A 72089-nucleotide genomic window follows, 5' to 3' on the forward strand; every position below is an offset into this window, starting at 1 on the left:
TAGATGAATATAAAGAATTTTTTTACAAGATTGATACTTTGTAAAATGTACATTTTAAGGTCTCCTCAAGAGGTGCCCGAATAAGATTTAAAAAAATAAACAAGGCTGAAGAGCCCCACAGGAATTAGTGTATCTGTTCTCTTAGTTGTAGCACTGACTTAAAAACAAAAATTTATAGGTTAAAAAGGTTCTTTAAAACCTGCACTTTAAAAATTAAAGACATTTAGATCCTATAGCAACAGACTTACTCTCAGCTTTTCTTGGACCTTGTTTAAAAATGACATGCAGTTTATATTTTGAAATATGCATAAGCTTATAAAATAATAAAAATCAACAAATAAAGCAGGCTAAATCTTAGTGTTTATTATCAACGTGAGGTTAATAAATGAAATGAAAAGTTTTCTTTTAATTGATTTCTGAGACTTAAAAGAAGATACATGAAGTATTTCTCCTTCTTTCTCTTACCTTCTCCCTCCTTCTCTTTTTACCCTCCCCTCATGATATTGACATTTCTATTGTTATACCCAAGACAGCAGTCTTGTGGGAAAGCAGCCCAGAGGTCTAAAATGCAACACCACCAGAGCCTTTGTAAAAAAGTTGTCCACCCTAAAAGCATGGCAAATAATGCTGACCATAAGAGCAATGATCAGAAAAACTTGAAGGGAAGATTCAGTGTTCCTTAGATACTACCAGAAGCCTGAGGGTTTTGCCTGCCCTGTTTTGTTAGGTGTCTCAGATACAATGTTACTTTACAATGTTAAAAGTCTAGCTGGGCTCCCACCTCCTTGGACAATGCAATTATTCTGACTCCTTTGGGGTAACCTTTCTGATTCCCTGCCACCTCTCTCAAAGTCCATCTTCTTCAACAGGAATGGTTGTCAATTGCTCCCTCCAGGGTGGGCCCCGCCCCCAGCTCACTGTACAGATGGTTACACTTAACCAGGAGGCTGTGATCACCTGTGTGGGACAGGGAGACAGAGAGTTCTTGTTTAAGAAAAAAAAAAAAAAAACAACAACAGCAAGCCTAGAGCAGCAAACAGACTGAGAAGGCAGTGATCTTCCTTTTCAGCTGTTTCCAAGAGCCAGAGTGACACTGTATAAAAATGCACAGGATGGATGTTTTAGACGTGGATTTAAACATGTTTTCATGTATTATAATCCTGGAAAACTGAAAAAGCAAGATGTGTCACATTCTATAGTCCCTTCCCTAAGGCAGAGATTTCAAAACTTTAATGCACATTAGAGTCACCTGGGCAGCTCTTCAAAATTCTGGCATCCAGGCTGTACCCCAACAATAAACCAGAATCTCTGGGGGTGGGATGCAGGCATCAAATGTTCTAAAGCTGCAACCCCCCCACCCCGCGCCCTGGGGATTCTAACGTGCAGCCGCCTGGAGAAGCAGTGTCTTCAAGAACCCTTTTTGCATAAGCGGGACTGGCTGAAGTGGTCTTCATTCAAAGGCATAAAAACTGAACATTGATTCTAGATGGCTGTGCAGTCAGCTTATTGCAGCACCGGGGACGAGCACTGAGCTCATGATGGTGATGCGGGTGTTTCCCTGCATACAATCTGCAGACCCTGTCTAATATTTTCCATACCGGGCAATGAGATCACAAACTCCAAAACACTAAATCAAAACCGGAGGCATTACGGGTCTTCAATAAAACTCCATAGCCCATACACAAGGGGGAGGGGGGAGAAAATCAAAACCATCACCAAGCTGCGGACATATTAAATATATATACGTATATGTAGCAGGCTTTGGGATATCGCAGGAATTAGACAGAAAAAGTTATCAAACAATGATTAGCTACAAGCCACCAGTAAAAAGTTACAAGTAAAATTCCCATTTGTGCGTGAAAGAAAGCTCATCATAAAGGACACTTGATTTCTGACAAGGAAAATGATTTAAGCGGCATCCTAGGGAGAAATAGCATCAGAATATGCATATGAAAAATTAAATGAACGTGGAGAGCATACTTTGAGAATATGCAGTTCTGGAGGCCTTCAAAACTTCTAAGCTTATGCTACAGACAAACCCACAACTAGGGAACAAAACTTTTATTCCAAAATAGCAACGTTTCTAAATAGTACGGAGGATACAAAAACTAAAGTAACATCTAACTATGAATGATAATTTTTTAAGCATGCAAGAAATACATAAACAAAATGGGGACAGTACTCCTGCTTCAGTGTCCATCTGCCTAAGGGAAGTTGAGAATCATCTGACAGCAGGTTTCAGCATTCCTTTCTCTTTTGTGCCCAACTTATTATTACAACAATCATTCTGCAAAACCTCTTCACTACCCAGTTTCCAGCGCTTGAATTACACACACACAAACACACACACACAAACACACGTAGAAGCACACGTAGAAGACTGAAGAGGACTGATCTTTTATAAGAAACCAGACAAATTCAGGTAAACCGGACTGGCTGGGCATTGTCTTTAATTCAGGAAAAAGGGCTCTCCTCTTGCCCTCCAGTTTCTACAGCCTCATTCATATCCTGGTTCTATATCCACGGAGGATGAGAAATTTCCAAAGCATTCAAGGGCAGCTCACTTCAAGCTGGTTTCAATTAGGCTGGTCAGTATGAATGTCTCAGATGTGTCAGTATTTGCAACAGAGCATGTCTGATTCACCGGGGCATCCTCTCAGGCAGCAGGAAACCCTTGCCCACTGCTGCCTATACAAGCCGTCTTCCGGGCAGGCATGCCATCACCTTCTCGCTTTCTCGCTTCCCTTCAAAACTGTCACTTCTATCTTTTGTACCCATGTGGCTACTCCTGGATCTCTCCTTTTCCAAGTACCATACTCTTTACAGGAGATATGCCCCATGGACATTTAAAGTTTCCCAAATATTTCTACTTTAATATTGCTGTTTAGACTTTTAGCACTGTCACATAAACATTTTTGAGAGCTCACTGCAAAGGTGGTATTTTGACTAATGCCTGAAGCCCTGTGCAGGATTTTTTGTTGATGGAATAAAATGAAATATATCTAATTAAACAGCACAGGTCATTTTATAACGGATGTTGAAGCTTATCTGACATGCCCATGGCCAGGGAAACAGGCGAGATTTAAGCGAAAAGGTAACCCTGGATTTGGTGCTTATTTGAACACATGCAATAATGACAACGACGCTGCTCCTGCAGAAGGTTCAAAGAAACCATTCCTTCCTGCAAATCGCATGTTTTTTCCATAGTTTATTTTTATCACACAAATGTGACATTTAAAATGTTTCTACTCCAAAAGGAATGCTGCAAATGCAGTAGTTAGATTCCTGCATCACAGGATAGAAAGTATCTTAGATCTTCATTTGCCATGCTCAATTTATCTGTGTTTATTTCTTGTGGAAGTCTTACGGCAGATGTTTTTCAATTTTTTCCCCCTACCTCTTTGAACGGTCCCAGGACTGTTTTGTTATTCACGCGGAAAATACGCATCTATTCTTTAATTTTAGGAAAGTGATAAAAAAATTTTTTTTCTCTCCTCTTGCATTTCCAACAGCAGCCCGTGCAGTCAGACATGACTTGCTATCCGCCCCCACCCCGCCCCCACTGCCGACTTGACCCGCTTAAGATAATAAACATTTCCAGGATAGCAAATAAAATGCGAGGCTTGGCAAAGAACTTCAAGCCCACCTTGGTGACCAGCAGGCCGAGTGGAAACTAGCGGCGGGACCCGGGTGGAAGACGGTATTGCTTCTTCTTGGGGCTCTTATTTTAAAGCTAATTGGCACCATTTTCAACACCCGTCGTTTGGTTTTGCAGTGTGTATTCTAAAGTCGAGCGGCAGGTGCAGGGCGCAACTCCCTCACTGCACTTCCCTGTGAGTCTACTTGGAGAGGAGGTCGCACCAGGCCAGCACTCGGCGGGGACCACCCGCAAAGGAGCCAATTCGGCCTTGAATCCTCCTTCCTCTCATTCCCCTGCCCCCTCCCGCTACAGCGGACACTCGGAATGGCATTTCATTGCCTTTATCTCACGTTCCCGGTTCCGACGAGCTTGTTTGCTGTTCAAACTTTCGCGGAGGATTTGCAATTCCTTCTTCGGGGTCAGCGCTTCCTCCCAAATATCTTCTTACCATTAGTATTTTTTAAGTGTGATGGGTGGGATCGACTTTGCAAATCTTTGGGGGGGGGGAGCACAATATAACCTGGTGCATTAAAGTACATTTATAGTCCGTGCTACTTTTCTGAAAAATAAAATTAAGAGATCCAGTTTGACAGAGTTCTTAAAATCATAGAGGAAAAACTCGGGGGCTGGGCTGAACCACGGCACAGGCGGGAGCAACTGGGGGCTCCTCAGGCCGGAGGTGCGGCTGTCGGAAGGAAGACCCAGGATTCTGACCCTGCTCACTCCGAGCCTGCGCTGATCCCGCGTTCCCGGCGGGAGGCTGCTGGCTACCGCGGTTGGTCGTTAGGCCCAGGCTCTGCCCAGGGCCCTCCTGGGATGCTTCCTGTGTTTCCCTCCCTCGGGTCCTTTCTGGCAGAACTGAAAAGCAAGCCAAGGTTGCTTCTTCAGCCCAGCGGGACCCGAATCGGGCTTTCATAGGCGTGTTTAGGTTTCTTCCGAAGACCACGAAATACACGTCTCCCGGGAACACCGTGGCCTATTGCGACTGGCACGTTTCGTTTGCACCCAAATGGCTTCCTGAGAAAGTCCCACCAAAAATTAAAGCGACGCAGGAAACATAAAGTAGGCGTGACCGTCACTCCAAGCAGGACCCTGAACGACCCTACCTGCCTCCGCCAGCTTCCAAGCCCCCAGGGCGGAGCGGGAGGGTTGGGGGGGTGGTGGCAGGCACTCTCCTCCTGCCTCACTTTAATTCACGATTTTGGCACAGAGTCGGCCTCTCCTTTCTCTGCCTTCTGGGTCAGTTCCCGAGGCCGTTCGGGAACCCTTGAATCCGTCCTTCGGCCCTCAGGACGTCCAGCCCTAGCTGGGCCCGTCAAATCACAGGTCCCTGCACGCACCCTTAGCTCGGCAGCTCCCGCGCCCTGGGAACCGTTCTTCACTTGGCTGCAGGCTGCGTGCGCCCGGGGCGCTCCAAACAACCGAGACAAACCCAGCCCGGCAAACAGACACGTGGAACTGAGATTTTTTTTTTTTTTCTTTTACCTCTGTGGGCTCAGCGCCGACCATGCTGGCGTCCCTTTGGTCGTGCAGGGAACCATGCTGCATCCAAGAGAAGTGGAAGAGACGTTGGCTTTCCTTCCTTTTCTTCGACAACCCCACCTTTGGACTACCTCGTCCCCAGCCCAGCCGCCGCGGGAACCTGCAGAGTCCAGCCGAAGGCCGACAGGGGGCGACAAACTGTAAGCTTTTTCAGGGGCTGGGCTGTGAGCAGGCTGTGGCTAGCGCTGTGTGGTCCCAGCAGCTAGCAGCTGGCTCCTGGAGGGGTGGGGTGAGAGGGAGATATGGAATGAGAACTGAGGGCCGGCGGACTCCGGCACCATGAAGAACTCCTGGGCCCAAACTTCCAACCATTCCTCCCAGCCCCAACGGCCTTAGCCCAGGGCAATGAGCAGAAGATGCTCTCCTGGACTTCACCTATTTGCACATCCTTGCCAGCTTCCGCGCTCTACCAGCAGAGGTGGGGTGATGTTCCCCTGATGGGGCACTTGTGAACCAGCTCTCACTGTGTCACCTCTGACTTTATTTGCTCGTCTCTGAGCGTGCATGTTGTCTTCTCTCCTACATAAGAAAAAAAAAAATGGCTTTAGCTGCTTCACCTGGTCTTTGGGGTGCACTGGGTTATGGATGCTGTAGTTCTCAGGTCTAGAAACCAATGTTTTTGGTTTCCAGCAACCGACTTGAAATCCAGGCAATGAAAATCTAGGTGGGAGGATAACAGGTTTCAAAGTCCCCGAGAGAACTAAGGCGGGGGGGTGGGGGGGCTGTGCTCCAGATATGGCGTGGGGCTCTGGATACTCCACATGCTGTGTTTGCTCAGTTCTCCGCCTGAGCTCCTCTCTCTGTGCACCCACCTTAATCCAAACCGCCCCCTTCCCCGCTTCAGTAACTCGACTCTGCACGGTCTTGAACAGGCTTAATCTTCCAAATAGTTCCACCCTACCCACCTCCTGCCAGAGTGCTGACTGTCCTCTTCTCCCAGAGCCCAAGACTGCACTATGCTTTCCATGCAGCAGGAGGGGAGCATCCTCACATTTTTTGAACCTGGGTTTTCTTTTTCCAGGGATAATTCTTGCCCGTGTCCCTCACTATCTGGAGAGCCCAGGGTATATGGCTCAGGCTCTCCTAATTGACACATTTCAACAGGTTGACTAGGAGCTGCTGGATGCTCTTTGGTTGGGTTGCGGAGGCAAGAGGATCACTGCTGCTCCCTCGGCTTTGCTGGTTGCGTCCACGTGTGGCTCCTGCAGTGTGGCTGCTCAGGCTCAGTACGCAGCTCTCCACCAGATCCCAAGCTCTAGAATTTCTGGGGATGGGGACAGAGGACAGGGGAATCTTCCTGTTTCCTGAGGAGAGCTGGGAATCTTGAGAAGTGAACGCATCTTCCTAGGTGCCCCTTCCTGATCCTGCCAGTTCTATCAATGCCCTTGGCACTCACTGACCCCAAGCTCAGAACTCCCAGGTCCCAGCCTCTTTTTGTCAGTTTGGTGCAAAATTGGGAGCCTTCTCCCTCTTCACCTGCTATCTCTTGGACCCCACTATATAACTCCCTCTGGGACTGCCATGGTTGGCGACACAGACTGGGAAGTCCAGAACCAGGTGTTGATGCAGTTAGAAATAGAGAAAAGTTGACAAGTAATGCTAAGGCCAAAGAGTTCAGGGTTGTGCAAGCCCTCCCCCTTAAATATAAGGGTGAAAGGACGATTTAGTAACTTAACAAGGACCCCTGGAAGCCAGGGTGCTGGGTGAAAGATGAGGCTAGGTTGCCTGGGCAGGGAAGGATGTGGGGTTCTTGGCCTGGAAGAAAGGAATGGTTCTTTAGGCCTAGAGGGAAAGCTATGACAGGTGACATCCTACAGGCCAGGCCACCAAGACAGGCTTGTGGTCTGGAGAGAAGGATCCCTGTTCCCGGGGGCAGCAATTCACGATTACTTCCCGACTTGCATCCTGTGCCACTATCAGAAATGAGTGCGGGTGGGTGGACCTGTCCACAGAGAGACAGAAGCTAGAATGTGTCTTTTTCATATCACTGATATCACACCACTATCCTAGTCGTGTGGGTGGCAATTAAATATTGTAAAGATTTCCCTGAGATCAGGTTTGGGATGTCATCTGGAAATGAGACACGGAGGAGTCTGCTCAACCGCAAATAGTTCTCCCCGAAAGGCACCCTGCAGTATGTTGCCCGGCGCTCAGGCACTGACCTCACTCTCCCCATGCCCTGCCGGGGGGGAGAGGCGGTAGAGGCAGCCATGCACTAAGGACCTTGTTATGATCAACTTTTACCCTCTGATATCTTAGCGGTAACGTTGGAAGTAGTAATACAACTAAACCCAAAACTAGTACTAGTACTAATAGTAGCACCAATAAATACTCATCAGTTCGGAACGACTACATCATCATTCTCAAAAGTGGAGGTGTAACGGCTTTGAAGGGAGCCAAAAAGAGTGGAAGATCCCAGGTCCGGCTGGGGTTAGCACTTCTGTGTGTGTGTGTGTGTGTGTGTGTGTGTAGGGGGGATGGGATGCAAAGAAGGGCCGAGGGAGGAGAAGAGCAGGGGAAGGGGGTAGAGTTTCAGGCCCGAGAGGGGGGCGCCGGGGTGCAGTGACGGGAACCAATGAGCTGCCAACTCGCGCGTCTCCGGCGTGACTGCCGAGATTGACGTGGAGGACACGTCAAATTGAATCCGCACGCTGCAGCCTCCCGGTCAGACGAATTTCTCCTAATCGGATGAAGTTCACTCTAGGCCTGGGGTCGCGGGCGTGGAGAGTGTCCTGGGAGCGCCCGGCGGCGGCGGCCGGCCCGGGGGAGCGCGGCTGCGCGCTCGGCGGCAGCGCACGGCGCGTTTCCAGCCCGCGGCCCGACCGCCGCGGCTCTCGACTCGCGCAAGCCCTCCCTCTATGCCTCTCCCGCGGCGGCAGCGCCCGAGCTCTCCCGGACTGCGCCGGGCCCAGCCCCGGTCGCTTCGGCGCCAGGCAGCTGGCTGGCCCGCGCGCTATGGGTAAGGGGCGAGCGGCAAGTGGGGTGCGGGCGGGCAGACGAGGCGGGTTGGGTCCCGGCGCCTTCCTTCCCTCTCGCCTGCTCTCCCCGGGAGAGCAGGTCCCGGGTGCCAGACAAGTCGCGTTCTCCTCACGCCTCAAGCCATGGGAGGTTGGGGGTGGGGAAGCTTGCGTGTCGCTGGAGGGGATGTGCCACTTAGATGCGTCAAAAGTCCAGAAAGGGCAAGCAGAGCTGAAGCACGCGGCGTCCCCCTCCGCAGTGCCTACGGGGGCGTCCACTCCTGCAGCCCGGACCCGGTCCGTTTGCTCGCACTGCGAGATTCTGAGGACCCTCCCGCCCATCACCTTCCAAAGCGCGCCTGGTGCGGCCCCCCGCCTGGTGTGGCCACTATTCTTGGCTAACCCGCCGGTGTTTTCTCTCCCTCCTATTTACTCTCGTCCGGCGCGTCCGCAGAGCAGACGTATGGCGAGGTGAACCAGCTGGGCGGCGTGTTTGTCAACGGCCGCCCCCTGCCCAACGCCATCCGCTTGCGCATCGTGGAGCTGGCGCAGCTGGGCATCCGACCCTGTGACATCAGCCGGCAGCTTCGCGTATCCCATGGCTGCGTGAGCAAGATCCTGGCGCGCTACAACGAGACAGGGTCCATTCTGCCCGGGGCCATCGGGGGCAGCAAACCCCGCGTCACTACCCCCAACGTGGTCAAGCACATCCGGGACTACAAGCAGGGCGACCCTGGCATTTTTGCCTGGGAGATCCGCGACCGGCTGCTGGCCGACGGCGTCTGTGACAAGTACAACGTGCCCTCTGTGAGTTCCATCAGCCGAATCCTGCGCAATAAGATTGGCAGCCTGGCGCAGCCCGGGCCCTACGAGGCGAGCAAACAGCCGCCGCCGCAGCCGGCGCTGCCCTACAACCATATCTACCAGTATCCTTACCCCAGCCCTGTGTCGCCTACGGGCGCCAAGATGGCCAGCCACCATGGGGTCCCGGGCACAGCAGGCCACGTCAGCATACCCCGTTCCTGGCCCTCGGCACACTCGGTCAGCAACATCCTGGGCATTCGGACATTTATGGAGCAAACAGGTCAGTCTCGGTGCCCGTCTGTAGTGTTCCTGGAAGGGGCCGAATTGGAGATTGGGTGGGGGGGGGCGGGCATGCCATCCTCCTCTGACTGGTTTTGGCTCAAGGGAGGGTTCAGGGCTGGCCAGGGAGACTGAGGGTCTTGGGCCTTCTGTGGGAGTCCTTGGACATCTTGAACTTTTTATGACAAATATGGAAAATATTTCCCAAATGGAAGAGCAATCGCCGACCACAAATTCGGAGGCCTGAAATTGCGCTTTTTCATTCTTGCAAAAAGTATGCAAAACCCTATCACCAGATCTTAGCCAAACAAACCACAGAGTCAATCCTGCGACCCTTTCTTACGATCTCCATCTTTTGGGTTCCCTCAACATTCCCAAAGGGTTCTGTTCCTCCCAGGCCCAAAGGCTCTTTTGAGTCAAAAGGCAGTGGGGAGCTGTCTGGCGGGTCTTGTCGAATGGTCTGTATCTCCAGCAGGCCCAGCAGCCCTGCAGCTCCTGGAGCTGGGATTTCCCTTGTCAGTGCCCCTGGGCTGCAGCCATCCTGGGGTGAAAAGTCACAAGGATTTGCACTTTGCCTTCAATTTTAACCCTGCACACCCTCGTTCCTCTTTCTTGGCAGGGGTAGGAAGAGTGAAGGGGGAGGGTGGATGGTTTGGGAGCATTGATTCGGGGCTCAGAAAGAACTTATGCAGGCTGGGACCAAGTCCTCTGTCTCTTCACAGTGCCCCTTGCTCCCTAGAACGAGCCAGGGAATTGTATAGTCTTGGGTGAGCAGACTCAGAACGTGCCTAAAAAGCAAAACTCACCTTATCCCAAGACGGAGGAGGGCAAGCTTGAAGGAAACAGAATACTTAGTTCCTGTGGTAGTGGGGTGTTCCTCCAAGGCGGAGACCGGGCATAGTTTTGTTTATCCGGGTGGCTCAAAAACCATGGGCCACTTGCTGGGCCAGAGCTCCCCATGGTGGGATTAGTGAACAGTTGGCAGGGAGGTCTTCACTCAAATCTTGAGTCTTCTCTCAGTTACCTGTGGACACATGTGCTCAAGGAGCAGACATATGCCTGGGACACAGGCGGTTGTCTGGGTTGTTGCCTCTTTTGGGAGACCTGGTTTGTCTCTGGGGGGCAGTTCTGCATAGCCTTCCAGATACATGTTGAAACTGAGAAACCCATGTAGTTCTCACAAGCCTGCTGGGGATTTGAACATGGACCTTTCAGGTCGCCATTTCTGGACAGCAGAAATGTACCTTGGCTGAGTGCACCCAGCCCTGGCCCCATAGGACATCTACTGCCGGAGACTTACTGTTTCGTGGGAAGCGGGTCGAAGGCTGGGAGGAGCGCAGAGCAGGCCTTTCTTCCCTCTGCCCTGCTAGGAATGAAAGCGAAATCCAGTTCCCCGCTGCCCCTCCACCCCGATCACTGAGTGTTTGAGTATCTCAGGTGTGCCTGAGGACCCTCCACCACCTGCTCAAATAGCGTAGCGCTTATAGGCTTGTGTGGAAACGTCTGGGCCAGAGAACCGCGCGTGTGCCCAGCGCAGATTGAGATGCCCCTTCCAATCTATCCTGTGTCCCTTCAGGGGCCCTGGCTGGGAGTGAAGGTGCCGCCTACTCCCCCAAGATGGAAGACTGGGCCAGCGTGAACCGCCCGGCCTTCCCGGCCACTCCAGCAGTGAATGGCCTTGAGAAGCCTGCCTTGGAGGCAGACATTAAATACACTCAGGTAACTAACTGAGAGGCAGGGGAAGGAGGTGTCTTTAACTGGGGGAGTGGGAGGGTTGGCAGATGCGGGGGAGAGAGAAAGAGAAGAGAAAACTCCCTGGGGCCAGGGAATGTGTTGGTGTGTCTGGCTGCCCAGCCAGGGAGCGCCCGCGCTGCGTTATTTCTCCTTTTCTCAAGTGCACTAGTTTGGGAGAAGCTGGCTGTCCAGGGGATTGCCTTGCTTTTCGCCAAGATAATTCTATTAAAAAAAAAAAAAAAAATGGAACCCGGAACACAGATGGGAGAGGACTCCCTTCTTCTAAATCCCAGTTGGAGAACACCATGATCCCCCTCACCTCTTACTATTATTTATAACAATTTGCGTGGAAATCACTTTGCCAGAGTCCTTGCGGGAAAAACGAGAGGCCAGGCCTCGGGTGGGGATAATGGAGGAGACTGCAGGGGGAAATGAAGATCCCCTAGCTCAGTAATTGCTCCTGCGGGACTGCCTGCTGCTGATGGTCTGTCTTCTCTGTCTTTCTCGATCCCTACAGTCCGCCTCCGGCCTCTCTGCGGTAGGCGGCTTCCTGCCGGCGTGCGCCTACCCGGCGTCCAACCAGCACGGCGTGTACAGCGCACCTGCCGGCGGCTACCTCGCCCCGGGCCCGCCGTGGCCGCCAGCGCAGGCGCCCCCTCTGGCTCCCCCGGGCGCCGGCGTCACCGTGCACAGCGGGGAACTGGCCGCAGCGATGACCTTCAAGCACCCCAGCCGGGAAGGTGAGGGGCACAGACCAGGAGGGGGTTGGATGAATAACTCTAAGGTTCGAAAGGGGGAGGGGTGTCAGGGAGGAGTGTAAGCGTGGGACTTGGTGAGAGAGTCAAAGAGACAGAGAGGGACAGGAAGAGGGGAGAGCTAGGATGCTGGAGTGGGTCTCAGCCATAAATACTTCCTAAGCCTGTAGCTTCTTGGAGCTGATGGATTCATAACAGGTGTATGCCCTGTTCCTAGAAAGGCAGGCAGAGTTGAGAGAGTCTCTAGGACTGTCCCTCCTGACTTGTACGGAGAGAGAATTCAGAAGAGGGTCAGGTTGGTGAACAGGACTCCCAGGTTTGAACCTTTTTTTTTGGTCCTTGACCAAATTATTGCTCCTTTCTGGGTCTCAGTTTCTCCATCTGCAGAAGGATTCAGAAGCACCATCCAGGCTCACCTTTCCATGGTTTGTAGAGCTTTGCTTCTGTGGTGGACTACACTTGGATTCTTCTAGGCGCTGCCTCTCTGTTTTGTTTCCCCCTTCCCATCCCGGCCCTGGTCTTTGATTCATTTTCTTAAACAAAACGCTTTGGGAATGGAGAGAGCATTTTAATCATGTATCCCCAAGTCTAGACTCTTGAACTCTGTGTGATTTTTGTCCTTCTTTCTCTGGGAAACATAGCTGGAAGTTCTCTTTCCTTTTCTCCCTCCATAAAAACACTCCTTGGTAAGTCCACTAATAGATTGGAGGTATTTAATTGATAGTTAGCAATGTGAGGGGCACCTTCTTACATTGCCCTCTGCATTCTATTTTTTTTTTTTCCTTCCTTACAACTTGAGAAAAGCTCACTTGCTCTTGAGTCTCATTTTCCTCATTGGTGATCGAGGGCTGGATTTGCTAATTTCAAACCTTCCTGCATTTAGGTTCTCCCCATCAGAAATTTGCAACCTCTGCAACCCTACAGACAAGGAAGCTATCACCTGAGGGGGTCCCAGCCCTGGCCTTGAAGGAGACAGAGCATAAACTTTGAGGGCAGTGTGGGGCAGAGGGATGTTTTAGATTACAAAAGGGTCTTTACTACCTGATATTCCTCACACCAGCAAAGCCAGACATAGGGGACAGGTGGCATTGGGTAATCAGGGTACAGAGCGGTGATTCCTTTAAGTGACATCCAGGCAAAAAGCTTTATTTCCATGTAGTTTCAGTAAGATGCAATAGCATGATGAGAGAGCGTGAGAGAGAGAGAGAGGCCATTAAGATGCCATCAATAACAGTCAAGTGGAGGGAATTTTTTTTTTTCCGCTTTTCCTAGAACATAAACATATTGGGGTATAAATTACAAAAACTGAGAATTAGCATTCCTTTAAGCTTTACATTTCAGGACAGATTGGGAGGGGTCTTTTTCATCTGTAGAAGTGCTTTTGCTCAGGGTCTCGGAGTGCTGGAGTGGGTCCCAGGCATATATCCTTCCTCGTGCTTTTGCCAGAGTCTTGTTCTTAGCCTCAAATCTAACTGCTTCCTTAAGAAGGGAAGTTATCTGCTGAATTAGGAATAGAAATGGAATCTTCTCCATTACACAAATCAAATAATTTAACTAAGCAGGTTCATTTGAATTAGAAAAGTATATCCACAACTTGAAATGACCCCCCCCCCCCCCCCCCCCCCGTCGGGGCTGATCTCAGGGAGGAAGAAGACTTAAGAAAAGGGACTCCTTATCTTCAGAATGACGCCATCATTTGCTATCAGAGCCACTTTGTCCTGAGGCATTTCAGACTCTACATTAGAAACAAATTATAACATGTAGGTAGCAGTCCAAAGGGAAAACCACACAGTTCAGTATTCTAAACTAATTCTAGTGAATTGGGGCCGGTGGGGGCGGGGGTGGAATCTGTTGGTGGCTGATTTTCTTTATAAGATACTTTCTTTCAGAAATACCAGCCCTAGGTGCCTGGGTGGCTCAGTCGGTTAAGCATCAGCTTTTGGCTCAGGTCATGATCCCAGGATCCTGGGACAGAGTCCCAAATCGGGCTCTCTGCTCAGCAGGGAGCCTGCTTCTCCTCTACCCTTCCTGCTGCTCATGATCTCTCTCACTCTCTCTCAAATAAGTCAATAAAATCTTAAAAAAAAAAAAAAAAAAGAAATACAGGGCCATTCGATGGCCCTCACATTCATGTCCCTTTTACCAGTATATTTGCTTCTTGTTATGAAACACCCCACCCATTTTCAAAATCCACAGCAATAATTAGCTACCTTAGTTATTAAATTAATATCTTAATTTCCTGACCCTCACAGTTCTTTAAAGATCTAGGTAAATGATCATCGAATAAATTTCTCAAGCTGGCAAGTGTTAGTGTTTGAAAAGAAACATAAAAATCACGAGAATTACATGCCTATTTGTATTCTCACTGGCAGAAAACTTTACCTCAAAGACCCTCCCCTGCCCCTTCTCTGCTCCCCCCAAGCTTTGAAAAGTTACAAAGTAGTAAGTCTCACTGCCTTTAATTTTTCTAATCATTAAATTGTCTTCAAAGAAACTTATCCCATAAGACAATTTGCTATCATTAATTGTTCACTTTTTAAGAATAGTGGGAATAGCATTTACTGAATTTTTTTCCGTAACAAAAATTTTCTTTCTTTCTTTCTTCCTTTTTTTTGTTTTTGTTTTTGTTTTGAGATTTTATGGATTTATTTGGCAGAGAGACACAGCAAGAAAGGAAACACAAGCAGGGAGAGTGGGAGAGGGGGAAAAAGGCTTCCTGATGAGCAGGGAGCCCAGTTGTGGAGTTTGGTCCCAGAATTCCCGGATTAACAAGTGAGCCACCCAGACACCCCAAGTAACAAAAATTTTCTACTGAGAGCAGTTTAATATTATTCATGCTCAGTAGCAAACAAATACTTTTGATTGTCTAGAGCATACACACACAACATATGTGCAATATTGTATCTATCTTCACATCTTTTTCAGGGCATCCTCCAAATCAGGTGCAAATGAACATTAAGTCTTACCCTGAGGGAAGCCAAATCCAATGTCAAATTATGCACCGCTATTTGTTAATTTTATCTTGGTGAATGGTAGCGAGGCTGGGCTACCTATTTTATAGGCGACAAAGCATGATTTACATTTTCCATCTGTGAAAGGAAACTTTAATTCTTAGGGCCTGAAAGAAAAGGAAAGTTCCACTTCATCTACATTTGGAAGGGACCTGATATTTCTGGAATCCCAGTACTCATTTATTTTCTTTTGTAGCCAGGGCAGGACCATTTCCACACAGTCCTTCCCAGCCTCTGGACAGGTGACAGACCCCACCAGAGGTTCCTGCAAGACAACCGGTATTTACAATTGACAGTGTTTTCAGAAACCATCAAAGCCTCCTGGTTCTAAAATCCCTCCCAGAGAGGTTTTGGAAAGACAGGTTTCGAATATCAAATCTAGAAGATACTGCATTTTCCTTAAGGAAAATGTGTTTATGCTTGTTAAACTCAACTCCTTCCTTCCTTCCTTCCACTTATCTCTGCTTAGGGTTAGTTTTTAAGGGATCGATCCTGAAAATGTAGATTGCCAGAGAGCACTTGGTTGGCATTTGCCTGAGAGACCCACGGAAACCAATCAAGTTTCATTTGACTTGCCTCTGAAGACCACTTCCCAGACTCCGTCTCTGTCCGACCCAACCGTGGTCCCAGTGGCCCTGCAACCGCAGTTCCAATATTTTGAAAACCCTTGTCATCATTCACGTCCCCTAAGATTAAATGAACCGGCAGGGCGCCTAACGCGGCGGGCTCAAGCCTCCAAGACCCCCAAGACACAGCCACTCACGCAGCTCCGGTCCCTGCGGGTGGGAAAGGAGCGGAGGAAAGGTCCTATGGCGAGGGGCTGGTGTGGACGGAACTAAAAACGCAGCAGCTAGAGTAGCCCCCTTAGAGGGGGGTGGAATCCATCTCTGCCCCCTCTCCCCCTTTATTTTCCTACTAGTTCATTTTCTCCCTCGTGTCGGAGGCAGCCGACCCATAGTTGAGAAACCTCCTCTCCTCTGATGTTTTCTAAACAGGTCCTCACCTTGAAGCGAGTGTATAGGGTGCAAAGCAAGGGTCAGAAGACCTTGTTGGCTGAGCAGCCACAATGGTGTTTAGGAAAGAAAGCTGAGAGGTAGGGGAGAGCAGAGTGGTTACTCTGCCCTGGAAAGGTCTTTAGATCCCGGTGAAAACCTCTGCGAAACCAGATGTTCTTGCGCGCGCGTGCTTGTGTCCGTCTTCAAACAAGGATATCCGGCGCAGCTCCGCCCACGCAGTCACTGCAAGTTGCGCCTGGAACTGGTGCACGGGCAGCTGCCGGGGGATAAAGTCCAAAATTATCCCGATCCCAAAATGAAGCTCCCCCTTTTAAAGGATAACTTGCGGGGGGGAAAAGAAGAAAGCTGAAAATGGGCTCCTCTAGGTATAAACAACTTGAGCTTCCTGCAGGAGGAGCCGAACCGCCAGGGACTGGGAAAGGAGAAACAGGTTGCGCAATCCTGGCGTCACTTTGCTAGTTTCCAGAGGCAAAACTCGGGCCCCTTCCCAAAACCCTAAGTAATAGAGCAACGTGCAGAATGCCGTCTGATCTGGCAAATTCACTGTCACTTAATCCGGAGGCCCTTAAGCCCCAGGGAGTGCTTTGCCCGTAGTGGGGATAGCAGCTGGATTCCCGGGCCGCTGGGCAGAACGAAGTCGGCCACCCACTTAAAGTGCGGCCGCCTCTCGTGTCGAAGGGATCCAGGCCGCCGCAGGCCCTCCGTCAAGGGTGGCTTTGGTAACCCTCTTCCCGCTGGGTTACCTCCTGTCGACCGCGAGCGTCCCGAGCCGCTCGGGGGACACTGGACCTGATACAGTGGCAGCTCCCCAAGCCCGAGCGCGCGGCTGGGGTCTGGGTGGCGGAGGGAGAAGGGGCGTGGTGGTGGGGGGTCTGGGATCTGAGTACCTCCCCGGCCTGGCTGCTTTACGGACCCGTGCGACCATCACCTCCTTTATTGAGAGGGTGCGGGACAAAAGCAAGTACACTCGGGCTGCGGTCAGGGAGCGTTTGCAACGCGACCAAGGCTGTGCTCCTTCGTGGCTTCCTTAAGGGGATCCGGAAGGATGGGCGCCATTGGGCGCGTGGGGTCCTTGGACAGCGCGGGTCCCTGCTTCCTTCTTCCAAACCACTATAGTGTCAACCCCGGATCCTCGCGCTGTCACCCGTATTTGCCGACGTCCCAGGCCTCAGGGTCTCTCACTCTGAGCCGCGCCAGCCAGTGACCCGACGCCCCTATGCTTCCTCCCGCAGCGGCCGATCGGAAGCCGTCCAGCCCCAGCGGCAAGGCCCCGGATGGCCTGAGTAGTTTACACGGACTGCCCATCCCGGCCTCGACCTCCTAGGGCCAGCGCTTCCCGGACCCCGAGCCCGAGCCCGAAGCAAGAGGCGGACCGGCGGGCGGAGGGGGGCGTACAGCTCGGCGTTGCAGTCTCGGTGGCGCGCGCGGGAGCCAGGACGAGCCGAGAAGGTGCCGGGAGCCTGCCCGCGGTCGGGGCCCGCCCCGTCGGTCCACAGGCCTCGCTTGGCTCACCGACCCGGCGGCCACACTTCCTTCACCGGCCAGAGTTTTTAGGCTTATCTGAATTTTGGCTTTAGACTGTTGCAACCTCGTCCCGATCCTTGCTCCGACGTGGCCTCCCTCGCCCGGCCAGCCTCAAGTGTCTTTTCCTACCTCTCCAGGGCTGTTCGGTATCCTCCCTCTCTCTTCCCTTCCTCTCTTTGCTTTGCGTGCTTTCGGTCTTCGCTTCCTCCCTCCTTCCGATCCTACATTACTTTCCTTCTTCCTGTTCCCCTGCCTCCCTTTTGTCCTCTTCATTTCTCTCCCTGCAGGCTTCCCGCTTCCCTTTCTCCTTCCCATGTTGCAGCACCGTGCTTCCTTTCCTGTGGTCCTTCCCCCTTCTCTCTTTAGCGTCTTTTACAGTAAATGACTTCGTTTCTCTTCATTCCTACTGTTTTCCTGACCTGTCTGACTTCCCAGGAGAGCCCCAGACTGGGTTTCACGACAGTCCTCGCGCTGCCGCTGGGACTCTTTAGTTTCCACCTCTCAGAGCCCCCCCCCCCCCGCCCCCAGCCCTAAGGGAGAGGTCTGGAACCTAGAAAATGGACAGAGAGGCCATGACCTTTATATTATATTTTTATATTAATGAACCCAAGCAAAACAGGGATGAACTACCCTGTTCTCTCTCTCTTCCCCAGGATATGATCTGATAATCTGTATGTTCTCAGTGCCTAGTGGCTGAGCTTCTCTTTGCTTCCTCTGAGATGATGTCACCCCAAAGAAGACCGGGGTAGGAGTAGGGAGCATTGGGGTCATAGGTATTTTCTCTGCTTAGAGAACTGCCTGCCCTGGAGGTGCTCATTCCCACCCCTCCATACCTAATAGGAGGGAATCTGACACAAGGTAAATGCATCAGCACTGTTTTTGGTTTTCAGGGGTCAGCATATTTGTTAATTTAAACCACAAACTGCTTCCGGGTACAAAGGTGCAATCTGGCTTCTGGTTTGCAAGGGGATGAGGGTCAGAAAATGTCTTCTAGAGCTGGACACGAGAGCTGTTCACTGCTTCCGAGTTCAGGCGCACTGGTGGTGGGACCCTGGATGTAAACTGCAATTTTTGTAGTCATAAACATGTCACTGGCAAGAGTGTGACATCACCTGTTAAACGTGGCTGCCTTTGAATAAAGGAAAGCATCTGGAGAACGCTTTGTAAGGGTGAGCAAGTGTGTGTCCACTTTGCAGTGTGATGTAGGTCTGCCTCACTGACTCTAGCCCCTCAGTTCCCAGCGTGAACACTATTAAGGTGAAATTATTTGACTGGTTGATTCACAAGCACTCGCAGCCCGGGTTGGGCAGGAGGTGGAGGAGAAGGTGGAGGAGGCATGCTTTCAGGGCTCTGTCCCAGGGAAGAGACGTACTGTGCAGAAATCATACTAACAGGAGGCTGATTCTTAGAAGAACAAAGTGGGCAAAAGACAGCAACAATGGGGACTTTCCCGGAACATTTCTCACATTCTGAAAGCGAAAGAAAATTGGGACAGGCTGACAAACCATCTAGGGATTTCTAACTACACAGGGGTCTTTGGCTAATTGTTTTGTTTTTCCTTTTCATGTTTGGCTTTCTCAAATGGACAGAAGGCATTTTTGAATTGAAGGTTTTGCTTGTAAGTGGAGTGGCTTATTCAGACTAATGGAGGGAACCAGTGGGGAAATTATTATATCTCATTGCAATCATACCCACTGAAGGTATTAATTACAAAACGATATCTGCTTTTTTTCATATAGAAACTTTTGTTTCCAGGTTTTCAAAGGATCTGGCCTTAAAAAAGTTCCATTTTATAGGTAGGAACATTGAGGACTAGCTATTTGGTTTCCTTTCTCTGAACCATACAGCTAACTGCAAATTGCAGAGTTTGGGCACAAAAACTACGTGACACCATCTCATCAGAGAACCAGGACTGGGGCTTGAACTTTGAGTCTGGGGTCCTTAATTCTCTGTGCCAGCATTTCCTACAGAGAAACTAGTCAAAAAGGTAATAGGAATAAAGTATGAAAAGGAAGCATGTTTTCAAGTTATAAGTCCTCTCGGTCTGTCCTCATGTACTTAAGTGAGCTTTACATGCTCATGATTTTCATGAGTCCTCGCTTGCTGCTGGGAGGGGACGGGTTTGCCTGGGCCAGGAAGAAGACATCCCTCTGCTTTCTGAAGAAAGGAGAAGACTCTGTGATTAGCCTGTCTCCGAGTTGCCATCATCCCTATTTCCCTGACATTTTCCACTTTTGTGTTTGTGCTCTGGGAGTTAAAGGTAAAAAAGTTGGGAAAAGCCACTCAGGAAGGATGGAAGACACTTACATTGTCAAAGCTACCTGCAAAGGGCAGCATGTTCTAAATCTGTTGCTGATGGTTCCCCATGTCCTGTGGCTGGAGATGAACCTTTCAGAGTTCCTTGGCCTTGGGATGAGCTTTCATGGGTCATGAGCTGCATCCAGTCCCAGGGCCTACTAGCAGGCTTTGACATTGCATGTGGGATATGTAGGGGTATCCCTTCTCCCTTGAGGTCTCAGGCCATGGGAAGTCCCAGTGAGCTTGGGTTAAATCCCTGCTCTGCTGTAGTGTGACTGAATGAAGCTGTGACCTCTGAGCCTCCACAGTCTTGTCTATGAAATGCACCATCCAATGCAGTGACAGCCATAATGACCTGGCCTCGAGGAAAGCTGATACTGGTGTTGCTTCATCTCTCTGGAGGTGATTTTGCTGTTAACAAAGGATAGGAGACTCATTTTAACAGTTGATGGGGGACCCAGAATTTTAAACTTTTTTTCTCAGAAGATCCCATCAGAATATTACAATTTTGGTGTCTGTGCTTATGGATCTGTGGAGATAGTGGGGACATAGGATAAAATTAGGTAATAGCAGGCTAGGTAGAATAATTTAAGAAAAAAAAATCATTCCCAAAAGCAATTTGTTTTTCTTCTTGCCTTTTTAAAAAAAATTTAAGAATAATATTTCTTTCTTTTTAATTTAGAGAAGCACTAAAGAGGAAATAAAAAAGATGTAATCACTCAAGTAACCCTTTGCTTTTTTTTTTTTTTTTTTTAACCAACTGAGCCACCCAGGCCTCCCATGCTTTTTTTTTTTTTTTTAAAGAATGAAAGTAATATATGTACACTGTTAGAAAATTCTAGCGTACAGGAACATTGAAAAGAAAAGTGCAAGTTTTTCCTGTCTTTTTCTCTGTCCTTAAAGGTGAACACTGTTACAGTCTTTTATGAATACTTCCCAGAAAAAAAAATGCAGGCAGTGGAATTTGTTTCTCTGTGTGTGCTATTTAACAGTGTACACCAAGGATCTGTACTATATACACAGAGACAGGGTCTGGAGATCTGATCTTTGCATACCAGCAGCTTCAACTCCACTGTATTCACTTTATTCTTCTGAAAGGATGCATATCAACAGGGTTTATTGAAAACAGAGTATTTGTAAAGGGGGCTAGCTTCGAGCTTTAAATGAATAAAGGCAGGATTTTGTTGCATTCATTTTTGGAGGAAGTGCTTCAAGTGGATTGTAATAACTTCTCTGGGAAAGGTGGCTAGTTTTCAGCAAGGAGGGAAAGAAGAAACCAAAGGGAAGGAGACATAGAGACAAGAGACACCAAGTTTTGTCTGTCTTAAAGATATTCTGACTGTTTTCCAGATCACCGAAAGGATTCAAAGCTTTGAGGGGCTGGCAAATGCAATTTTCCTTTCCTTTGAAGGGAATCTGTTTCTCTAGGTCAGGAAAGAGAGACAGAGACAAAGGGTTGGGGAAAAGTAAAATTGGATAGGAACAAAATGTAAATATCCAGTCCTGGCACAAGTTTGCTTCTTACCTGCTTCTTACCAATTCACTTGGAATCCCTGTGGAATTGGCTTCCTGACAGATGAACCTCACTTGTAGACAACTGTGTTTCCCCATTTGCTTGTTTCTTGACTCCTGTTAAAGAGGATGGGATTTATTTAATTGAATGGTGGTTTGGGTTAAAGCACTCTGTAGGTTTCCTGGCATCAGCTTCCCTAGCTAGAATTACATTGGCCTGAGTTTCTTTTCAAAAGAAACTCTACCTGCTCCATGTTATGCTGGATAATATGAATTTAGAATCTTGCCAAAATGTGCCTGAGGAGCTCAGTTGAAAGGACTGTGCATCCAGACAGGCTACATAATGAGAAACACTTGATTCTCTTCTTTTAATAGGCACGAATTATGCGCAAAATGGTATTTGGTCTTCACCTTGACCTTGCTGTCTGAACTACAGCCTCATTCACTTAAGAAATGTCCCATGGCCAAGATAGTTCTAGCCAAACGATCGGATCTCCACTTAGAAAAAACAAAACAAAACAAAACAAAACAAAACAAAACTTCTGTTTTTGGATTCTTCTTCACTTTTTCTTTTTTAAGGCCAGAGCAAGGACGAATCACAGTGCTTCTTTTTCAAGGCATTACAACAAGAACCACACATTTAGTCAGAATCCAACTCGGGAATTCTAAACACTTGGAACAATTATACTCAATTTAGGCAAGTCTCTTCTTTGGAGTTGAAACTGGTTGAAACCCCTGTTTCACTCTAAAGAGCTCTTCTCCAGGAGAAGCAGTCTGTGATCTTGGTTGGAACACACATCTGTTTCTGGGCTGGCCAAATCCAAAAGTGGAATCCCAATTATAGTTTTCATGGCTGATGGAATTTCAGCTGCACTACAGTTGAACCACCTGGGCTGCCTCCACTGTCTTTTTTCTTCTTAAGGTTGAAATAAGCTGATCGAGTGTTCATTCAGCTCTTAAATTACATTTCCATCCTGTACCATTTTATTTCCTTTTTCTCTGGTGAGATATATTGACCAATGGATTATCTCCAGTTTCTTAGACCAGCCACATAATGTTCACTTTTGGGAGTTCTCCTGGTCGCTGGTGGATGTGGTTTCAGCTTCCTAAGGTTTTCTTTTACCCCAAACAACACACAACAGAGTGAAAATTCTTTAACTAGTTGGTTTGGATTTAACAAGAAATCTCTTAGAGGACAAAATAAGTGAGATATTTGAATGAATTGAAAGAAGTAGATTTTTTTTTGAAGAGTTGAATTAGAACCTGGAACTCCATGAGACATTAAAAATACAAAAAAAGAAAGAAAGAAAAGGAAAGGAAAAGAGAAAAGAAAACATTCCTTAGGCAAGCAAGGTGTAAAAAGATTTAGTGTGATGATCTAAGAAGCCAAAGATATCATTCTGGCCACCAGGGGGAGCACACATTGTTCCATGAAGATAAAGAGGAAAACAAAGCTAACACTCCATCTACAAAAAAAATAGTTCATCATTTTGGTGAACCTCTCCAGGTTGTGAACAACATCTGTTTACAAGAAGAGTGCTTTTGTTGTTGATATTATTGTTGTAATTGGTGACCAGAGGCTTTGATTCTGAACAAAGAGGAGCAGTTGGGCATGTGGTGAAAATGGATTTTTTGGCTCATCCACATGGGAATTATCAAATAAGTTAGCTGAGAAGTCAAGAGCCCCTTATAAATAAGTTTCACTTCTGACTTTGACTCTGGTAGATACACATATCCAATTCTCTGAATCCAGAACAAATAAGTATGAATTGGAAAAAGTAACCTATTTGAAACTGACATTTTTAAGAAATACAATGAATTTTTATCTGTATTTGTCCAATTATGATTTTTTGATTTGATTAATTTGGGTTTGAACCTGAATTTTTAAGCAACATACCCATTTTTAGTGATTTTGAGGTTCTTAATCGGGTCAAGTCACAATTCACATTTACAATAATGGTCAATGTGTTGCAGAGAGGCAGTAGACAGCAAGGAAAAAGACTTTTATTTTCTTACTTTTCTTTTTATTTTAGGATAAAATCCTAAAAAAAGGAGGGGGAGCCTCTCTAATTATTTTTTCCTCTCTAGTCACTTCTAACCTGGACTTTTACATATATTGAACTTATCCTACCAGCTGTGGATCATTCCATCTGCCGAAAGTAGTCTGGGAAGGGATGGGGTACATGCTGGCTAAAAGTTGGCAGAGCTAGCTAAGTTCAAATCTGAGTTGTACCACCTGGCAGCTGTGGTGCTTTGAGCAAGTTTAGACAAAACTTAACAGCCTCAGTTTCCTTGTCTGTTTAATGGGACTTAAAGTTCTGGGGCACTTCTACAGATTAAATTCAATTATATGTAAAGAGTAGAGACTTGCTTTGGGTCAGTTGGTTGTGATTAATTTTATTATTGTGGCTTTCTTCTCTTGTCCTTTCTGCATTCCCATCAATATTTTATAGTGAATTCATTTATGTCACAGTCCTGGAGATTGTATTTTCTATATATCAGATTTGTGAAAAATACAGAGGCTGTCAAGACTGCTAATGCTGGTCTTGAAATTTCCTGAAACTTTCAACAGCATCAAAGGGAGTGCCACTGTCAGCTACTAATCAAAGCTGGTAGCCCTGGGACATTCACCAAAACGTTAAGAGTACTTGATGATTTTATAGCTAAACCAGTGAGGATTAATGACCAGCCAGGTTGCCATCATTACTGTGTGCCAAGTGTGCTTAGATCAATGTCATGTGACCATGCTTCCTGTCAGGTCAACAGACCAGAAACAGAGAACTTGTCCTACTTTCTTTCTCTCAAGGAGGCCAAAAAGCCTGTTGCATTTCCTGCTGACTGTAGCATGCTGATTATTGGCAGCCATGTTGGATTTTGGCCTTTGTCTTCCAGCTCTTTTCTGAATAAATGAATTTATAAAGATAAAGCCACCCCCATTCCTGCTTTCTCCCTCTGGTTGGCTGCAATGGGGACACAAAGAACACAGAAGTCTTCACCTCAGTAACTTCAGGAATTTCCTAAAAGTCCTTTCAGGACATCTGGAGAGGAAATGGACCTTTCAGGTGTCCATTTTGGAACTTGAAGTGTAGGTGAGATCTTCATACGTTGTTGAAGTTTAAGTAGAAAAAATCCACACATGCTCAAATTTGTGTGGCAAAAGAATATATAAAGTGTAGTTTCGGATTTTACTATTTTAGTAACACTCATATGCATCCTTCTAGATCTTTTTATTTAACAATGCTTCTTTGCTCCAGAGGGAGTCTATGGGTTTTTTCCCAAATGTTTGTAGCCTTATCAGTTGTATGTGAAAGGTGCCTACTGATTGAATATGGCAGTTGGGTTCTGACTCCAAATTATTTGGAATTTATTCTCACAGAATGGATGCTTTCAAAAGTAAACAAAGACATTAAGACACATATAAAAAGACTCTGTCACACAGCGTGAAGTGCAAAGTGTAAATGAATTTTTATAAGCATATGGATCTCATTTCTCTTAGGATATGCATGAATTTAAAAATTAAAAGAAAATGTGCTGGCTATAATGTGTTTTTAGTTCACATTAGACTTTAAAAACAATCAGAGGTGCATAATATATTCATAATGGAGCAGACTCCTTCATTCTATGATGTCATTTGAACTATGGGATAATGATTAATATTACCCCCCAGGGTCTTTTTTTAAAGACCCTCCAGAAGTGGCCCTTGCAATTTGAATTTCTGTTTTAAAGCACATTCTACAGTTTATAGCCAGACTTCTTTCTTCCTGCACAAACTTCCAGGTTGCTATGCTCAGCACACTATCACTGTCATTTAAGTTTGGCTAGCACCCACAGTGGAGTCAAATAGTTGAGGCTTCATGATGTTTACATTGAAGTGGAAGAGGCATGAGAGAGGAAAAGAAGTGGAAGGGAAGCAGTGTTCAGCCCCTGTGGTCACATGGAATGGATTCTGTCAAGAATGTAAAATAACATTTGTATCTAAGTTGTGCTCAGAATTGGTGAAAGATCTACGGTCCAGTCAAGAATGTAGCCAACGTTTTTAATTTCAGATGTCATGATAACATAGCCTTAGAGAATTATTCAGGTTGTACTAGGCTCAGCATCAGAAGAAATTTTGGCTGCAAGAATTTCATTCCATTTAGTTAAATGAAAACAAATTAACATAGACACTTTTTTTTCTTGCAAGCTTCACTTTCCACTGTGATGTTAGCAGTTGCTGTTAAGAGTGGTAACCATTGGTTCAGTAAGAGATTTCTTTAAAGAGTTTAAGACACATGAAAATAATAAATGGTTTAGTTGACTTCCATCTGTTTTGATCAATGTAGAGCCTTTTGACTCAGGATTCCTTGGATAAAAATGAAGTTTTCATACCCTCATATGTGTAAAATAGTATTGTTTCCAAAAAAGTATTATGGCTTAAAAAAAAAAAGTAATATAGGAGAAAAAGTTCTAATCTTGAAAGACCCATTCTCACTGCCCCAATATAGATGGAGAGGTGGAATCTCTTGTTTGTCCCAAACTTTTCTAACAGAGATAGAAAGGTACCTCATCAATGATACTTAATGTAGAGGGTAGGGTTATCAAAGTCAGGATGTAGGAGAACAGGGTCCATGAACATCAGCTATCACCTTACATTATTAAATTCACTCTTAAAAAGTACATAGGCTCCCCCAATCCTCGATAATAAAGGCTAATACTATGCTTTTAATAGGTGCCATGTATGTTTCAAAATAGCTTATGAATATTTTCTAATTCAATACTCACAGACCTTGGGGGAGATGCTGTTTCTATCCCCATTGGAAGATGAAGATATTAAGGAACAGAGAGGTAACATGACTTGGCTGAGGTTATTAAACTAATAATGCAGATCTAGTACTCAAGTCCATACACTTTGGCCTCAGAGACTGTGCTTAATCCCTACAAAACCAAGAGATTCTGGTAAGCCTTCAGTGATTTCATTCTTTCTTCTCCCTGAACCCAAGTGGAGAATCTCTGTCCTTTAGGTTTTACCTGTTTCTAATGCTTATATGATGTTACATTTGGAAAGTCCCTACATTTAGGATTGGTTCCAAGGCAATGCTGAATTATTATCTGTACATGACATTTGGAATACTATCACAGATGTATCAGCTAGCCATTGCTGTGTAACAAAGTGTTCCAACACATAATGGCTTAAAATGGTGATTTATTATTTCTCATGATTCTGTGGGTTAGCTAGGTCGTTCCTCAGCTGATTCCCCTGGGGTTCACTTATGCAGCTTTATTTGGTTGAAGTTTGGCTGGCCTGGAAGGCCCAAGGTGGCCTCACTCATGTGGCTGGCAGTTGGTGCTGACTTTTGACTGGGGCTCCAGGGTCTGCTCCATATGGGCTTTTCTTATCCAGTACACTAGAACAACTTCTTTGGTTACTCTTGCCATGTGGACATCCCCATGACCTTCCCCAATCCAGAGTTTCACTTAAGTTTGTGGAGAGTAGGGGCTGTGATCATGGTGCCAGAACAACATGGAGCCAAGAGGGAGGTGATTCAGATCTGAACCTGAGCCCCTGTTCACTGCTGATGGGCTTTGTTAACTGGGGGAATTTATTGTTTTCTCCCCAAGCCTCAAATTTCTCATCTGTGAAATGGTTCTGTACAGTGTGTACCCAGTAGGATTGCCAAATGGGTTATAACAAACCTTCCTGTTAGTACACTTAGCCCAGGCAGGGTCTGGAGGATGGTCATTATAGATAGTTATTTTTGAATTTTGGAATTCTGTCTTTGGGATCTTCAAAGATCTCACATTTCAGGTTTTCACTTCAGATATTATCCCCAAATTGCTCGTAAGACTTGCATTCTGATAATCTCCTTGCTTTACCCCTGGTACCATTGCGCTCAGCTAATTTGGTCAAAAAGAATCTAGTCACATCCTTTTAGAAACTCATCAAGTGAAAACCTCATGAGACATTTTTTGACCAGCTTAACTGGTTTGCCTGATCAAAAGAATCGAACTGGAAGCATTGGTATCTATGACCTGGGCAGGTGGCTTCAAAAGTTTATGGTCTGGTCTGTGCATTCAGTGACACAGGCTACTGTGCTTAGAAGTAGCCCAAGCCTAGTTTAATGCTCTGTTGTTGCCCTATGGAAATTATTACTGATTTTGAAAAGGAGCCCAATATTTTCTTTTTGCACCAGACCCTAAAATGATGTAGCTGGTCCCAGGAAAAACATTTTATTTATTTATTTATTTATATTTATTTTATTTATTTGATACAGAGTGAGAGAGACCACAAGCAGGCAGAGATGCAGGCAGAGAGAGGTGGGGGTGCCAAGCAGAGAATCCGATGCGGGGCCTGATCCCAGGACCCTGAGACCAGGACCCGAGCCGAATGCAGAGGCTAAACCCACTGAGCCTAAAAGGCAGTGAAGGCTGAGAGAGTCCTGGAGAAGCCCAACCAGGACATTTGCCTGTCCTGAGGAAATGTCTGTGACTTCAGAATCTGTGGGACAGAGGACAAACATTCCTGAATATCATACTGGTTGGCTTTTGTTTTCTTCCCTGACAAAATAATAACCTTTAATTTTTTATTTATTTTTGTTTATCTTATTTAAATTCTAAAAATTTTTTATTTTTAAGTAATCTCCACACCCAACATGGGGCTTGAACTTACCACCCCAAGATAAAGAGTCACACGTGCTCTACTGACTGAGCCAGCCAGGTGCCTGCCCAAATAATAAATTTTTAGAACACCGACACAGCAAATAAGACCATAACAGAGCTTTCCCAATTTATATAGACAATTTTATACTTTCTAAGGCAGTTCTAAATAATCTTTTCCTGGAAGAATATTTATATAATGGTAGGGTTAAGAAGGACTTTGTGTATGTGATATTAAAAACACAAATCACAAAGGAGAAGACTGAGAGATCTCACCACATACAAATGAAAACATCAGCTTATTTGAAAGTATTATAAGTCTGGTTTGAAGGCCAGGGTTACATTTGGGGAGGTATCAAGTAGTAGGGGAAAGATGCTCACTGTGGTAGAAAGTGGATAACTGGGAAAAAACAAAACAAAACAAACATTTGTGTATCAGTCACAAAGGTCAACCGCGGATGTTGGGGAAACAATGAAAGTCACACATTTGTAGTAATCAAAGAAAGGCCAAGTAAAAACGGTTACCATTTTTTTCTTTGTTCACTGAATATACAGAGAATCATTTATTTTTTTAATTTCTTAAAAAAGATTTTATTTATTTATTTAATTCTATTTCTTTTCAGCGTAACAGTATTCATTGTTTTTGCACCACACCCAGTGCTCCATGCAATACGTGCCCTCCCTAATACTCACCACCTTGTTCCTCCAACCTCCCACCCCCTCGCCCCTTCAAGACCCTCAGGTTGTTTTTCAGAATCCATAGTCTCTCATGGTTCACCCTCCCTTCCAATTTCCCTCAACTCCCTTCTCTTCTCCATCTCCCCATATCCTCCATGCTATTTGTTATACTCCACAAATAAGTGAAACCATATGATAACTGACTCTCTCTGTTTGACTTATTTCACTCAGCATAATCTCTTCCAGTCCCATCCATGCTGCGACAAAAGTTGGGTATTCGTCCTTTCTGATGGAGGCATAATACTCCAAAGTATATATGGACCACATCTTCCTTCTCCATTCGTCTGTTGAAGGGCATCTTGGTTCTTTCCACAGTTTGGCAACCATGGCCATTGCTGCTATAAACATTGGGGAACAAATGGTCCTTCTTTTCACGGCATCTGTATCTTTGGGGTAAATACCCAGTAGTGCAATGGCAGGGTCATAGGGAAGCTCTATTTTTTAATTTCTCGAGGAATCTCCACACTGTTTTCCAAAGTGGCTGCACCAACTTGCATTCCCACCAACAGTATAAGAAATTTCCCCTTTCTCCACATCCTCTCCAACACATGTTGTTTCCTGTCTTGCTAATTTTGGCCATTCTAACTGGTGTAAGGTGGTATCTCAATGTGGTTTTAATTTGAATCTCCCTGATGGCTAGTGATGATGAACATTTTTTCATGTGTCTGATAGCCATTTGTATGTCTTCACTGGAGAAGTGTCTGTTCATGTCTTCTGCCCATTTTTTGATATGATTATCTGCTTTGTGTGTGTTGAGTTTGAGGCGTTCTTTATAGATCCTGGATATCAACCTTTTGTCTGTACTGTCATTTGCAAATATCTTCCCCCATTCTGTGGGTTGCCTCTTTGTTTTTTTTGACTGTTTCCTTTGCTGTGCAGAAGCTCTTGATCTTGATGAAGTCCCATAAGTTCATTTTCACTTTTGTTTCCTTTGCCTTTGGAGATGTATCTTGAAAGAAGTTGCTGTGGCTGATATCAAAGAGGTTATTGCCTATGTTCTCCTTTAGGATTCTGATGGATTCCTGTCTCACATTGAGATCTTTTATCCATTTTGAGTTTATCTTTGTGTATGGTGTAAGAGAATGGTCGAGTTTCATTCTTCTCATATAGCTGTCCAGTTTTCCCAGCACCATTTATTGAAGAGACTTTCTTTTTTCCACTGTATATTTTTTCCTGTTTTGTCGAAGATTAATTGACCATAAAGTTGAGGGTCCATATCTGGTCTTTCTACTCTGTTCCACTGGACTATGTATCTGTTTTTATGCCAGTACCATGCTGTCTTGGTGATCACAGCTTTGTAGTAAAGCTTGAAATTAGGTAACATGATGCCGCCAGTTTTATTTTTGTTTTACAACATTTCCTTAGTGATTCGGGGTCTCTTCTGATTCCATACAAATTTTAGGATTATTTGCTCCAGCTCATTGAAAAATACTGGTGGAATTTTGATCAGAATGGCATTTAAAAGTATAGATTGCTTGAGGCAGTATAGACATTTTAACAATGTTTATTCTTTTGATCCAAGAGCATGGAATGGCCTTCCATCTTTTTGTGTCTTCTTTAATTTCTTTCATGAGTGTTCTGTAGTTCCTTGAGTAGAGATCCTTTACCTCTTTGGTTAGGCTTATTCCCAGGTACCTTATGGTTCTTGGTGCTATAGTAAATGGAATCGATTCTCTAATTTCCCTTTCTGTATTTTCATTGTTAGTGTATAAGAAAGCCACTGATTTCTGTACATTGACTTTGCATCCTGCCACGTTGCTGAATTGCTGAATGAGTTCTAGTAGTTTGGAGGTGGAGTCTTTTGGGTTTTCCATATAAAGAATCATGTCATCTGCGAAGAGAGAGAGTTTGACTTCTTCATTGCCAATTTGGGTACATTTTATTTCTCTTTGTTGTCTGATTGCTGTTGCTAGGACTTCTAATACTATGTTGAACAAGAGTGGTGAGACTGGGCATCCTTGTTGTGTTCCTGATCTCAACAGGAAGGCTGCAAGCTTTTTCCCATTGAGGATGATATTTGCTGTGGGTCTTTCATAGATAGATTTTATGAAGTTCAGGAATGTTCCCTCTATCCCTATACTTTGAAGCATTTTAATCAGGAACGGATGCTGGATTTTGTCAAATGCTTTTTTTTGCATCAATTGAGAGGACCATGTGGTTCTTCTCTCTTCTCTTATTGATTTGTTCTATCACATTGATTGATTGGCGAATGTTGAACCATTTTTGTAGCCAAGGATGAATATCATTGAACATAAATATCTACAGAAAGAAAGACTTCAAGGGTAACACGATGTCAATAAAAACGTATCTATCAATAATCACTCTCAATGTGAATGGACTAAATGTGCCCATGAAACGGCACAGGGTTGCAGATGGGATAAAAATACAGGACCCATCCATATGTTGTCCATAAGAGACCCATTTTGAACCTAAAGATACACCCAGACTGAAAGTGAAGGGATGGAGAAGCATCTTTCATGCCAATGGGCCTCAAAAGAAGGCCAGGGTAGCGATTCTCATATAAGATAAATTAGATTTTAAACTAAAGACTGTAGTCAGAGATACAGAAGGACACTACATAATTCTTAAAGGGACTATCTACCAAGATGATCTAACAATTGTAAATATCTATGCCCCCAATATGGGATCAGCCAATTACATAAGAAAACTATTAATCAAGATAAAGAGTCATATTGATATGAATACATTAATAGTAGGAGATCTTAATATGCCTCTATCAGTAATAGAGAGATCATTGAAGCAGAAAATCAATAAAGAAAAAAGAGCATTGAATGACACATTGGACCAGATTGGACATTGGACCAGATGGACCTCATAGATATATATAGAAGATTCCACCCTAAAACAACAGAATACTCATTCTTCTCAGGTGCACATGGAACCTTCTTCAGAATAGACCACATACTGGGTCACAAATCAGGACTCAACTGATACCAAAAGACTGAGATTATTCTCTGCATATTCTCAGATCACAATGCTTTGAAACTGAAGCTCAATCACAAGGGAAAGTTTGAAAGGAACTCAAACACCTGGAAGCTAAAGACCACCTTGCTTAAAAATGCTTGGATCAACCAGGAGATCAAAGAAGAACTTAAACAATTCATGGAAACCAACGAGAATGAAGACACTTCTGTCCAAAACCTATGGGATACAGCAAAGGTGGTTCTAAGGGGGAAATACATAGCCATCCAAGCCTCCCTCAAGAAAATTGAAAAATACAGAATACACCAGCTGTCTCTACACCTTAAAGGGCTGGAGAACCAACAACAAATCAAACCAACTGCACACATATGAAGGGAAATAATCAAGATTAGAGCAGAGATCAATGAGGTAGAAACCAGAGATACAGTAGAACGTATCAATGAAACTAGAAGCTGGTTTTTTGAAAGAATTAATAAGATCGATAAACCATTGGCCACACTAATCCAAAAGAAAAGAGAGAAAGCCCAAATTCATAAAATTATGAATGAAAAGGGAGAGATCACAACGAACACCAAGGAAGTAGAAGCAATCATCAGAAGTTATTATCAACAGTTATATGCAAATAAGCTAAGCAACATAGATGAAATGGATGCATTCCTGGAAAACTATAAACTCCCAAAATTGAACCAGGAAGAAATTGACAACCTGAATAGACTGATATCTAGTAACGAGATTGAAGCAGTGATCAAAAACCTCCCAAAAAACAATAGCCCAGGACCTGACGGATTCCCTGGGGAATTCTAGCAAACTTTCAAAGAAGAAATAACACTTACTCTCCTGAAGTGGTTTCAAAAAATTGAAGCAGAAGGAAAACTTCCAGACTCTTTTTATGAAGCCAGCATTACCCTGATCCCCAAACCAGGCAAAGACCCTACCAAAAAGGAGAATTTTAGACTAATATTACTGATGAATATGAATGCTAAGATTCTCAACAAGATCTTAGCAAAGATCTAACAGTACATTAAAAAGATTTATTTATATATTTGACAGAGACAGAGATCACAAGTAGGCAGAGAAGCAGGCAGAGAGAGGGGGAAGCAGGCTCCCCGCTAAGCAGGCTTGATCCCAGGACCCTGAGATCATGACCTGAGCCAAAGGCAGAGGCTTAACCCACGGAGCCACCCAGGCGCCCACAGAGATTCTTTTAAAACTTCAAAGGGGCTTGTTGGGACAGTGGGCCTGGTGGTTGGCAGAGGGAGGAGAATTTGGCTTTGTTGTTTCTGGAGTCCAGTTGGACAGTGTGGCAGGACGGGGTTCCTCAGCAAGCAGATTCCATTGGAAACTGATGTGAGTTGTGGTGTGGGATCTGCAGGAGTGATTGGAGGACAGCAGGACTGTGATGCCTGGTAGGGAGTTCTGAAGACGAGTGGTCCTCTAGAGCTGTCCCAACTGCCAGCGAGAGCGTGGGGCCTTCACATCCCTGGAGTGGGCCACAGCTGGGAAAGGGTGGCAGGCAACTCCCTGCAGCTACTGCACCCCTTAAAGGCACCCTGGACTGTGCACTTGTGGTACTCCCAGCAGCTGTGGAGGTTCCTGCATTCCAGCACATTCCACACCATCAGATGCAGAGAGCAGAGCATCTACTAGGTTGAGGACATTTGGGTGTAGATGACTCTCCAGTGTCTTCCTCAGCTTCCCAAGGGCAAGTCTGAGGTTCAGTAGTTGTGGTGGCCCCAGGAGTTCAAACCTGGGACCCCCAGCTTCTCCTGTCTATGCACACCTGCATCACCCTCTACCAGGCATGTGATGCCAAACAAAGGCCACCCTTTCTGTGCTTTGATTCCTTGTGCCTCACCAAGAGTACCCATAAGGATCAGTTTACAGTATCTTTACATTTTTATAAAGTAACTATTTAATTTATATATGCTAAGCAAAGTTCTGGAAGTAGAACTTTCTAAGTGTTGAAAATGCTGCCCAAAGTGGTAGCTTGGTTTTTTCTTTTTAAAATTTAAATTCAATTTAATAAACATAGAATGTATTACTAGTTTCAGAGGTAGAATTAGCGATTCATCTGTTGCATACACTACCCAGTGCTCATTACATCATGTGCCCTCCTGAATTCCCATCACCCAGTTACACCATTCCCCCCACCCCCTTCCCCTCTAGCAACCCTCAGTTCGTCCCTTAGAGTTAAGAGTCTCTTATGGCTTCTCCCTCACTGTTTTCTACTTTTTTATTTTTTCCTTCCCATCCTGTATGATTTCATTCATATTTGGAATTAAATAAAACAGAGGAACATCAGATTTCTTTAAATCTTTGTTTTTTTGTATTTTGAAATTTTTGTAGTAAAAATTATGTTCATTTAACAAGATGAAGTATCCTTTTTTAAATGAAAACTGATGTAAGAAGAGTGAAGAAAAATGCCAAAATAGAATCACTTAAGTATAAGGCATTAAAAAAGTGGAGATTTGGTATTAAGGTTAAGGATTAAGAATAAAAAAGAAATTAAAAACTTAAGTGTAATAGAAGAAAACAGTAAATGTAGGGAGAATATTTAAAAAGCAAGAAAAGAAAAAAGATTTATAGAGAGGTATGATAAGCAAAATGTAGAAAAATAATTATGAACACAATTTTTCTTCCATGAAACAGGACACTATTTTAGAAGGCCAGAATTTATTGAGAAGACATTCAGAATGAGGAAAAAAAATGAATCCAAAATATTTCATAGCAGTAATAAGAAAATATTTCTGCAATATTAAGATTTTAATCAATACTGGAGTTTGACTTATTGAAAGGGAATTATTGATTTTTAAAAGGAAAATATTTCAGAATTTTTTAGAAACATTGAGGCAAAATGTTCTAGTGTTCATTATTCAAACATTTGTACAATTGTAGAAACTTAGGATGATAGCATTTTATTAGTACAGGAGCAGGAAAGCGATGAAATGGAAAATATAATTTAAAGTAGAAAATAAACTGACTAGCCCAAATTTATAAGAAGACTGAGGGAGAAAAACTACTGCCAGCAGGAATGATGTTTAGCCATCTAAGTTAACTTCTTTTTTTTTTTTTTAAGATTTTATTTATTTATTTGAGAGAGAGACAGAGAGAGCACGAGCAGGGGGACGGCAGAGGGACAAGAAACCTCCCCTGCATGGATCCTGATGTGGGTTGACTTAGGCTTGATCTCAGGACCCCGAGATCATGACCTGAGCCAAAGTCAGGAGCTAAACCAAGAGCCACCCAGGTGCCCCTAAGCCATTGGTCTTTTCAATGTTTTAAGTTGGAGAACTGTTTTGTTTTGCAAAGGGAATCTATGCAGACATCCCTGTGTCTGGCAGGTGATGAATGAGGTAATGGTGGGTGGCATGGCTGATGGTGTGGATTGTGCAGCGTTTCCTTAAGCCAATACACAATCTCCTTTCTCCGCTTGTCTCCTTCCAACATTACCCTTTTCCAGCTCAAAGCATAGATAATCAGTACCTAGCAACAGATCTGAGTACCCTTGAGACCCCCTACCTGGGAGCCCTCTTAAACAGTCCCTTTCACTGTTATATTTAAACCTTCAAAGATTTAAATTCTCAAAGGAGATGATCAAATTCCATCACTGAAACCTGCGGTGTTCTAGGTGGAATTGTGTCACCCCAAAAGCTGAATTGGAATCTTAACCGTTGGAACCTGTGAAAATGATCTTATTTGGACATAGAGTCTTTGAGGAAGTGATGATGATGGCATTAGGTTGGACTTCAATGTGACCAGTGACCTTACAAGAAGAGGAAAACACTGTGTGAGGACACAGACACACACGGATGACAAAGGCAGATAATGCAGTGATGTAGCTACAAGCCACAGAATTGACTGTAACACTCAGAAACTAGACAGAGACAAGGATTCTATCCAGACTCTCAGAAGAAAACTTAGTCCTGCTGATACCTCAATTTTGCATTTCTAGGCTCCAGAGTTATAAGCTATTTAATTTCTGGTGTTTTGAACCACTCAATTTGTGGTAATTTCTTACCACAGGCAGTACTCAAGATTTTAATCCTGAAGAATTTTTATTTTTTTTTATTTTAGAGTAATCTCTATGCCCAGTGTGGGCTCATGACCCTCAGATCAAGTATCACATGCTCTGCTGGCTAGAATTTCTATTTTTATTAATTTTTTTTTTAAAAAGGAGGGAAAACACTTACTCTCAGCATCTGAGGGTGAGCTCCTCAAAGACAAGTACTATGCCTTATTTATCTTTCCATTCATGCCACTTGTAACACTATGCCTGACACTAGGTAATTGCTGGATGAATAATGAATGAACCCAATGGAAGATTCTAGAGAGGAGTCCTGATTGAGCTGGAGTCTGAACTTTGATATGCACCATCCCAAAATCATATCTTAGAAAAGGAAATTTCTGTCAGTTGTCTATATTTTGGGGCTTGTGTGAAAATATCTGTGCTTTCAGCGATGAAACATGGAAAAACTGTCATGGAAACCTTATCTTTATAGTGAGATTTTGGTTAATAGAAGTTAAATCTATGTGGAACTAACAACATTTTAATAAGGGTTTACACTGTTTAAAGTTTGCTTTTGACCAGAATTTGAGCCCAAGGTCTGGTATCAGTTGAGGAACCTGATTCCACCACCTATTTTTATTTTGATCCTGAGAAGGTGCAAATTCATGCATATTTGTCTTTGGTTTCAACTTATCTCATTCCTATTCATTTAAAAAAATGCATGAATGAAAAAAACAAAAACAAAGAGATAAAAAATGCATGAATGAGCAAAAATGCAAGTGCCTGTTTCCTCAGGCACTTTTGATGGGTAATAGCTGCTTTCACATATATTTATTACGTATCTTTTCCAATTGAAGGCTTTTTAAATTGTTTTCCTTTCCTTCTGTTAATTTTTAAATTTAAAAATAATTCTAGACTTACAAAAAAGTTCAGAAATGATACAAGGAATTTCTATAACTCTTCAAGATACCTCAGATTTGTGTCCAAATACTTCAGTGTGTTTTTCCTAAAATCGAGGGCATTATCCTCTGAAACCACACCACCATTAGTAAAATCAGGAAGTTAACATTCTATTATCTAGCTCATTCAAATTTTGCTGATTACTCTCTTTATCTGGCCCTGGAGACAAACTGGTGTCACACTTTGCATTTAGATGTGTATTTATTTGTTCAGCATCCATTAATCTGGAACTGTTACTGGTCTTTGTCTTTTATAACCTTGAGACTTCTGAGTACAATTCAGTTATTTTGTCAAAGGACTCCAATTTGGATTTTTCTGATTTTGTTGTCATGATGAGATTCAGGTTACAGATTTTTAGCAAGAATGTCACAAACGTGATACTATGCCCATTTCAGTTTATTATATCACAAGGCAGACGCTGTCCAATTGTTTTGTTATTGCCACATGTTGTTAAGGGCTGAATTGTGTACCCCCTCATTCATAGGTTAAAATCCTACCACTGAATATATCAAGATGTGACTGTATTTGGAGACAGAATCTTTACAGAGGTAATCATATTAAAATGTAATCATTAAGGTGGTAACTATTCATTATTACTGGTGTCTTTATAAGAAAAGAGATTTGAACACAGACACATATAGAAGGAAAATGATGTGAACCCACAGGGAGAGAACCACCATCTACAAGCTAAGGAGAGAGGCCTGGAAGAGCAGTTCTTCCCTCATGACCCTTAGAAGGATTGACCCGTGGTGACACCTTGATCTTGGACTTCCAGCCTCCAGAACTGTGAGAAAATTAATTTCTGGTGTTTAAGCCACCTAGTTTTGGTATTTAGTTATGGTAGCCTTAGCGAATAAACTCACAAGTTAAATTTTGATCACTTGGTAAGGTGGCATCTATCAATTTTATCTATTGTCAAATTACTACTTTTCCTCTTGCAATTAATAATATGTCATGAGGAGACACCCAGAAACTACAAATGTCCTGTTCATCCTCATGATGTCACCTCACTCAGCTTAGTGTCCACTCATGATGCTTGTCTGAAATAGTAATTATTGTGGTGGTTGCCAATTGTATTAACTATTATGTCAACATATAACCTAAATGGAAAAGTATACAAGTCAACAGTTTAGGGCTCAATGAATTTTCATAGTGAACACACTCATGCAGCTTCTCACTAGCTCAAGGAGTAGAACATTTTCAATACCCAGAAACCTCCTTATTTCTCTTCCCTCCAATTTTCTCAATGCTAAGCACAGTCATGAAGTTTTGACCAATACATAGATTTATAGTAATGGAATAATTTATTGTGGATTGTTTTGTGTCTGGCTTCTCTCAGTCAATATTTATCTTTATTACTGTATAATATTCCATCATATGAATATGTCACTGTTTATGCATTCCACCACTGATAAGCATTTGAGAAGTTTCTAGTTTGAGGTTGTTATGCATAAAGCTATTATAAACATTTTAGAAGTCTTTTCCTCAACCTTTTTTCATTTCTATTTGGTAAATACCTAGGAGTGGGGTCTCTGGATCATAAAATATGCATATTTTATAAGGAAATAAGGAACCAACAACTTTTTTCCAAAATGGTTGTTCTAACACATTTCCTGCCAACAGAGTGGACATTCTAGGTTCTCCATATCCTCACCCCCAGAGTCATTTTCATATTTTTCATTTTATCTATTCTAGTGGTTGTGTGCTTTCATTGTGGTTTCATCTATATCTTCCTAATGGCTAATGATGTCAAATACCTTTGACATATTGGACATGTAGATATTTTCTTTTGTAAAGCACCATGTAATTTCTTCTGCCATAATTTAATGGGGGTCTCATCTCACTTTTGAATTGTAAGAATTGCTTGTATCTCCTATATGCATTTCCTAGCTATATCTCTTCTATGTAATTTTTTGGTGGTTCCTCAATTGCTGATTAATACACACTCTTCCATTACCAATCCAATATCAATTCCCACTTTGTACTTCACATCTAGCTTCTTACATCTTCCTTTATATTTCACAAACACAATCACCTTGCCACAGTCAAATCCCTTTAACCTCTTCTCTGCCATTTGTGGCATTATTGTAATAGTTTTATTTCTGTGTATATTGTAAACTTCACATTATATTTTTCTTGTATTTTAAGGAAATTATGACCAAAAAACCCCCTCCAGTTGATTTTTTAAAATTTTTTAATTTTTTATAAACATATATTTTTATCCCCAGGGGTACAGGTCTGTGAATCGCCAGGTTTACACACTTCACAGCACTCACCAAAGCACATACCCTCCCCAATGTCCATAACCCCACCCCCCTTCTCCCAACCCCCATCCCCCCAGCAATCCTCAGCCTCCAATTGATTTTATATTTATTTATCTATTTACCATGTCTCATGCTCTTCATGCTTTCCTGTGGATCCAAGTTTCTATCTGGTATCAGTTTCCTTTAGCTTGCAGAGCATTTTTTTTTTTTTAAGATTTCACTTATTTATTTGAGAGAGAAAAAGAGAGTGAAAGAGAGAGCACAAAAGCAGGAGAGTGAGAAGCAGATTCCTCAGCAAGCAGGGTGCCTGATGTGAGGCTTGATCCCAGGATGCTGGGATCTTGGCCTGAGCTGAAGGCAGATGGTTAACCGACTGAGCCACGAGTTAACCCAGAACATTCTTTAATATTTCTTGTACCACTGGTCTGCTGAAGATCATTTTCTCTCAGTTTTTATTTTGTCTGAACATGTCTTTAGTTTGCCTTCATTTTAAAAGGCATTTTCATTGGATATTGAACTCTGGGTTGACAGCCTTCCCCCGCCCTGTTCTCCCAGCACTATAAATCGATTGTTAAATTGTCTTTAGTCCCTATTGTTCATGTGTGAAGTCAGCTGTCATTTGAATGGTTTTTTTCCTTGCAAGTAGTGTGTCTTTTTCTCTCCCTTTTCTTGCTTTTTGAGATTTTCTCTTTCTTTTTTAGCAGTTTCACTATGATATATCTAGGTATGGTTTCTTTGTATTTTATTCTGTATGGGGTTTGAAACAGACAGGAATTATAAAAGTGACAGAAATTCATGAAACAGAAAACTAGCATTCAACATAAAAATTTAGAAAGCCAAAAACTATTTCTAGAAAGGAAGAAAGGAGAGGTGGAAGACACAAATGACAAAATCAGGGATGAAAAAAAGAACAAAAGTTTCTTGGATCTGAGAATAAGAAAAAGAATTACTTGGGATCTGAGAATTGACATTTTCATCATCTTTAAGAAGTCTTTGCCATGGGGAGGAGTCAAGATGGTGGAGAAGTAGCAGGCTGAGACTACATCAGGTAGCAGGAGATCACCTAGATAGCTTATCAAACCATTGCGAACACCTACAAATCCAATGGGATATCAAAGAGAAGAAGAACAGCAATTCTAGAAACAGAAAATCAACCACTTTCTGAAAGGTAGGAAGTGAATCCAAAGCGACCGGAAGATAGACTGTGGGGGGAGGGGCTGGCTCCAGGCAAACAGCGGAGCAACAGAGCACAAAATCAGGACTTTTAAAAGTCTGCTCCACCGAGGGACATAGCTCCAGAGGCTAAATCGGGGTGAAGCCCATGAGGGGCCAGCATGGCCCTAGGTCCTGCAGGGTCACAGGAGGATCGGGGGTGTCTGAGTGTTGCAGAGCTTGCAGGTATTAAACTGCCCAAGCTGGTTACAGAGACAGAGCTGAGGAGTGAGCTCTCAGCTCGGGATTACCTTGAACCGGTGGCAGGATGGGTAAGCTCAGAGCATGACCAGAGGCCAGGGAGATGGGAGTGATTGGGCTCTTTTCTCTGAGGGTGCACTGAGGAATGGGGCTCTGAGCTCTCAGCTCCTCCAGACCAGAGAGGCCTGGAGAGACTGGGAGGTGGCCATTTTCATTCCCATCCTCTGGAACTCTACGGAAAGCGTTCAGGGGACAAAAGCTCCCGAAAGCGAACCCAAGCAGATTACTTAGCACGCCCCCTGGTAAGGGCGGTGCAATTCCACCTCAGGGAAAGACACTTGCAAATCACTACAACAGGCCCCTCTCCCAGAAGATCAACAAGAAATCCAGCCAAGACAAAGTTCACCTACCAAGGAGAGCAGCATAATTCCAGAGAAGGAGAAAGCAAAGCATGGAACTCATGGCTTTCTCCCCATGATTCTTTAGTCTTGTGGTTAATTGAAATTTTTTTTAATTTAATATTTTTTTCTTCTGCTAATTTTTTTTTAACTTTTAACCCTTTTCTTTTTTAACTAGTTTATCTAATATATATATATATATATATATATATATATATATGTATTTTCTTTTTTATATTTTTCTTTATTTGTTTTCTTTTTAAAATTTTTTTTCCCTGAACTTCTTTTTATCCCCTTTCTCCCTCCGACTATTTGGGGTCTCTTCAGATTTGGTTAAAGCACATTTTCCTGGGGTCTTTGCCACCCTTTCAGTATTTTATTTGCTCTTTCATATACTCTTATCTGGACAAAATGACAAGGCAGAAAAACTCACCACACACACAAAAAACAAACAAACAAACAAAAAAACAAGAGGCAGTACCGAAGGCTGGGGACCTAATCAATCCGGACATTGGTAATATGACAGATCTAGAGTTCAGAATGAAGGTTCTCAAGGTTCTAGCCAGGCTCGAAAAAAGCATAGAAGATATTAGAGAAACCATCTCCAGAGAGATAAAAGCCCTTTCTGGAGAAATAAAAGAACTAAAATCTAACCAAGTTGAAATAAAAAAAAAAAGCTATTAATGAGGTGCAATAAAAAAATGGAGGTTCTTACTGATAGGATAAATGAGGCAGAAGAAAGAATTAATGATATAGAAGACCAAAGGACAGAGAATAAAGAAGCTGGGCAAAATTGGGACAAACAGCTACTGGACCTGAATAGAGAATTCGAGAGATAAGTGACACCATAAGACAAAACAACATTAGAATAATTGGGATTCCAGAAGAAGAAGAGAGAGAGAGGGGAGCAGAAGGTATATTGGAGAGAATTATTGTAGAGAATTTCCCTAATATGGCAAGGGAATAAGCATTAAAATCCGTGCAGAGAACCCCCCCTCAAAATCAACAAGAATAGGTCCACACCCCGTCACCTAATAGTAAAATTTATAAGTCCTAGTGACAAAGAGAAAATCTTGAAAGCAGCCCCGGAAAAGAAGTCTGTAACATACAATGGTAAAAATATTAGATTGGCAGTGGACTTATCCACAGAGACCTGGCAAGCCAGAAAGAACTGGCATGATATATTCAGAGCACTAAATGAGAAAATCATGCAGCCAAGAATACTATATCTAGCTAGGCTATCATTGAAAATAGAAGGAGAGATAAAAAGTTTCCAGGACAAACAAAAACGGAAAGAAGTTGCAAACACCAAACCAGTCTACAGGAAATATTGAAAGGGGTCCTCTAAGCAAAGAGAGACCATAAAAGTAGTATATCAGAAAGAAACAGACAATATACAGTAACAGTCACCTTTCAGGCAATACAATGGCACTAAATTCATATCTCTCAATAGTTACGCTGAATGTTAATGGGCTAAATGCCCCAATGTCAAAAGACACACGGTATCAGAATGGATAAAAAAACAAAACCCATCTATATATTGCCTACAAGAAACACATTTTAGACCCAAAGACACTTCCAGATTTAAAGTGAAGGGGCGGGAAACAATTTACCATGCTAATGGACATCAGAAGAAAGCTGGGGTGGCAATCCTTATATCAGATCAATTAGATTTTAAGCCAAAAACTATAATAAGAGATGAGGAAGGACACTATATCATACTCAAAGGGTCTGTCAAACAAGAAGATCTAACAATTTTAAATATCTATGACCCTAACATGGGAGCAGCCAACTATAGAAACGAATTAATAACAAAATCAAAGAAACACATAGACAATAATACAATAATAGTAGGGGACTTTAATACTCCCCTCACTGAAATGGACAGATCATCCAAGCAAAAGATCAACAAGGAAATAAAGGCCTTAAATGACACACTGGACCAGATGGACATCACAGATATATTCAGAACATTTCATCCCAAAGCAACAGAATACACATTCTTCTCTAGTGCACATGGAACATTCTCCAGAATAGATCACATCCTGGGTCCTAAATCAGGTCTCAACTGGTATCAAAAGATTGGGATCATTCCCTGAATATTTTCAGACCACAATACTCTGAAGCTAGAACTCAACCACAAGAGGAAATTTGGAAAGACATGGAGAATAAATAGCATCCTTCTAAAGAAGGAATGGGTCAACCAGGAAATTAAAGAAGAATTTACAAAATTGATAGAAACAAATGATAATGAAAACACAATGGTTCAAAATCTATGGGACACAACAAAGGCAGTCCTGAGAGGAAAATATATAGTGGTACAAGCCTTTCTCAAGAAACAAGAAAGGTCTCAAATACACAGCCTAACCCTACACTTAAAGGAGCTGGAGAAAGAACAACAAAGAATGCCTAAACCCAGCAGGAGAAGAGAAATCATAAAGATCAGAGCAGAAATCAATGAAATAGAAACCAAAAAAACACAATAGAACAAATCAATGAAACTAGGAGCTGGTTCTTTGAAAGAATTAATAAGATTGACAAACCCCTGGCCAGACTTATCAAAAAGAAAAGAGAAAGGACCCAAATAAATAAAATCATAAATGAAAGAGGAGTGATCACAACTAACAGCAAAGAAATACAAACAGTTATAAGAACATACTATGAGCAACTCTACGCCAACAAATTTGACAATCTGGAAGAAATGGATGCACTCCTAGAGACATATAAACTACCACAACTGAACCAGGAAGAAATAGAAAGCCTGAACAGACCCATAACCAGTAAGGAGATTGAAATAGTCATCAAAAATCTCCAAACAAGCAAAAGCCCAGGGCCAGATGGCTTCCCAGGGGAAATTCTACCAAATGTTTATGGAAGAACTAATTCCTATTCTCCTGAAACTGTTCCAAACAAAATAGAAATGCAAGGAAAACTTCCAAACTCATTTTCTGAAGCCAGCATCACCTTGATCCCAAAACCAGACAGGATCCCATCAAAAAAGAGAATTACTGACCAATATCGTTAATAAACACAGATGCGAAAATTCTCACCAAAATACTGGCCAATAGGATCTAACAGTACATTAAAAGGATTATTCACCACGACCAAGTGGGATTTATTCCAGGGCTGCAAGGTTGGTTCAACATCCACAAATCAATCAATGTGATACAACACTTTAATAAAAGAAAGAACAAGAACCATATGATACTCTCAATAGATGCTGAAAAAGCATTTGACAAAGTACAACATCCCTTCCTAATCAAAACTCTTCAAAGTGTAGGGATAGAAGGCACATACCTCAATATTATCAAAGTCATCTATGAAAAACCCACTGCAAATATCATTCTCAATGGAGAAAAACTGATAGCTTTTCCGCTAAGGTCAGGAACACGGCAGGGATGTCCATTATCACCACTGTTATTCAACATAGTACTAGAAGTCCTAGCCTCAGCACTCAGACAATAAAAAGAAATTAAAGGCATCCAAATCAGCAAAGAAGTCAAACTATCACTCTTTGCAGATCATATGATACTATATGTGGAAAACCCAATAGACTCCACTTCAAAACTGCTAGAACTTGTAAAGGAGATTAGTAAAGTGTCCAGATATAAATCAATGCACAAAATCAGTTGCATTTCTCTACACCAACAACAAGACAGAAGAAAGAGAAATTAGGGAGTCAATCCCATTTACAGTTGCACCCAAAGCCATAAGATACCTAGGAATAAACCTAACCAAGGAGGCACAGAATCTATACTCAGAAAACTATAAAGAACTCATGAAAGAAATTGAGGAAGACACAAAGAAATGGAAAAATGTTCCATGCTCCTGGATTGGAAGAACAAATATTATGAAAATGTCTATGCTACCTAAAGCAATCTACTCATTTAATGCAATCTCTATCAAAATCCCAGCCATTTTTTTTCAAAGAAATGGAACAAATAATCCTAAAATTTATATGGAACCAGAAAAGACCTCGAATAGCCAAAGAAATATTGAAACAGAAAGCCAAAGTTGGTGGCATCACAATTTCGGACTTCAAGCTCTATTACAAAGCTGTCATCATCAAGACAGCATGGTACTGGCACAAAAACAGACACATAGATCAATGGAACAGAATAGAGAGCCCAGAAATAGACCCTTAACTCTATGGTCAACTAATCTTTGACAAAGCAGGAAAGAATATTCAATGGAAAAAAGACAGCCTCTTCAATAAATGGTGTTGGGAAAATTGGACTGCCACATGCAGAAAAATAAAATTGGACAATTTCCTTACACCACACACGAAAATAGACTCAAAATGGATGAAGGTCCTCAATGTGAGAAAGGAATCCATTAAATCCTTGAGGAGAACACAGGCAGCAACCTCTTTGTCCTCAGCCGCAGCAACATCTTCCTAGGAATATCGCCAAAGGCAAGGGAAGCAAGGGCAAAAATGAACTATTGGGATTTCATCAAGATCAGAAGCTTTTGCACAACAAAGGAAACAGTTAACAAAAACCAAAACACAACTGACAGAATGGAGAAGATATTTGCAAACAACATATCAGATAAAGGGCTAGTGTCCAGAATCTATAAAGAACTTAGCAAACTCAACACCCAAAGAACAAATAATCCAATCAAGAAATGGGCAGAAGACATGAACAAACATTTCTGCAAAGAAGACATCCAAATGGCCAGGAGACACATGAGAAAGTGCTCCACATCACTCAGCATCAGAGAAATACAAATCATAACCACAATGAGATACCACCTCACACCAGTCAGAATGGCTAAAATTAACAAGTCAGGAAATGACAGATGCTGGCAAGGATGCGGAGAAAGGGGAACCCTCCTACACTGTTGGCGGGAATGCAAGCTGGTGCAACCACTCTGGAAAACAGCATGGAGGTTCCTCAAAATGTTGAAAATAGAACTACCCTATGACCGAGCAATTGCACTACTGAGTATTTACCCTAAAGATACAAACGTAGTGATCCGAAGGGGCACGTGCACCTGAATGTTTATAGCAGCAATGTCTACAATAGCCAAACTATGGAAAGAACCTATATGTCCATCATCAGGTGAATGGATAAAGAAGTGGTATATATATACAATGGAATACTATGCAGCCATCAAAAGAAATGAAATCTTGCCATTTGTGACGACGTGGATGGAACTAGAGGGTATCATGCTTAGTGAAATAAGTCAATCAGAGAAAGACAACTATCATATGATCTCCCTGATATGAGGAAGTGGAGAAGCAACATGGGGGGTTAGGAGGGTAGGAGAAGAACAAATGAAACAAGATGGGATTGGGAGGGAGACAAACCTTAAGTGACTCTTAATCTCACAAAACAAACTGAGGGTTGCTGGGGGGAGGGGGTTTGGGAGAAGGGGGTGCGATTATGGACATTGGGAAGGGTATGTGCTTTGGTGAGTGCTGTGAAGTGTGTAAACCTGGTGGTTTTCAGACCTGTACCCCTGGGGATAAAAATATATGTTTATAAAAAATAAAAAATTAAAAAAAAAAGAAAGTATGTTGTACTTCTTACCTGTGTGGCATATTTCTTATGTTCTTTCTGTGTTTTCCATCTTTTCCTCTCAATTTAATTTCTATTGGTCTTTCTTCCAATTCAGCAATTCTCATACTTCTCAACCCATTTCTTTTCAGTTCCTTTAGTTTTCTGTATAGTATCTGCATTTAAATCTTTCTTAAATTGATTTTAGTTATATGCTGGAATTCTTCCTCTCCTGTTTTCTAGAGCATATTTATCACAGTTTTTTTTAAAGTCCTTTTCTGGCAACTCTGTTACCTGGACTTTCTTTTGGACTGTTTTTTGAAACTTGTGTATTGCAATTTTTTTTATTTTGGTCTCTTGGCATGCTAAGTAATTTTTATTAAATGGCTGACAATATCTGATGGAAAAAAGACAGTCTTTTTAATAAATGGTATTAGAAAAATTGGACAGCTACAGGAAGAAGAATGAAACTGGACCATTCTCTTACACCATACACAAAGATAAACTCAAAATGGATGAAAGACCTAAATGTGAGACAGGAATCCATCAGAATCCTAGAGGAGAACACAGGAAGTAACCTCTTTGCCCTGGACTGTAGCAACTTCTTGAAAGACACATCTCTAAAGGCAAGGGAAACAAAAGCAAAAATGAACTATTGGGACTTCATCAAGATCAAAAACTTCTGCAAGGTGAAGGAAAAGTCAACAAAACTAACAGGCAAAGTACAGGATGGGAGAAGATATTTGCAAATGACATAACAGATAAAGGGGTGGTATCCAAGATCTATAAAGAACTTACCAAACTCAACCCCCCCCAAAACAAAAAAAAAACCCAAATAATCCAGTCAAGATATGGGCAGAAGACATGAACAGACACTTCTCCAAAGAAGACGTACAAAAGTCCAACATATTATGAAAAAATGGACCTTATCACTTCTCATCAGGGAAATACAAGTCAAAACCATAGTGAGATGCCACCTTACACCAGTTAGAATGGCTAAAGTGAACAAGACAGGAAACAACAAATGTTGGCAAGGTTGTGGAGAAAGGGGAACCCTCTTACACTGTTGGTAGGAGCGCAAGCTGGTACAACCACTCTGGAAAACAGTATGGAGGTTCCTCAGGTTAAAGTTAAAGATAGAGCTTTAAAAGATAGAAGTTAAAAATAGAGCTACCCTATCACCCAGCAATTACACTACTTGGAATTTACCCAAAAGATACAGAAGTAGTGAAAATAAGGGACACCTGCACCTCACTATTCATAGCAGCAATGTCCACAAGAGCCAAACTGTGGAAGGAGCTGAGATGTCCTTCAACAGGGGTATGGATAAAGAAGATGTGATTCATATGTTCAATGGAATATTATTCAGCCATAAGAAAGGATAAATATTTATAAATATTTACCATTTACATCGACATGGATAGAATTGGAAGGGATTATGCTAAGTGAAATAAGTCAGTCAGAGAAAGACAATTATTATATGGTTTCACTCATATGTGGAATATAAAAAATAGTGTAGAGGATCACAAGGGATAGGAGGGAAAACTGAAGGGGAAGAAATCATAGAAGGAAACAAACCATGACAGGCTCTTGATTCCAGGAAACAAAATGAGGACTGTGGAAAGGCATGTGGGTGGTAGGATGGGGTAACTGGATGATGGACTTTAAGGTGGGTATGTCATGTGATGAGCTCTGGGTGTTATACACAATTAAGGAGTCATTGAACACTATATAAAAAACTAATGAAATACTGTATGTCGGCTATTGAATTTAAATTAAAAAAGAAAAGAAAAGAAATAAATGCCTGACACTGTATTTGATAAACATTGGAGAGAACTTGAAGCCCTGGACCAGTCTTCTCTTCCTAGGCTTCACTTGTGCTTTGTGCAAGCTGCTAAAGAAGGGGAGGTCATCCTGCTCTGGTCAGTAGCTAAGATTCTTTGTTCTGACTGGTCTGCCTCTGGTTTGCTTTACTCCTAGGCTGTATCCCTGCAACAGTCCTTCCCAAAGCCAGTGGTGTTGTCCAGGGCTTCTCCTCTTTAGTCAGCTGTGAGGTCTAATTTTTGTTCCTTCCATCTAGTTTTGTGAGAACACTTAAAGCCATACTTAGCATATCTCAGACTTCTGGCCATCACTTTCTCCTGGTTTTGTCTGTTTGTTTTGCCACTCAGTGTTTAGGCTCTTACGTTGCTGCTTTGGAATCTAGAACTCTGTTAAGGAGAAAGGCTGGAGCACACATAGGTTCACCTCTGTTTTTCTTCTGCTTTGGATCATGGCCCCTCACATTCTTGTTACCTTCTCAACTCTCTGCTGCCTCCAAACAAGTACTTTTAATATTCTAGCCAAAATTTTAGTTGTTTAATGTGGGAGGTTTGATTTCTTATAAACCAGTCCACCATTGCTGGAATCATGTGTGTGTGTGTATATATTGTTTTTTGTTTGAAATTTTATGTATTTGTTTGACAGAGAAAGAGAGAGATGGTGAGAGAGAGAACATAAGCAGGGGGAGAGGGAGAGGGAGAAGCAGGCTTCCCATTGAGCAGGGAGCCCGATGTGGGGCTCTATCCCAGGACCCTGGGATCATGACCTGAGCTGAAGGCAGATGTTCAATGACTGAACCAACCAGTTACCCCTGTATATGTTTTTTAGAAAAAGTTCTCACTTACCCTCATCTTGCAGGTCGCGAGTCTCAGGCACAGAGCATCAAATGATTTTCTGGAGTTGACATGTCTAGTTATGTGCAGAACCAAAATCTGGCCAGCTCTTCATCCAGGACTCCACAGCTCCCTGTGGCAAACACATCTAAGGACTGACACCTCTGCCAAGACAACGAGGAGAGTGTTTGGATGTGTTAGCAGGCAGAGGAGGAGCCAGCTGAGTGGTGGCTGCAGTGCTGGCAGGGGTCAGCTAGCTTGTTTGGTCATCTAAACCTCTGTTCTCATCCTGAGCTTGGCTGAAGCCACACTTCTGATGAAGGCAGTCACATTCATCATTCATTTGTGGACAGAACCTAAGACTTGAGGCCTCACATGTAACAATGCTGCACCCTCACACCACTCTTCCCCATATGAAGAGGTACCTGTGGCAGGAAGATTTTCAGGTGATACTGGTGTCTAGCAGTCAGCTGACTTAGAAAACAGGACTAGGATATTTATTGCCTTTGGGACATGTACGAAGTGAGGCAAATTGTACCTTGGGCCTGAAAGACAATTGGCTTGACCTAAAAGGAACTAAGCACATAAGTGCTTTATTCATAATACCAGGAAGTATAAGCCACACAGCTCCTCAGTTACCATTTTCCTTTTGTAGGAAATAAACCAACAGACATCACCAACATGGCTAGAAGTTTGACCTTAGTTTGAGGCTGAATAGAGAATGTGGTCTCAGGCCTGGGCGTGGAAGGGGAAGCAGTGAGTAGAATGAAGGGAGAAGCCAGTCTGTTATTTGGTGGAGGAGGTCAAACAATAAGATTACTTTTTAGTGGCCACCAAACTGCTTATGACAACATGGTGCTGGTTATTTTCCTCATTTCTCCTCCAAATGTCATGGCAGCTGACTAATGGCCATTGTCAAGATGGAGGCTGAAGTAATGCCCACGTTCCTTAAAAATGTCAATAACTAAACAGTCTCTTCAATGACCCCATCTTTTGCCAAATGCATGTAAAATGGGCAATGTTGCCCTCCTCACATGATATCTTGCTTTTCAGGAGGATCAATCATGGAATGGAAACTGTCAGCCTCTCTCTTGCTTACTCTCCCCAAAGGAAAGAGCTAATGTGATTCACAAGAGCTTGCTGTTTTGTTTTTAGGTCTGTACTGCCCAATACTGCAGATACTGGGCCTGAACAGCAGAAACAAACTGAACAACGAAAACCCAAACTCAGACTCCACTTTCTCCTTTCTTGTGCCAGTTCTCTCATCATCAGGAGGCTGTGCCACGACCTCCTCGCTCCCATGCTGTAAACAGCCTGGGATGTGCTTATCCTCCTTCCACTCTTCTGAAGACCTAGGCATGGAGACCTAGCTTCCCAGCTGGAGTTGGTTTCAGGACCCATGAATGTGTGGGTTTTTCCAGTTTGGGGCAGGCCTAGGAGGCCTGTCCTGGCTTCAGATCCAATCTACATCTTCCTGTCCAGCTACTGCCAAATCACCTACTAAAGCTATTATCTTGATCGCTGTTGGGTTACATGTCATTCTCTGAACCAGTCCTTCATAGGAAGAACACCTGTCCCTACTTTTCAGGCTTTTTTTTTTTTTTTTGCTCCCAATGACTGGATGTACATTTACTGGCACTTTGATATAAGCAAGGCATGCTATTTATATTTCCTAGCATGCCCATGCATTTATTTAACATACAATATACAAAAGGCTGAATAACCAGGGTGTGGTAATATACAAATATTCTTTTTAAAGCATGCGATCTTGGTATTCTAACTTCCTAAAACTTAAGTCTCGAGTCACATTAGTAAATGGATATACCAGAACATTATAACTGCAGTAGCAACAGCAGAAAGACAGGAAAAAAAGAAACCACAGTGGAAACAGAACTGAAAAATTCAGACAAACACATGAAAACAGAAGCTCCACATATAATGATAACATGTGTTCATGCAGCTCTCTGAGCTCCTTGGAGAAAGGTGCTACCTGAAATAGAAATAAAATAGATATTTCCCCCACATTCCTCATATCCTTTTCCCAGTATTGGTCACAAAATACATACAGCATCAAGTTACTGTTCAACCCAAATTATATTATGGGAGACTTCAAAACAGTTCCTCAAGAGAGCTTGGGGGCTGATCCACTGGCATCTCCTAAGACCACCTTGTTTTTTCATCAGTTCTGATGCCTGAAACCTCAAGGAGTGAGATCTATGGATTTTTGGAAGAACTTGAAAACTATGTGCCAGATTGCGTCTTTGTCAAGTGGCCTCATTCAGGGCGGTGACTTGAAATATTACTTATCTCAGGACACAGGTCTGTCACGGCAATGGAAATGACTCACTGTTAGAAAATTAGACTGCAATCCTCTAACTTAAAATGTAGATGTCCACAGGAATTCTACTTTGCCGAGGTTAAAAGACTTTGGAACTCTCTGTATGTCACTTGCTACCTATTTTCCTAAGCATGTGTGCATATTTAAGCCCTGAGTTTCTAACACCTGGCAGGGAGTTCTGGCGGGTAACTGGCACTCAGTTTCTATCAGGTGAATGATGGCACTAACAGTTAACTTAACCCAAAGCAATTTATGCTGAATTGGAAAGGAATATATGGGAAGTTGAGTAAATTACCATCTAAAAGAGACAAAGAGGCCACAGGTCAAATGAGTGCTTCTCCTTAGGATCTGGTTTTATCTGAGGACACCAAAAATTTGCCATCTTGTCTCTAGACTCTATACATACACATACGTGCTTGTTGGCTCAGAAACCATCAGGGTCCCAACACTGTCAAACAAGAAAAGAATTTGTTGCTTAGTCTTTGAAGAAATGACTCCCAGGATGGTGTGAAGAGATTTAGCAAACAAAAATCTGACAGAAAAAATTCAAAACATTCGCTAAATGAGTAAATAAATTTCATGAAGGAAAACAAAACATTGTAATTGTCTGTGGTTTTCCAGTGAAACCGCCTTGCCATCCTTGAAGATCCCCATGATGGACAGCCTCCAAGACAGCCCCCACTGATTCTCCTCCAGGGGCTTATGTGCTTATGTAGCCCTTCCCCCACTGAAAAGGGCTGACCTGTGTTACTAACAGGATTCTTTTTTAAAAAATTTAATTTTAGTTTTCTTCAGTGTTCCAAAATTCATTGTTTATGCAACACACCCAGTGCTCCATGCAATATGTGCCCTCCTTAATAAACACTACCAGGCTTACCCAAAACCCACCCCTCTCCCCTCCAAAACCCTCAGTTTGTTTCTCAGGGTCCACAGTCTCTCATGGTTTCTCATGGTTTATCTCCCCCTCTGATATCCCCCAACGCCATTCTTTCCATTTGCCAATGTCCTCTGTGTATGGTTTCATTTACTTGTGAAGCATAAGGAACAACACAGAGGATTCTTTTTTAAAAAAATTTAAAAAAAATTAATATATAATGTATTATTTGTTTCAGGGGTATAGGTCTGTGAATAATCAGTTTAACACATTTCACAGCACTCACCATAGCACATACCCTCTCCAATGTCCATCACCCAGCCACCCTGTCCCCCCACTTACCCCAGCAGCCCTCAGTTTGTTTCCTGAGATTAAGAGTCTCTTATGGTTTTTCTCCCTCCCTGGTCCCATCTTGTTTCATTTTTCCCTCCCTTCCTCCCAGGAACCCCCATCCTGCCTCTCAAATTCCTCATATCAGAGAGATATATGATAACTGTCATTCTCTGATTGACCCACTTTGCTAACCCTCTGTTCCATCCATGTTGTTGCAAATGGCAGGATTTTATTTCTTTTGATGGCTGCATAGTATTCCATCGTGTGTGTGTGTGTGTGTGTGTGTGTGTGTGTATCACATCTTCTTTATCCATTCATTTGTTGATGGGCATCTAGGTTCTTTCCATAGTTTGGCTATTGAGGACATTACTGCTATAAACACTCGGGTGCACATATTCCTTTGAGTAACTACGTTACTAACAGGATTCTATACAAATGACAGCATGTGACTTCTGAGGTTAGGTCATAAATGATATTGTGACTCTGCATTGCTTCTTTTGGATCACGTGCTCTGGGGGGATGCTAGCTACTATGTCATGAGGACACTCAAGCAACCCTATGAAGAGGTCCACGTGGTTAAGAACTGAGACTTCCTGCCAACAACCATGTTAAGCCTCTCACTAAGATGTGAGTGTTCCTCCAAACCACATCTCTATTCTTTCTATCTTCTTTGATGTGCTTCTTCTCCCCTCTATAGTGCAGTCTGTTCTGTTAGTCTTTAGGTAGATTTCTTGGGTATTCAGAGGGTGTTCAGATTCATTCAAGGGATGAAGCAAGTATGGGTCCTCCTATTACAGAGCCATCTTAGCTCCCATCTTCAACTAACACAAAGCTAATTTTGAAACAAAGTGTTGACTTTCATGCAATTTCTTGAATATTGTACTGAAAGTGACAAACAGAATGGCCTGCATGGGGATAGTATTGTTTGTTTTATAAGTTTTTTTTTGTTTTGTTTTGTTTTTGTTTATTTGACAGAAAGAGCACAAGCAGGGGGAGTGAGCAGGCAGAGGGGGAAGGGAGAAGGAGACTTCCTGATGAGTAAGGAGCCCAGTGTGGGGTTTGATTCTTAGATCATGATCTGGGCTGAAGGCAGATGCTTAAACAACTGAGCCATCCAGGTGCCCCTTCATTCATATCTTTCTCTATCTCAGTTGTTAATCCTCATGATTGCATTGGATAACTGGGAGCTGCAGCTGCTGCCACTGCCCAGCAATACAAGAGACAATCATACTGCATTTTGCTAGCCTAGGAAAAGATCAAAATTCCAAGTGCAATTTTTACTAAGTGTGTATTTTTATTTTGCACCATCATGAAGTTGAAAAATCCTAAGTCAAACCATAGTAATGTGGGGACCAACTGTATTAAATTAAAGTGTAGGTCCTTGTTTCTGGGTTGTCTTTTAGCCTGCCTTGACCATTACTGTACTGACTGAATTTTTGTGTTTTTCTAGTATGTTTTGATTTATGATCACAAGGCCAGTTGCTTCTTCCTTACATTTTTTTGGGGGGGGGTGGGACTCCAAAAGTTCTAGCTCTTTTTGCCAATTTATTATTCTTGATTAGAAAATAGGAGATTAGGGGTGCCTGGGTTGCTCAGTTGGTTAAACATGAGACTCTTGGTTTTGGCTTAGGTCATGATCTCAGTGTTTTGAGATGGAGATCTGCGTTGGGCTCTGTGCTTAGCAGGGAATCTGCTTGAGTTTCTCTCCCTCTCTTTCTGTCCCTCTCTCCCAACACTACTCCTCTCCCCTCTCTCTAAAATAAATTAGTATAATCTTAGAAAAAAAAATAGGAGATTAAAAGCTAGACATGAAGAAATCGCAGGTCACATGAGATTCAGTGAAGGTAAAGCACATAGCTAATTATTCCTATTTTTCACTCATAGTTAATGCTTTCCTTTCCTGCTTCCACTCTTATCTCTTCTTTCCTCTGTTTTCCTCTGTCCTCCACTTACATTCCCAAGTTTGTACTCCCACTAACTGATTTACTGGCGTCCTGTTAGATTTTTCCTACAGTTACTGTCTTTTATTTTAGAATTATTTATAATCTCTTAATATTTCATTTTCAGGATTTAATAAATTGAGCATTAGCATAGGTTCAGTAAAGTACATATGGTGCACTAGTCTTAATCATACGGCCTGATGATTTTTTATGAATTTATATTGGTCTATGTGATTACTACCAAGGTGGAGAATCCATAAAGCTCCTTCCCACTTTAATCTCATGTCCACCCAGAATTAACCACCATCCAGAATTCCATCATCACAAGGTAGTCTGCCTGTTCTTCAACTTCACATAAATGGAATCATATTGTTAGTACTCTTGTGTCTGTCTTCTTCTGGTCAAGATCATGTCTGTAAGATGCCATGTACCAGTGGTTTGCACTTTTTTATTGTGTGCCATATTATAATGTAAAAATAAACCACAATTTATCAATTCTCTTGTTGATGAGATAGTCATATAATTAGACTAGGAATAGTCCTATAATTAGAATAGAAATCTTTCACCGTATTATTAAAAAAAAAAAGAAAAAAAAGGATAGATTCTCCCGTCATTCTCCAGAGCTACTAACTCAGCAAATTTGGTCCATCATTTGCAATCAGTGGTCACAGAATTTGACTTAAGTATTTATTTTCTCACTTGTGAGATAAACACCCCCCCCCTTTTTTTAAATTCTGGTGACCTTGAGATACTGAGGCTTAAATAGCCTTTCCTCAAAGTTCCACAGACAACCAAGGAGGAGCTGTTGTCAGCAAAGATAGAGGAGATTGTCAAAACTGGTTGAAAGTCTTCAACATTTATTTCTTAATTACATTTCAAGAAATACTTTTCTCATATATGGGGTTTAAGGTGGCATGAAATATTTGCAGTGAAGGGGTCTGTGTAAATTTGAAGACAGTAAGCAATTCACAATCATTTCCCATGATCACTTGAGACACATTGAAAGGAGGCCAAAGGTTTGACAGCCCGCAAAACAGGTTCTCTGAAGGCAGGGATGGGCAGATGCTGTCTCAATTTCTTTGGAAGCTATTTGTCACTGTCAAACACACACAGTGGCCTCTCTCTTAGCTCTGTTCAAACAAGAGTATAGTTTGCATCCTGACATTTCCCTGAAAACAGCAAGTTTCATTTATCACCAGGGTAGTTTTCAAGCTTTGTGTTCACTGTTGTAAAGGGGAGTTGAGTTTTTTTTTTTTTTTTTAATTTAAATTCAGTTAGTCAGAAGTTGAGTTTTTTTAAGAGCGATTTTGTTGAACAATATTATTTCTTCATGAAAATCCATAATTTGACATTTCAAACATATATATCTTCACATTCTCTTGCTGTCTCACTAAAACTTGACAACTATTTCTTTTTGTATTATACGCTAATTGAACTCAACTTCACTATTTAAATAATAACATTATATTTATGTATATGATTGTGTCTCACTGATTCTTAAACTATTACTATTAATACATATCTATTCTGATAAAGGAAGCTAATAATTTATGTATATGAGTCAAAGATGAAATTAAGACTGTTTTATGAAACAATGGCCTAAAACTCAGCGTTGAATGGAAATTACTGTTTAACCATCACAGAACTGTAGACAATAGAGTTGTTGTCTGGGAAATATAAAGTTGCTTTTCACATGAACTAAGAAAGTATAAAATAGAGACTCTTGTCTTAGAAGAATGTTAAGGACTTGGTTATTATATAATTATGTGTGTATACCTCACCCAGCCTCTCTTCCCTTAATTACTTGTAAGGCTATCAAAAAATGTTTAAAATTAAAATGTTCTTTTTCTTATTATAAAGGAAATACAGCCAGATTGTAGAAACAGCAGAAAATAACACAGTTCCACAATAGAAAAAAAATTCCAAATGAAAGTATATAAAAGTAGTTAACAGTAATAACTATATCTGAATCTTAGCATTCAAAAGGTTGATGATACCTATGCAATATTTTAGTTCAGGAGTTGGCCGAACCATGGCCCATGCGGTAAATCTAGCCAAGTGCTTGTTTTGTAAGTAAGGCTTCATTGGAACACAGCCACGCCCACATGTTTACAGACTATGGCTACTGTGGTACTACACAGCAGAGTGTGGAGTTGTGATGGAGATCATATAGCTTGCAAAACCTAAAGTATTTGCTATATGGCCTTTTACAGAAAGTATTTCTTGACTCCTGGTCTAGTTCATTAAGTAAATGTTAGGTTATTTGGGAAGCATTCTTGAACATATGATACACCCAGTCCTTATTTCAAGGAAATTATAGTCTAATTGGGAAAGACAAGATGTGGACATATAATTTGAAGTAATAAATAAATGACTGATGTCATACATGGTATGAAGTGCTTTAGGATTTCAGTGGCAGCAGTATGGAAAGGCATCATGGAGAGGGTGGAGTTTGAGCTCTGTTTGACAGATGGGTGTGATGTGACTATGCCAAAATCTGTAGAATATTCCTATTCAAAGAACAGTGGCAAGAAATGTTCTGATTGGGGAGAAACATGCAAGTGTGATGTCCAGCAGACAGACCAGCTAGATTAATGTGAAGGATTATGAAAGAGTGCTGGGGGGGGGTATGTTTGGAATGACAAAGCTGAGGGACTTGAATACAGTCTGAGAAAGTTTTATGTGGTTGGTTTCAGGGATTTGGAGGAAAACGTGGTCATTATTGTGGTTTATGGCATATCCACGAATTCTCTGACATTCCTTTCAAAAGATGGAGCTGAATTTCTCTCTCTGCTTGTGGGCTAGTTTGGCTTTGGTGAGTCACTTCTAAATAGAGGAAGGTGGGAATAATGGTGTATGAGTTACAGAATTAGGGCACAAGTCTCCCTGCTAACAGTTAGCAGGGAACTGAAGTCTCTCGACAATGGCCATGACAAGGAACCATTCTGAATGCAGCTAGCCTCTAGCCTCATTAAAGCTTTCAGATGGTGGTGGCTGCAGCAGGCAGCTTGGCAGCAACCACATGAAAAACCCTGAACCAACACCACCCGGTTAAGCTGTTCTTGGATTCCTGACCCTCAGAAACTCTCTGATATAATAATGTTTGTTGTTCTAAAGGCACTAAGTTTGGGGGCATTTTCTTATGCACCAAGAGATAATAAATATGGATTTCATCTGTATAGTGTTGCTTTGGACATAATAGTTATTTCATTCATTCATCCATTCATTCATTCATCCAACCATCTTTCTATTCACTGACTGCATTCATTGGAGTATGCGTCCCGTAATGCACGGGAACCCTTGGTCCCTTGGCTTCACAGATGTAGCAGTGGGTAGGATTGGCCTTATTAAAGGAGATGAGATTGACAGATAGTCCCATAGTTGTCTAGATGGAAGATAATTGTGAGAAACACTGTTGGCCTTCTTATACAGTTCCTACCTATGGATAAATTCTCACCTCTCTTTAGTGAATGATTACAGGAGCATGCTCAGCTTGAGTGTGGAGCAAATTAAAAGTGGCAGAGAGTTAATGTCTAGGGAGAAACTCTGGACCAATTGGTGGAAGGAGTTGGTTAATAAATTCCCCAGCTTCTCACCTGTAAATGGGAGTGCTCTAAGGTGTGTTCCTCACCATCTTTCAGAGAGTTCCAATGGATTGAGTCCCACTTGCCAATAGCAGCTACCTGTTCACCCTCACACTCTTTTTTTTTTTTTTTAAAGCTTTCATTGATTTGTTTGAGAGAGATAGAGTGCCTGAGTAGGCGGCAGGAGAGAGAGAAGCAGATTCTTGGCTGAGCATGGAGCCCTTTGAAGGACTCAATCCCAAGACACTGGGATCAGAACCTGACCTGAAGGCAGTTGCTTAACTGACTGAGCCGCCCAGGAACCCCTCATCCTCACACTCTTTATTGATTTACTGTCTTCTTTTTCTTGTCCTTCTTAGTGCTTCCTGGGATCACTTCAAAAATTAATGGCTTGCATCCAAATCTTTATGCCAGCTTCTGTTTTAGGGGGGAATCCAAACTTGTTGACTAATGAAGGTCTGAACTAGACTGGTGTCTTAGAGAATGTGAGAGATGTTACATGGAAAAAGAAACAACAGGACTTTGCAAATCTTACTATGAGAAATCTATCTCAATGACTTTCAAGAAAAGGACATCTTTTAACTGCTCTAAATATCTAGGCTTATAATCTGAGATCTTGTAGGGTAATGTGAGTAGGCCAGGGTCTGGCAGTGAATTCATGGCAAATGTATATATGGCAACTGGGTTTCCAGGATTTTTTTCTGTGCTCTACACTGTAGAGTTTACATCTATAGGGCACTCATGAGTTGCAGCTGGAAAACTAGTACATGGAGGCTGAGAAGCCCAAAGACCTACAGATCACATGTAGATCAAGAGCCCAACTGGGCAGTTGAGTGCAGGCCAATGTTGTCACTGGCTCTTTTTAAGAATTTAGATATGCTGTGCAGAAGCTTTTGATTTTGATGAAGTCCCAAAAGTTCATCTTCGCTTTTGTTTCCTTTGCCTTTGGAGACATATCTTGAAAGAAGTTGCTGTGGCTGATATCGAAGAGATTACTGCCTATGTTCTCCTCTAGGATTCTGATGGATTCCTGTCTCACGTTGAAGTCTTTTATCCATTTTGAGTTTATCTTTGTGTACAGTGTAAGAGAATGGTCGAGTTTCATTCTTCTACTTATAGCTGTCCAGTTTTCCCAGTACCATTTATTGAAGAGACTTTCTTTTTTCCACTGTATATTTTTTCCTGTTTTGTCAAAGATTAATTGACCATAGAGTTGAGGGTCCATATCTGGGCTCTCTACTCTGTTCCACTGGTCTATGTGTCTGTTTTTATGCCAGTACCATGCTGTCTTGGTGATCACAGCTTTGTAGTAAAGCTTGAAATCAGGTAACGTGATGCCCCCAGTTTTATTTTTGTTTTTCAACATTTCCTTAGTGATTCGGGGTCTCTTCTGATTCCATACAAATTTTTGGATTATTTGCTCCAGCTCTTTGAAGAATACCGGTGGAATTTTGATCGGAATGGCATTTAAAGTATAGATTGCTCTAGGCAGTATAGACATTTTAACAATGTTTATTCTTCCAATCCAAGAGCATGGAATGGTCTTCCATCTTTTTGTGTCTTCTTCAATTTCTTTCATGAGTGTTCTGTAGTTCCTCAAGTACAGATCCTTTACCTCTTTTGTTAGGTTTATTCCCAGGTATCTTATGGTTCTTGATGCTATAGTAAATGGAGTCAATTCTCTAATTTCCCTTTCTGTATTTTCATTGTTAGTGTATAAGAAAGCCACTGATTTCTGCACATTGACTTTGTATCCTGCCATGTTGCACGTTGCTTCATCAAAATCAAAAGCTTCTGCACAGCAAAGGAAACAGTCAAAAAAACAAAGAGGCAACCCATGGAATGGGAGAAGATATTTGCAAATGACAGTACAGACAAAAGGTTGATATCCAGGATCTATAATGAACTCCTCAAACTCAACACACACGAAATAGGCAAACATACCAAAAAATGGGCAGAAGATATGAACAGACACTTCTCCAATGAAGACATACAAAAGGCTATCAGACACATGAAAAAATGTTCATCATCCCTAGCCCTCAGGGAGATTCAAGTTAAAACCACATTGAGATATCACCTTACACCAGTTAGAATGGCCAAAATTAACAAAACAGGAAACAACATGTGTTGGAGAGGATGTGGAGAAAGGGGAACCCTCTTCCACTGTTGATGGGAATGCAAGTTGGTGCAGCCTCTTTGGAGAACAGTGTGGAGATTCCTCAAGAAATTAAAAATAGAACTTGGTGATTCACAGACCTGTACCCCTGGGGATAAAAATATATGTTTATAAAAAATAAAAAATTAAAAATAAATAAAAAAAATAGAACTTCCCTATGGCCCTGCAATTGAACTCCTGGGTATTTACCCTAAAGATACAGATGTCGTGAAAAGAAGGGCCGATGTTTATAGCAGCAATGGCCACGGTCGCCAAACTGTGGAAAGAACCAAGATGCCCTTCAACGGACGAATGGATAAGGAAAATGTGGTCCATATACACTATGGAGTATTATGCCTCCATCAGAAAGGATGAATACCCAACTTTTGTAGCAACATGGACAGGACTGGAAGAGATTATGCTGAGTAAAATAAGTCAAGCAGAGAGAGTCAATTATCATATGGTTTCACTTATTTGTGGAGCATAACAAATATCATGGAGGACAAGGGGTGTTAGAGAGGAGAAGGGAGTTGGGGTAAATTGGAAGGGGAGGTGAATCATGAGAGACTATGGACTCTGAAAAACAACTGAGGGGTTTGAAGTGGTGGGGGTGTGGGAGGTTGGGGTACCAGGTGGTGGGTATTAGAGAGGGCACAGATTGCATGGAGCACTGGGTGTGGTGCAAAAATAATTAATACTGTTTTTCTGAAAATAATTAATTAATTTAATTAAAAAAAAACAGTTCCTAGAACGTAGAAAATTCTTGATGATTGTTAGCTATTAAAATAATAATACTAATAAAAAAAGAATTTACATATGCATTTATTTACATTTTTAAAGGAAGGTGATTAAAAAACTTAGGATTTTTTTCCTGTAAATATCTCAATTTTAAGATTCAAAAGTAGAGGTGATGTGGAGGAAAGCACTAGATTCATATGAGAATAAGTTCCAAAATAGAAAACACATTTATTCATTTGTTAATTTACTTATTAAATATTATTTTTTTTAAAAAGATTTGTTTATTTGAGAGAAGGAATACATGTGTGGAGGGAGGGGCAGAGGGAGAGAGAATGTTTAAGTGGACCCCATGCTGAGCACATGAAAATAGACATGGAGTTCAATCTCACAACCCTGAGATCAGGACCTGAGCTGAAACTACAGTCATATGCTCAACTGACTGCATCACCCCCTACCTTACTTATTAGGTATAATTATCATGCAATGCTGGGGATCCAAGTAAGAAATGATTCTGGTGTTTCCCAAACTCAGGAAGAAAGACTTATCATATGAGAAACTCTAAAATTAAAGGTGCCAACATAGTTGTGCCTCTATTCAGGAGGTATCTAAAAACACGAACAAACACACACACCTTGTTTTCCCTACTTTGACTAAGTTAGGCTGTGGATTATCTTTATAAGTTTTATCTTTAAAATATAGGGCATTCTCCCATAGTTTTTTTTTTTTCAATATTGGCAAGGAAGAAAATTTCTTGGTGATTAATTAGAGCTTGACTCTTAAAGCTTTTGAAGAAAAAAACAATGAATGGTTGTTCATAAAGTGTAAAGATATCTTCATGAAAAGGTAGTTGGCAAGTTCTGAGAGACCTAGGGATGCCCCCACTGGCCTAAACTATCCCATCACTTGCTCCACAAGATGCATGGACATCTAATTTTAGATATGCAATTCCACAGAGTCTAGAGGGTGTGGGGTGTCCCAGATCTCCTCTTTAGTGCATCTACTACTGCACAGTATAGCCAACCACAAGTTTCATTGCCCACTCCTTGACAAGGATTAGGCAACAACTTACCTCAGGAAAGGCTTTTGAGAGACTGAATAAAGAATGGGGCCTGGCAGAGGTAGCAAGGGTGGGTGAAAAGCTCACAGGGAGCTGGAAAGGGACACCGGGGGTCATCAGAGCCCAAACTCACCTCTTTATCTGGATCTGGCTGGCTCTGATTGTTTGCATCAAGGAGTCAAGGATCATGGTTTTCTTTTAATCAGGTATAGTATAATCCATCTTTACACAGAATGATTTTGTTGTAGAAACACGGCTCTCCTTGGAACAATTGTATAATTTGTATGGAACCAGGAAAGACCCTGAATAGCCAAAGGAATGTTGAAAAAGAAAACCAAAGCTGGTGGCATCACAATTCCAGACTTCAAGTTATATTACAAAGCTGCAATCATCAAGACAGTATGTTACTGGCACAGAAACAGACACATAGATCAGTGGAACAAAATAGAGAGTCCAGAAAAGGACCCTCAACTCTGTGGTCAACTGAACTTCAACAAAGCAGGAAATAATATCCAATGGAAAAAGACAGTCTCTTCAACAAATGGTGTTGGGAAAGTTGGACAGCCACATGCAGAAGAAGGAAACTGGACCACTTTCTTCTACCATACTAAAAAATAAACTCAAAATGGATGAAAGACCTCAATGTGAGATAGGAATCCATCAAAATCCTAGAGGAGAACACAGGCAGCAACCTCTTCAACCTTGGCTGTAGCGGCTTCTTGCAAGACATGTCTCCAAAGGCAAAGGAAACAAAAGCAAAAATGAAGCCTTAGGACTTCCATTAGGACTTCGTCAAGATAAAAAGCTTCTGCACAGAAAAGGAAACAGTCAACAAAACTAAAAAGCAACTTATAGAATGGGAGAAGATATTTGCAAATGATATATCAGATAAAAGGCTTATATCCAAAATCTATAAAGGACTTATTAAACTCAATACCTAATAAACAAAAAATACAGTCAAGAAATGGGAAAAAGAGTGCAATGGCAGGGTCACAGGGAAATTCTATTTTTAATTTCTTGAGGAATCTCCACACTGTTCTCCAAAGACACTGCACCACCTTACATTCCCACCAACAGTGGAAGAGGGTTCCCCTTTCTCCACATCCTCTCCAACACATGTTGTTTCCTGTCTTGCTAATTTTGGCCATTCTAACTGGTGTAAGGTGATATCTCAATGTAGTTTTAATATGAATCTCCCGGATGGTTAGTGATGATGAACATTTTTTCATGTGTCTGATAGCCATTTGTATGTCTTGATGGGAGAAGTGTCTGTCCACATCTTCTGCCCATTTTTTGATATGATTGTCTGTTTTGTGTGTGTTGAGTTTGAGGAGTTCATTATAGATCCTGGATATCAACCTTTTGTCTGTACTGTCATTTGCAAATATCTTCTCCCATTCCGTGGGTTGCCTCTTTGTTTTCTTGACTGTTTCCTTTGTTTCTTGACTGTTTGATTTTGATGAAGTCCCAAAAGTTCATCTTCGCTTTTGTTTCCTTTGCCTTTGGAGATATATCTTGAAAGAAGTTGCTGTGGCTGCTATCAAAGAGATTACTGCCTATGTTCTCCTCTAGGATTCTGATGGATTCCTGTCTCACATTGAGGTCTTTTGAGTTTATCTTTGTGTACGGTGTAAGAGAATGGTCGAATTTCATTCTTCTACATATAGCTGCCCAGTTTTCCCAGCATCATTTATTGAAGCCATTGCACTCCTGGGTATTTACCCCAAAGATACATATGTAGTGAAAAGAAGGGCCATCTGTATGCCAATGTTTATAGCCGCAATGGCCACGGTCGCCAAACTGTGGAAAGAACCAAGATGCTCTTCAACGGATGAATGGATAAAGAAGATGTGGTCCATATACACTATGGAGTATTATGCCTCCATCAGAAAGGACGAATACCCAACTTTTGTAGCAACATGGATGGGACTGGAAGAGATTATGCTGAGTGAAATAAGTCAAGCAGAGAGAGTCAATTATCATATGGTTTCACTTATTTGTGGAGCATAACAAAAAGCATGGAGGACATGGGGAGTTAGAGGGAAGGGGTTTGGGGTAAATTGGAAGGGGAGGTGAATCATGAGAGACTATGTACTTTGAAAAACAATCTGAGGGGTTTGAAGTGGCGGGGGGGTGTGGTCGGGGTACCAGGTGGTGGGTATTATAGAGGGCACGGATTGCATGGAGCACCGGGTGTGGTGAAAAAATAATGATACTGTTATGCTGAAAATAAATAAATGAGAAAAAAAAGAAATGGGAAAAAGATATGAACAGATATTTCTGCAAAGAAGATATGCAAATGGGCAACAGACACAAGGAAAAATACTCCATGTCACTTGCCATCAGGGAAATAAAAAACAAAACCACAACGAGATACCACTTTATGTTGGTCAGAATGGCTAAAATTAACAAGTCAGGAAATAACAGATGTTGGCAAGGATGCAGAGAAAGGGGAGCCCCCTTACACTGTTGGTAGGAATGCAATCTGGTTTAGCCACTCGGGAAAACTGTATGGAAGTTTCTCAAAAAGTTAAAAATAGAGCTACCCTATGACCCAGCAATTTTACTACTAGGTATTTATCCAAAGGATACAAACATAGTTATTTAAAGAGGCACCTACATCCCAGTGTTTATACCAGCATATACATATACATATGTATATGTATACACATATATGCATGTATATGTACACACATACATGTATGTATGTATGCATATATACACATAGCCAAACTATGGAAAGAGCCCAGATGTCCATCAGCAGATGAATGGATAAAGAAGATCTTATATATCTATATATCTACATAGATCTCTCTCTCTATATATATACACACACACATGTATATATATATGGAATATTACTCAGCCACCAAAAGAATAAAATCTTGATACTTGCAACAACATGGATGGAACTATAGGGTATTATGTTAAGTGAAATAAGTCAGGGAAAGACAAATAATGTATGATTTCATTTATATGTGGAATTTAAGAAACAAAACAGATGGACATAGGGGAAGGTAAGGAAAAGTAAAATAAGAAGAAAACAGAGAGGGAGGTAAACTATAAGAGATTCTTAACTCTAGGGAACAAACTGAGGGTTACTGGAGGGGAGATGGTAGAGGGTGATATGGTAACTGGGTGATGGGCATTAAGCGGAACACTTGGAGTCTTGAATACTGAGTGTTGTATGCAACTTACGAATCACTGAATCTTACCTTTGAAACTAGTAATGCAGGATATGTTAATGAAATTGAATTGAAATAAAAAATTAAGAAAAGATATAAATACAGAGCAACCTAAGAAGTTATGGATTTATTACTTATGTTCCTTATTTGGGAAATAAAACATATATTTTGCTAACTTTAAATTTTTAATAAATAAAATAATTATATAAAATAAAATTTATTGTAAATTTATTATTATAATTTATATGAAATTATATAAAATAAAAATAAATATTAATATTAATAAATAAAAAACCCCACCTCTCCTAAGACCTAACAGCAGTGTACTGTTTTGGGTGGCATGTAAACTTGTTGCCTGTTCAAATGGTATCTCTGGGAACAAGAAAGAAAGTTCCATGCCCAAGATTATTTCTCACTATATCTGAAAGGCCAACAATTTATCAATGACACATTATTTCTCTATCATTAATGTCTGTGAATCCTTATAGAATGATTTCAGCCAGAACATGGGTACATTTTATATACTATGGTTTATTTCTATTTATAGACCTTATTTTTTACAAGCAGTTTTAGGTTCACAACAAAATTGAGCAGAAGGTACAGAGATTTCCCATATGTCCTTTATCCCTACATATGCACAGCCTCCCCCACCAGCAACCCACACTAAAGTTGTAGTTGTTACAACTGATGAACCAGCATTAACACATCATTTTCACCCAGACACCATAGTTCACTATAGATGGTGTTGTCCATCTAAAGGTCTGGACAAATGTGTAGTGACACATGTCCAGCATTGCAATATCCTATGGAAGAATTTCGCTGCCCCAAGAATCCCTTGTGCTCCCCTATTTACCCTTCTCTCCCTGCCATCCCCTGGCAACCACTGATCTTTTTACTGTCTCCATAGTTTTGCCTTTGCCAGAATGTCATATAGTTGAAATCATGCAGTATGTCATCTTTTCAGACTTGCTTCTTGCACGTAGTAATGTACACTCAAGTATCCTCCATACCTTTTCATGGCTTGATAGCTCATTTCTTTTTAGTGCTGAATAATATTCCATGGTCTGGGTGGACCACAGATTATTTATTTGTTCACCTACTCAAGGATATTGTAGTTTTGGCAATGACAAATAACGCTGTTTTCAAGTTTTGGCCATGACAAATAACGCTGCTAGAAACAGGAATGGGCGTTTTTATATTGTTTTTTAGAGTTATGTATCAAGTGTAAAAGTTGACTTCCATTTATGGTGATACTGATTTTCTACCTTTAAATATATTTATTTAACTAAAATAAGTAGAATTTAAAGGCATATTTTACTAGAAGCTAAATTGTAGAGATGGTAAACAAACGGTTAAAATTAAATAAAATGGGGGAAAACTAATTTTGAGGCCTGTTCTGCTAGAAAAGAAAGAAAAATGAACTTTGAAACAGTATTTTGTCCAAGCCGAATTGAGTACCATGGGATTTTTTTTTAAACACAGAGTGCCTTTAACTGTATTTGGGTTTTGCTTTGTGAAGAGGAAGTTACAGAAAATGAAATATACCAAACCCTGGAACCGGCCTGGCATGTGTATTAAAGGGACATGAGTTTTGGGGTCAAGCAAAGCTGGGTTTGAATTCTGGTTTCTCCACCTACAAATATGAGATCTTGTCACTCAGACCTCAGTGCTGTCATCTCTCATATGGCTTACCAGTACCTTCCTCAAATGTTTGTTGTGAGAAATAAATGAAGAAACATTTGTAAATATTTAGCATATACTGGGTACTCAATAATTGGTGGCTGCAAGTATTATCTCTCATTTGATGTTTGTGACAGGTGTCAGCCTTGGGGACATCTGGGTGCATGTATCCTACAACACACACTATTGCTCCTGACTTTGTGCACAATTATCTTGGAGCATACTAGAAGTCTGCAGTCTGTGTCTAGGCCATGCTTAACCAGTTGCACTCTTTTTGTCCTTTTACTTCAAGGAAAATATTTTATTTGCTTATTTGAGAGAGAGCGAGAGTATGAGCAGGGGGAGTGGAAGAGGGAAAAACACATTCCCCGCTGAGCAGGGACCTGGGATTATGATCTGTGCCAAAGGCAGATGTTTAACTGAGCCACCCAGGCACCCTTGTGCTTTTACTTTTAATGTTTTGCTTTTTTAAAGATATATTTTGATCAGTTGATGTCATAAATGAGAACCCCTGGAGAGAGGAAGGTGTTGGGGGGAAGTTAAGATGCTAAAGGATGTTCTGATCCAACTGTCCACAGAGCAGCTCTTCCTTTTGGACTATAACCTATCCTGAGCAGGTACACGAATGAACAACCTTTGTGTCTGTCCCCTTGTCTATTTGTCCTAGACATTTTAAAGAAGTGCAGAATTAGAACCACTCTGAAGCAAAGAATTTTTTTTTTCACCTGTTATGCAAGTCTATCCGTTTGGACACAGTTCCCCTGGATTTCCTTTGTCATGGAAAGTGCTTACCCTTGGGGGCAGTTGGTGTCCAGGTTTGCTCTCAGAAGGGCAGGTTCTTTGGCAACCACTGATTGCACTATCTTATGATCAAGGCTTCCAGCCCCTGGAACGTGACCTTGTGACCACTGGTTGACGCAGGTCAGTGTAAGAGTGCATTAAATGATCCTAAATGAAAGGGACTGGCCCAACAGAAGCAAACTGTGATCTTCTCTCAAACTTTGATGTTTGATGTGGATGACCTTGTTATGAAGTTCTCTGGAAGAAGGCATTGAAAGGCTGGCACAAGGGATGTGATCTGCAAATGATCCACAATAAGCACTGCGTTTTGTTAATAATAATAATAATAATTCACAAAGCCGAGGTCCACGTCTCTCCTGAAATCTTGACAACATGTGACTACTGTCTGATTAAAGCGCCATCACTCCTACTCCTCGAATTTTTCCTCTGTGACTCCAGCCTCTGCTCTACCTCCCCTGCTTGCTCCTCCTCTGCAATTAGTTTGCTACCTGTCTGTATGTCTCAGACCTCTGTCCTTGGTCTTCATCTCCCTGGATGCTGTCAGCCAATCCATGGTTTTAACTACCATTTCTACTTTATGATTCATACTTAATTTCTCCAGCTCTAGTCTTGGCCCTAAGTACTAGCCTCAGGCCTAAAACTACTTCCTTGAAGTGTCCCCTAGGGTACTCTGGATTGACCTAGATTGAACAGAGCATTTTTTTTTTTTTTCCACGCATGGCCTCCCTTTTGCCCCCAAGTTTGTTTCTTTTTGCTAACTGAGGCTGCTAGTTCCAACCTTACAGCCTCAGTTTCTTAATTTGTAAAATGAGGATAATTGTAATTGTTGTATTGCCTATTATATTGGGTTGTTGTAGAATGTAAATACTTTACTTTCTACAACAATGTAAATACTTTGCAAATTGTAGAGTGCTATAGCAAGCTACCATTCTATTATTGAAGGTACCTTTTCTAAGGACCCATATAATAGATTTCTCTCAGTGTTTTTGTTTGTTTTGCTGATAAACAGTTTTTCTTTTTTTTAAATTTAAATTCAATTAGCCAACACATAGAACATCATTAGTTTTAGATGTAGTGTTCAACAATTCATCAGTTGCATATAACACCCGGTGCTCATTATATCACGTGTCCTCCTTAATGCCCATCAGACTGTCTTTTTTGACAAACTGGGACACTGTCTTCGGTCAATCACCATGACTCATGGATTTGGAGGCCCATTATCGTATTTTATTATCATTAGCCTGAAATGTAACTTTCACTCGGGTTAAAAGGAATATATATATAGAGAGAGTATTTTCAAAGCATTTCTGGGGAGACAATAAAAATAATTGTTAATTCAGATTTAAGATTTTTAAAATTTTATGCATATTTTAAAAATGGATATTTTGGGCCAAGCACATCATTTTTTTACGTATTACAAAGCCAGTTCATTTTTTAAAATATTAAATCCTGTTTGTAATATATAGAATATTCGTAATGTGAATTACAAACTCATATAATCTGTTTCTCATAATAGGGAGTTCATTTAGCTGCATAGAACAGTAGATTTAAATAATATTAGGTCTTCTTTATTGTGTGGTAGGAGGGCCAGAAGTGGATGATTCAGGGCCTGTATGGGCCCTCCTAGTATAAATGTCTCAGGCTCTCTCCCTCTTTGTGTTCTGCATCCTAATTTGGGGACTTTTGCCCTAAGTATCACAGGATGGGTCTTGCCTGTTCAGGCATTGGGACTGTTTTCTAGGAAAGAGAGGAGGAAGGAGAAATAGTAAACATTCAGTTGAATCAGAAAATAATTTTCTGGAAAACAATACTTCCCCGGAAACTCTGATTGGCATATTTCTGCTTATGTCTAATCAGACAGAAATGGGTTGTATGGCCACGCCTAGCTGCAAGGGCATCTGGAAGGCAGAGTGTTTTTTTAACAAGACGCATGGTAATACCAAGCCCAGTCAGCTATTTCTTAGGAAAGAGGGTGGATTGATACGGGCAAGACAGCTATCAGAGTCTGCTACATTATCCAGCCTCTTTTGCTTGGGGGTCAGATTTCTGAACACAGAAAACATTTCTAGAAATCCAGATAGTGTTCTAGGCACTTTTTATACTTTATTTAATTTTTTAAATGAAAATCTCACTTTAACAGTGGTTTTGAGAATTGAATAAAGTATGTAGATAAAGGATCTTATATAGGATACTCTAACAGTTATGGTACAGATGACAGCTTCTCATCACAGCAATTCTTAAAAAACGACACTAGTTTCCAGGTTTATTTCCCCCACTTTCCAACTAAAGAAAAACTAATAAGCTTCTTACTCCAAATAAACTAAAAGTATATATTTTTAAAGATTTTACTTATTTATTTTAGAAAGAGAGTGAGAGCACACATGAGCAGGGGAAAGGGTAGAGGAAGAAGCAGACTCCCCACTAAGCAGGGAGCCTGATGTGGTATTCTCTCCCAGGACCCTGGGACCATGAAGCTGAAGGCAGACGCTTAATCATCTGAGCCACCCAGGTGTCCTAAAAACATTTTTTTTTTTTGATACTACAGTTTCCTGCAAAAACACGCACTCAATACCACAGTCACTAGTAGAAGAACATCACATGGGTTGAATTTGAGCTGTATGCCCTATTTGGTGAGCCCGTAAAGTTTTCTTCAGCGCATTTAGGCTGAGTGAGAAGTGAAGTGGCAGGATCTTCAACAAGTGTCAGATCTCTTGGACATGTGTATGGTTCACATGCACTTTGAAGGACTTCATGATAAGCCTTAATTTTTTCCTGTGTTTTTCTATCCTATGCACTCATTAAGTGTGATCTATGTGTGAGATAACCATAAACTCCTCCAAAGTTGAAACATTACTGAAGAAAATGTTTCAGAAAAAGGAAAGGTAATGAGAGTAATATGTTTATTACTTTGTATTTTGTATATAAACTCAAATTGTTATTTTCCCATTGTTGCTTATTACTTATGTAAAGTTGCTTTTGTTGTTCAGGTGATATATTTTTCTGTTTAGATTGAGATGGAATACATTATATTTCCCCCCATTAATAAAGAAAAAATTTAAAAGTTAATGGGTTTTCACTTATGGACAGGTTTTTGAGAATAAGTTTAAGTTGTTAAGCAAGAGATAGTCACATGCTGTCAACTTCTGCATGGACTTATATTGTAGAGTAGATGATGGAGGAACTCATTTGTGTGTTGACTATATGGGGGTGTCATGCATATTTATCTTGCTTGATTTTCCCAGCAGCCCACTGGGGGCAGGCACGTCAATTCATTATGTAGGAAAGTTATGATGGCTTTCCACTCTATCATTGTAACTTACATGGAACTACATTTCCCAGAACTCTCTCTCATGCATGGATCTAGTTTTTGGTTTTGTGAGTCTGGAATCCTGAAGGGAAGTTGCAAGCCTTGAGTGATGCCCATTGTGCAGGCTCACTTGGTGGGTGTGGGCTCCTATTCATCTCCTCCTCCAGCTTTTCAAAATCCTGAGCTACATGGTGAAGACTCTGTTTTCTTTTGAAGGTTACCTGTGTCCTCAAGATTGGAGATGGTGAGAAAGGATGTGGGCTTTAGTCTGTCTTTGGGGTTCTAGCTTCATGTTCACTTTTCTTCCAGTTACTCTACCCTGCTAATTTCAGTGACTTTAGACCTGCCACAAGATGCAGAAACAATGGCCATTCTAGACTTTTCCACCAGCTCTCATATGGCACAAGAACCAATCCCTATAATAAATTCCTTATTCCATGTCACTCATGGGGCTCAAACTCCAGAAGTCAGTAAACTCAGAAGATGTTTCTTACACTTGGCTGTACAGCTCCTTAGGGAATCTGTGAGAAGTGAATAAAATTTGTTCCACTCCTATCCTGTGCCAGGCTGTAGGCTCAGTGCTGTTAGTGCATTTAATCTTTACAACAGGTATTATTACCATTTTATAGGTGAGGCAGCTCAATTTTTCTTAGGACTAGTTCTACAAATAATTTTTTTTTTTTGCCTTAAGGTAAGCCAATGCCCCAAATTTATTTTTTATGGAGAATCTGTCGTTGTAAAAATATTACTCTGGAGACAAATTTTCTGAGAGCAGTAAATACCAGAAGCCAAGCCAAAAACTCAGCACCCTGTTGAGATTGGGGAAAAGGCAACATTGACTTATTTTCACTTAAATTTGTGACCTGGAGAAAAATCAACAAGGATGGTTTTCTTCTTGTTCTAAGGTCTGTGGCGGCAAATTCTTTGCATGCCCATTTATTTCAATAAAGCAAATGGTTGCCCAAAGTGCTTGGAGACATGGGTTATAAGATTCTACAGCTGTATATTCATTTCCCAGAATTCAGAATAGTGTAGTGCTCAATTTGGTAAACATCACTTCCATGAAAATTTAGTTTACTCAGGTTGTGTATTTGAATATTAATCATAGTCTGTCATGAATCAGACTGGTTGGTTGACCAGCTGGCTCACCATTTCTTTGTGTTCCATCTTCCTCATGTCTTTTGCTACTCCAAGGCTGGCATTCAAATGCCAGGACCCAAGCATATTTTGAAAGAATACATTTGAATGCAATTACTAAGACTTCTTTAGAAGTCCAGCAGCCCTGTCCATTATAATAATTGATAGTCCAGAAACTTGTTAGAGAGAAAGGAATTTAATCAAAGCTAAAAGTAATTTATAGGGTAAGTCCGACATACACATACTTTCTCTAAGCCTTGGTCTGATTGGTTTTCATTTTTGGGATGTGTATTTGACGTTTGGAACAATTTTGGTCAATAATGCTTTCATTCAAGGCCGAGAGTTCTTTGACCTATGTATAGAAAATGAGGGAGAGAG

General features: G+C 41.8%; 1 protein-coding gene across 1 annotated transcript; it reads left to right on the top strand.

Moving 5' to 3' along the window:
• Positions 1 to 7811: 7811 nt before the first annotated feature.
• Positions 7812 to 18429, top strand: PAX1 (paired box 1). The gene is made up of 5 exons (XM_004754119.3): positions 7812 to 8141; positions 8594 to 9223; positions 10799 to 10941; positions 11474 to 11696; positions 16971 to 18429. Exons 1-5 carry the CDS (start codon positions 7871 to 7873, stop codon positions 17060 to 17062), a joined length of 1359 nt encoding a protein of 452 aa, XP_004754176.1. The 5' UTR covers positions 7812 to 7870; the 3' UTR covers positions 17063 to 18429.
• The last annotated feature ends 53660 nt before the right edge of the window (positions 18430 to 72089 follow it).

The sequence above is a fragment of the Mustela putorius genome, unplaced genomic scaffold (genome assembly GCF_011764305.1).
Source record: "Mustela putorius furo isolate JIRA1106 unplaced genomic scaffold, ASM1176430v1.1 tig00000253_pilon_pilon_pilon, whole genome shotgun sequence".
Lineage (NCBI taxonomy): Eukaryota > Metazoa > Chordata > Mammalia > Carnivora > Mustelidae > Mustela > Mustela putorius.

Excerpts from the sequence above, each read along its gene's own strand:
- PAX1 (XM_004754119.3), top strand. The coding sequence starts at position 7,871 with ATGAAGTTCACTCTAGGCCTGGGGTCGCGGGCGTGGAGAGTGTCCTGG. Across the intron at positions 8,142-8,593 it reads GGCTGGCCCGCGCGCTATGG|AGCAGACGTATGGCGAGGTG; the intron begins GTAAGGGGCGAG and ends GCGCGTCCGCAG. Across the intron at positions 9,224-10,798 it reads GACATTTATGGAGCAAACAG|GGGCCCTGGCTGGGAGTGAA; the intron begins GTCAGTCTCGGT and ends GTGTCCCTTCAG.